Source organism: Lethenteron reissneri, chromosome 19 (genome assembly GCF_015708825.2).
Source record: "Lethenteron reissneri isolate LAM-NWPU_2019-01 chromosome 19, ASM1570882v1, whole genome shotgun sequence".
NCBI lineage: Eukaryota > Metazoa > Chordata > Hyperoartia > Petromyzontiformes > Petromyzontidae > Lethenteron > Lethenteron reissneri.
This window is the reverse complement of record NC_083797.1, coordinates 752,822-813,769: the sequence shown is the minus strand read 5'-3', so window position 1 is coordinate 813,769 and position 60,948 is coordinate 752,822. Positions and strand designations below refer to the sequence as shown.

At 56.7% G+C, this 60,948-nt stretch overlaps 2 protein-coding genes and 2 long non-coding RNA genes across 5 annotated transcripts; 1 reads left to right on the top strand and 3 right to left on the bottom strand.

Moving 5' to 3' along the window:
• Positions 1–1,373: 1,373 nt before the first annotated feature.
• LOC133344149 (uncharacterized) lies at positions 1,374–14,965 on the bottom strand. 2 transcript variants are annotated; one of them, XR_009755323.1, is made up of 3 exons: positions 14,832–14,965; positions 6,541–6,631; positions 1,374–2,027 (listed from the first exon to the last, which is right to left on the bottom strand). It is a non-coding gene; the product is annotated as an uncharacterized LOC133344149 (long non-coding RNA). The 2 variants fall into 2 exon arrangements; XR_009755322.1 differs by lacking the exon at positions 14,832–14,965 and adding an exon at positions 6,959–7,483 and having other exon boundaries at positions 1,374–2,100.
• Positions 11,180–17,569, top strand: LOC133344129 (uncharacterized). The gene is made up of 3 exons (XM_061554119.1): positions 11,180–11,709; positions 13,963–14,330; positions 14,818–17,569. The coding sequence occupies exons 2-3, from the start codon at positions 14,106–14,108 to the stop codon at positions 15,526–15,528; spliced, it is 936 nt and encodes a 311-aa protein (XP_061410103.1). The 5' UTR covers positions 11,180–11,709; positions 13,963–14,105; the 3' UTR covers positions 15,529–17,569.
• A 2,043-nt stretch (positions 17,570–19,612) lies between these two features.
• On the bottom strand, positions 19,613–26,232 carry LOC133344147 (uncharacterized). The gene is made up of 3 exons (XR_009755320.1): positions 25,997–26,232; positions 22,378–22,443; positions 19,613–21,831 (listed from the first exon to the last, which is right to left on the bottom strand). It is a non-coding gene; the product is annotated as an uncharacterized LOC133344147 (long non-coding RNA).
• Positions 26,233–27,177: 945 nt separating this feature from the next.
• Positions 27,178–51,989, bottom strand: LOC133344030 (doublecortin domain-containing protein 2-like). The gene is made up of 14 exons (XM_061553982.1): positions 51,694–51,989; positions 49,661–49,805; positions 48,869–49,011; positions 47,234–47,291; positions 44,319–44,395; positions 43,552–43,683; positions 42,505–42,645; positions 41,220–41,277; positions 40,946–40,999; positions 39,175–39,568; positions 37,329–37,468; positions 37,158–37,247; positions 31,300–31,771; positions 27,178–27,227 (listed from the first exon to the last, which is right to left on the bottom strand). Exons 1-14 carry the CDS (start codon positions 51,735–51,737, stop codon positions 27,178–27,180), a joined length of 1,998 nt encoding a protein of 665 aa, XP_061409966.1. The 5' UTR covers positions 51,738–51,989.
• Between the last annotated feature and the right edge of the window lie 8,959 nt (positions 51,990–60,948).

Below are 60,948 nucleotides of genomic sequence, written 5' to 3'. Positions count from 1 at the left end.
GGAGTGTGGGGAGGAGAGGGGGGAGTGTGGGGAGGAGAGGGGAGAGTGTGGGGAGGAGAGGGGGGAGTGTGGGGAGGAGAGGGGGGAGTGTGGGGAGGAGAGGGGGGAGTGTGGGGAGGAGAGGGGGGAGTGTGGGGAGGAGAGGGGGGGAGTGTGGGGAGGAGAGGGGGGAGTGTGGGGAGGAGAGGGGGGAGTGTGGGGAGGAGAGGGGGGAGTGTGGGGGGAGAGGGGGGAGTGTGGGGAGGAGAGGGAGAGTGTGGGGAGGAGAGGGGAGAGTGTGGAGGAGGGGGGGGAGTGTGGGGAGGAGAGGGGGGAGTGTGGGGAGGAGAGGGGAGAGTGTGGGGAGGAGAGGGAGAGTGTGGGGAGGAGGGGAGAGTGGGGGAGGAGAGGGGGGAGTGTGGGGAGGAGAGGGGGGAGTGTGTGGAGGAGAGGGGAGAGTGTGGGGAGGAGAGGGGAGAGTGTGGGGAGGAGAGGGGAGAGTGTGGGGAGGAGAGGGGAGAGTGTGGGGAGGAGAGGGGAGAGTGTGGGGAGGAGAGGGGAGAGTGTGGGGAGGAGAGGGGAGAGTGTGTGGAGGAGAGGGGGAGAGTGTGGGGAGGAGAGGGGGAGAGTGTGGGGAGGAGAGGGGGGAGTGTGGGGAGGAGAGGGAGAGTGTGGGGAGGAGAGGGAGAGTGTGGGGAGGAGAGGGGAGAGTGTGGGGAGGAGAGGGGGGAGTGTGGGGAGGAGAGGGGGAGTGTGTGGAGGAGAGGGGAGAGTGTGGGGAGGAGAGGGGGAGTGTGGGGAGGAGAGGGGAGAGTGTGGGGAGGAGAGGGAGAGTGTGTGGAGGAGAGGGGGAGTGTGGGGAGGAGAGGGGAGAGTGTGGGGAGGAGAGGGGAGAGTGTGGGGAGGAGAGGGGAGAGTGTGGGGAGGAGAGGGAGGAGTGTGGGGAGGAGAGGGGGTAGTGTGTGGAGGAGGGGGGGGAGTGTGGGGAGGAGAGGGGGGAGTGTGGGGAGGAGAGGGAGAGTGTGGGAGGAGAGGGAGAGTGTGGGGAGGAGAGGGGGGAGTGTGGGGAGGAGAGGGAGAGTGTGGGGAGGAGAGGGGGGAGTGTGGGGAGGAGAGGGGGTAGTGTGTGGAGGAGGGGGGGAGTGTGGGGAGGAGAGGGGGGAGTGTGGGGAGGAGAGGGGGGAGTGTGGGGAGGAGAGGGGGGTAGTGTGTGGAGGAGGGGGGGAGTGTGGGGAGGAGAGGGGGGAGTGTGGGGAGGAGGGGGGAGAGTGTGGGGAGGAGAGGGGGGAGTGTGGGGAGGAGAGGGGGGAGTGTGGGGAGGAGAGGGAGAGTGTGGGGAGGAGAGGGGAGAGTGTGGGGAGGAGAGGGGAGAGTGTGGGGAGGAGAGGGGAGAGTGTGGGGAGAAGAGGGGGGAGTGTGGGGAGGAGAGGGGAGAGTGTGGGGAGGAGAGGGGAGAGTGTGGGGAGGAGAGGGAGAGTGTGGGGAGGAGAGGGGAGAGCAGGTAGAAGGGAGAGTGGGGAGGCGAGGGCGATACGAGGGAGACGCGCTGCGCTTTCATCTCCATCCTGCGACCCCCCCCCCGTGCACCACCCCCCACGGCCCCTCCCCCCTCCCGGTCCCCTTCCCCCTCCCCCGCCGCCGTCTGCAGGGTAATGACGTCAGCGCTATTTCTGTGCGCTCCCCCGTGACCAAACCTCCCCCGCGCGAACTCCGCAGCCTCCTCCTCTTGCTGCTGCTGATGATGATGCTGCTGCTGATGATACTGCTGCTCATGATGCTGATGATGATGCTGCTGATGATGATGCTGATGCTGTTGCTGCTGTTGTTGCTGCTAACATTGCTATTGCTGCTGTTGCTGCTGCTGATGATGCTGCTGCTGCTGATGATACTCCTGCTGCTGCTGCTGATGCTGCTGCTGCCGTCTCGCTCTTACGGGCGCTGTCTGGCGCACTGTACCCCCCGGCACTCGCGGGTGACTCTCCGACAGCGTCTCCAGCTGCTCCCTCCCGCGAGATGGAGCGTCGCCTCCTCTTGCTGGGGGGGCGGGGCTGGGACGGACAGCGGGGGGGGCGAGGGGAGGGGCTATCGCTGCTCGTGATGATGGTGGTGCCAATGCTGCTGCTGAGAATGTAATGTGCAGCAGCAATAATATCAGCAATGTTAGCAGCAATAGCAGCTAGCAACAGCAGCAACAGCAGCAGCAACAACAGCAGCAGCAACAGCAATAGGAGCGACAACAGCAGCAACTGCAGCACCAACAGCAGCAGCAACAGCAGCAACAGCAATAGCAGCAGCAACAATGTTAGCAGCAACAGCAGCAGCAATGTTAGCAGCAGCAGCAATGTTAGCAGCAGCAACAATGTTAGCAGCAACAGCAGCAGCAATGTTAACAGCAGCAGCAATGTTAACAGCAGCAGCAATGTTAGCAGTAACAGCAGCAGCAATGTTAGCAGCAGCAACAATGTTAGCAGCAGCAGCAATGTTAGCAGCAGCAGCAGCAATGTTAGCAGCAGCAGCAATGTTAGCAGCAGCAGCAGCAATGTTAGCAGCAACAGCAGCAGCAATGTTAGCAGCAGCAGCAGCAATGTTAGCAGCAGCAGCAGCAATGTTAGCAGTAACAGCAGCAGCAATGTTAGCAGCAGCAGCAATGTTAGCAGCAGCAGCAGCAGCAATGTTAGCAGCAGCAGCAATGTTAGCAGCAGCAGCAGCAATGTTAGCAGCAGCAGCAGCAATGTTAGCAGCAGCAGCAGCAATGTTAGCAGCAGCAGCAGCAATGTTAGCAGCAGCAGCAGCAATGTTAGCAGCAACAGCAGCAGCAATGTTAGCAGCAGCAGCAGCAGCAATGTTAGCAGCAACAGCAGCAGCAATGTTAGCAGCAGCAGCAGCAGCAATGTTAGCAGCAACAGCAGCAGCAATGTTAGCAGCAGCAGCAGCAATGTTAGCAGTAACAGCAACAGCAATGTTAGCAGCAGCAGCAGCAATGTTAGCAGTAACAGCAGCAGCAATGTTAGCAGTAACAGCAGCAGCAATGTTAGCAGCAGCAGCCGCAATGTTAGCAGCAGCAGCAATGTTAGCAGCAACAGCAGCAGCAATGTTAGCAGCAGCAGCAATGTTAGCAGCAACAGCAGCAGCAATGTTAGCAGCAGCAGCAATGTTAGCAGCAACAGCAGCAGCAATGTTAGCAGCAATGTTAGCAGCAGCAACAGCAGCAATGTTAGCAGCAGCAGCAATGTTAGCAGCAGCAGCAGCAATGTTAGCAGCAGCAGCAATGTTAGCAGCAACAGCAGCAGCAATGTTAGCAGCAATGTTAGCAGCAGCAACAGCATCAATGTTAGCAGCAGCAGCAATGTTAGCAGTAACAGCAGCAGCAATGTTAGCAGCAGCAGCAATGTTAGCAGCAACAGTAGCAATGTTAGCAGCAGCAGCAATGTTAGCAGCAACAGCAGCAGCAATGTTAGCAGCAACAGTAGCAATGTTAGCAGCCGCAGCAATGTTAGCAACAGCAGCAATGTTAGCAGCAACAGTAGCAATGTTAGCAGCAGCAGCAATGTTAGCAGCAACAGCAGCAGCAATTGTAGCAGCAACAGCAATGTTAGCAGCAACAGCAGCAATGTTAGCAGCAGCAGCAATGTTAGCAGCAACAGCAGCAATGTTAGCAGCAGCAGCAATGTTAGTAGCAGCAGCAGCAGCAGCAATGTTAGCAGCAAGCAGCAATGTTAGCAGCAACAGCAGCAGCAGCAATGTTAGCAACAGCAGCAATGTTAGCAGCAGCAGCAATGTTAGCAGCAACAGCAGCAATGTTAGCAGCAACAGCAGCAATGTTAGCAGCAACAGCAGCAGCAATGTTATCAGCAGCAGCAGCAATGTTAGCAGCAGCAGCAGCAATGTTAGCAGCAGCAGCAGCAATGTTAGCAGCAGCAGCAATGTTAGCAGTAACAGCAGCAGCAATGTTAGCAGCAGCAGCAATGTTAGCAGCAACAGCAGCAGCAATGTTAGCAGCAGCAGCAATGTTAGCAGCAGCAGCAATGTTAGCAGCAACAGCAGCAGCAATGTTAGCAGCAACAGCAGCAGCAATGTTAGCAGCAGCAGCAGCAATGTTAGCAGCAACAACAATGTTAGCAGCAACAGCAGCAGCAATGTTAGCAGCAACAGCAGCAGCAACAATGTTAGCAGCAACAGCAGCAGCAATGTCAGCAGCAACAGCAGCAGCAATGTTAGCAGCAACAGCAGCAGCAATGTTAGCAGCAACAGCAATGTTAGCAGCAACAGCAGCAGCAACAATGTTAGCAGCAACAGCAGCAGCAATGTTAGCAGCAGCAGCAATGTTAGCAGCAGCAATGTTAGCAGCAGCAGCAGCAATGTTAGCAGCAACAGCAGCAATGTTAGCAGCAACAGCAGCAATGTTAGCAGCAGCAACAATGTTAGCAGCAGCAGCAGCAATGTTAGCAGCAACAGCAGCAATGTTAGCAGCAACAGCAGCAATGTTAGCAACAGCAGCAATGTTAGCAGCAGCAACAATGTTAGCAGCAGCAGCAATGTTAGCAGCAGCAGCAGCAATGTTAGCAGCAGCAGCAATGTTAGCAGCAACAGCAGCAGCAGCAATGTTAGCAGCAGCAGCAGCAATGTTAGCAGCAGCAGCAATGTTAGCAGCAGCAGCAATGTTAGCAGCAGCAGCAGCAATGTTAGCAGCAGCAACAATGTTAGCAGCAGCAGCAATGTTAGCAGCAACAGCAGCAATGTTAGCAGCAACAGCAGCAATGTTAGCAGCAGCAGCAGCAATGTTAGCAGCAACAGCAGCAATGTTAGCAGCAGCAGCAGCAATGTTAGCAGCAGCAGCAGTAGCAGCAATGTTAGCAGCAGCAACAATGTTAGCAGCAGCAGCAATGTTAGCAGCAGCAGCAGCAATGTTAGCAGCAACAGCAGCAATGTTAGCAGCAGCAACAATGTTAGCAGCAGCAGCAATGTTAGCAGCAGTAGCACCAATGTTAGCAGCAACAGCAGCAATGTTAGCAGCAGCAGCAGCGGCATTGTCGTGGTCGTTGTTGTCGAGTCTGCAGAGCGGGAAGCTTGGGGTTAAAAGCCACCGATTTTCCAGGAATATCCGACGCGCGAGTGTGTGGTGAGCGTGGTGAGGGTGGTGAGTGTGTGTAGTGAGTTTGTGGTGAGCGTGAGTGTGTGGTGAGCGTGGTGAGGGTGCGTGTGTGGTGAGCGTGAGTGTGTGGTGAGCGTGGTGAGGGTGCGTGTGTGGTGAGCGTGAGTGTGTGGTGAGCGTGGTGAGCGTGTGGTGAGTGTGTGGTGAGCGTGGTCAGTGTGTGGTGAGCGTGTGTAGTGAGTGTGTGTGAGCGTGTGTAGTGAGTGTGTGGTGAGTGTGTGGTGAGCGTGCTGAGTGTGTGGTCAGCGTGTGTAGTGAGTTTGTGGTGCGTGTGTGGTGAGTGTGTGGTGAGCGTGAGTGTGTGGGTGAGCGTGTGTGGTGAGTGTGTAGTGAGTGTGTGGTGAGTGAGTGTGTGGTGAGCGTGGTGAGCGTGTGTAGTGAGCGTGTGGTGAGTGTGTGGTGAGCGTGGTGAGTTTGTGGTGAGCGTGTGTAGTGAGTGTGTGGTGAGCGTGTGTAGTGAGTGTGTGGTGAGCGTGTGTAGTGAGTGTGTGGTGCGTGTGTGGTGAGTGTGCGTGTGTGGTGAGTGTGAGTGTGTGGTGAGCGTGGTGAGTGTGCTTGTGTGTTTAGTGAGTGTGTGGTGAGCGTGTGTAGTGTGTGTGTAGTGAGCGTGTGGTGAGCGTGTGTAGTGAGTGTGTGGTGTGTGCGTGTGTGTGTGTGGTGAGTGTGCGTGTGTGGTGAATGTGTGGTGAGTGAGTGTGTGGTGAGTGTGTGGTGATTGTGCGTGTAGCCATTCGAATAACTGGTGAATGGGGCATCTGTGTGCGTGTGGAGCATGTGTCTGATATGCGTGTGGTGTGTATGTGTGTGTCTGATATGTGTGGAGTGTATGTGTGCGTGTACGTGTGTCTGATATGTGTGTGGAGTGTATGTGTGCGTGAAGTGTGTGTGCATGTGTGTGTGTGTGTGCGTGGGGTGCGGTAGTGTAGCGGCTAACGCGCTGCGCTATGAACACGACAACCCGAGTTTAATACTCACTCACGGCCAACACCAGCGACGATTATCTGAACCGGTCCTGGGCCTCCCCTATGTCGACTCAGCCTTAAATGAGTAACTGGTGGGGTTTGTAAACATCGCCACAGGGGAGACAAAGGCGGCCGGGCGCGGTGCTGGCTACCCACCCCCTCGTGTACCGTTCCGGCCTTCATAGGTGTTCACTAACAGCACTTGCCCCTACAGTCTGTTAAGGCTATACGGGGGGTCTTTGGTGCATGTGGGTTGCGTTGACTTTGCATGCATTTCGATGATTTTGCTGCGATAAATGCCCACGTGACAAGACACTGCGTTGAGCTATCATTTGTGGCCAGGTCGCTTCTGAAAGAAGAAGCTAATAGCTCAGTTGGCTTTACCGGGTAAGATTAACGAACAGTTTAGATGTATTTGTGTATATTCTATGTAAGTGATGCGTTTACCTTTGCAAAACTTCGCGCTGCTGCCGTGTGTCTGTGACCCGCCCCTACTGGACATCTGTACACAAGAGCTTCCGAGCTCATCGGATTCCTCCTGCAGAGTGAATACGTCACCACGGAGTCAACATACACTCATTCACACTCACTCACTCTCACTCACACACACTCACTCACTCACTCTCACTCACTCACACTCTCACTCACTCACATTCACTCACACTCACTCACACTCAGTCACACTCACACTCAGTCACACTCAGACTCACTCACTCTCACTCACTCACTCACACTCACTCACTCACACTCAGTCACACTCACACTCAGTCACACTCACACTCAGTCACACTCAGACTCACTCACCCTCACTCACTCACACTCACTCACACTCACTCACACTCAGTCACTGCGAGGTCATATGCACCTTGAGGCCACGTGAAGTGTCGAACGCCCGCTGGCAGGAGGTCACGGGGCAGACCCAGGTGCCACGGGTCGACTGACTGAGATGACCAAGATGACTGGCTGATGCACCACCTGTGCCCCCTACTGTGCCAACTTGCTGTGCTTTCGCCACTCAGTCACATACACTCACTCACACTCAGTCACACTCACACACAGTCACATACACTCAGTCACACTCAGTTAATATACACTCATTCACACTCACTCACATTCAGTCACACTCACTCACTCACTCACACATTCGATACACATACGGTATAGAGATCCCCGTATAGTCTTGAAGTATGGTCAAACAAGCCTCGGCCGAGTGGAGGCATTCATCCAGCAGTGGATTTGCTGTAAACCGCTATCCGAACGGTTCTACTCACATACATACTGCGTGAACCACCCGCGTCGCGGTGGTAACTCGCACATAACCCCCTCGCCTGCCCCCCTCACCTGCCCCCCTCAACTGCCCCCCTCACCTGCCCCTCTCACCTGCACCTCTCACCTGCACCTCTCACCTGCCCCCCTCGCCTGCCCCTCTCGCCTGCCCCCCTCACCTGCCCCCCTCACCTGCCCCCCTCACCTGCCCCCTCACCTATCCCCAACTCGTCCGGTAGCGGACATCATCGCATTACTCTCCCTGGCGCCCCCCCCTCTCCCTCTCGTGCTCCCGTCTCCCAGTGGCCCCTCCCCCATCGCCCTCCCCCTCTCTCATCTCGATGCCTCTCCTTCTAAAATATTCCTCTCTCTTCATTCCTCCCCCTCTCTCCCCCTCTCTCATCTCTATGCCGCTCTTCACTCTCCACCGTTCTCTGCATCTGCATGTCCTCTCTCCCTCCCTCATCCCAATCTCGCTTCCTCCCCGTCTCTCCCCTCCTTTCCTCCCTCCCCCTCCCGCTCTCCACCTCCTCTCCCCTCCCCTCGAGAGCCGCGACTCTCCTCTGCACGAGGCGACATCAAAGGGAGCCGATTCGCTGTCTAGACACAGGAATGGGGGGGGGGGGGCTAATAGCTTGAGTGTGTGCGCCTCCACGCGTGCGAGTGTGGGGAGCGGTGGCGCAGTGGCTGCAGCGCTCAGCTACGCTCACGGCCAACACGGGTGACCCTTATCTGAACCGGTCCCCTTGCCTCCCCAGGTCGACTCGGCCTCAAATGAGTACCTTGATGGGTGCTGGCCACGCACCACCTCGTGTGCCGTGCCGGCTTTCATCGGCGCTCGCCAACAGCACTTGCCCCGAAATAATGTTGAGGCTATACGGGGGATGTCTGTCTGTGTGCGTGTGAGTTTGGCCGTGCGCGTGTGAATGAAGCGTGTTTGTGTGTTAATTCTTGTGCCGGTGTCAAATTAACGAGTGTGAGAATGCGTCTGTGTGTGTGCACGTGCTTCTGCGTTTGTCAGTGTGTCACAGGCACATACATACATACAAAGATCCCCCGTATCGCCTTTAGAAGACCGTTGGGACAAGTGCTGTTAGCGAGTGGCACCTATGAAGGCTGGCACGGCACATGAGGGGGTGGGTGGCCGGCACCACGACCGGCCGCCTTTGTCTCCCCCGTGGCGATGTTTACGCTCCGCACCAGACACTCGAGCGCATTCCGTTCGCAGTGGCATCTGCAAGTGAACTCTGCCCTCTAGTGTGTGCGCGTGAGCTGTGATTCAACATCAACATCGGTGACGTCAACTGCACCGTCGCCACCGAACGGTGTCCGCTCCTCGCTGCCTCTCTCGCTGTTCACGATCAGAGGAAACAAGAAGATGCTCGGGGTAGTCGTTCATCATTTCGTTTTTAGCTTTTTTCAATGTTTCGCTTTATGTGCCCCCCCCCCTTTTTAAATGAAAGATTTCACAAAAGATGTCACGCTTTGCTCTCCCCCTTCTTACCCCTTCCCGCTCTGCTCCCTCTCTCTTTTTTGTCTCTTTTTTCGAGTTTTCATCTGTTTGTTTGTTTAATGGTCATAGTAAGTGCACATTACAAATCAGCTTGTTGCACAGCGTGCTCCCAACAGACCAATTGCATTTTAGAGGGGCATTAACACAAAGCCCACACCACTGGTTAACCAACCATACTGGTAGCAAGGGGAGGGGGGGAAAGTAAATTGCTTTACACCAGAAAATTATTTCACGTAAAAAAAAAACTAAGACCACCACAATTCACAGGGAAGTGTCTCCCTCCCCTCTTGAGCCATGGACGGGATGCATGTTGGATACATGTTGGATACATGTTGAGGGCACGGCAACTCCTGAACACCTCACGCGTCTGGCTGACTGGGGGTGGGGGGGGGTACCGGGTGGGGGGGGGGGCACCTCTCTCGAGTCACGACTCTGCTCGGACCCCCCCACCCTCCCCACCCCCTGTTGTTACAGCTACAGCAATAGCTGTAGCTGTAACAACAGCTACTACTGTCGCTGCAGTAGCTGTAGCTACGGAGAGGAGGTGGGTCGTCTGCCCAATTCGTGTTGTTATTCTGTTGTTTTTATTCATACAATGTGTCAACTGGTATCGCTGCGTCTGCACCGCCACCGCACTCGTAGAGAGAGAGGGGAGGGGGAGACTCATAGGCGCCAGAAGGAGGAACCACAGACGAGGAGCGGGAAGGCACCTCCGATTAGCGCGGTTGGCTACGTACGGTGCTAAAGAAGTTCAACATCCATACCTACATGCGGAGTCCACGTTGAACTCTATCGCCGTCTCCTGGCGAGCCAGGGAAACGGCTCATCCTGGAAGGGAGTTTCACGCCGTCTGTGTGGTGATCCACCAACCCTCGTGCTCGATAACAGGACACGTGCCTGGCCACCACCACTACGCTGCCTGAGTTGGTGCTCGAGTCAGGCTCTGAGTCAGGCTCTGAGTCAGGCTCTGAGTCAGGCTCTGAGTCAGGCTCTGAGTCAGGCTCTGAGTCAGGCTCTGAGTCAGGCTCTGGTTGAACCGACGCTGGTGGAACTGCGCGATGTGTATGCGCAAGGGCCCCCTTCTCTCTCTAAGCGACAACATTAATAAGCAGACAATTCGCCTCCTGCACACGTGTTCACGCACAGAACACGTGCTATGTTTTGACACATCCCATCAGGTATACGCAGCGTGCGTGGGACCTTCGTAACGATCAGACAAACACGCGATTGGTCTAAGTTTGAGACAACGAACGAAGGCGTGCACACAGACGCACGGCCTCTGTGCGTCGTGCAAAAACATCATCGGCTCCCGGGGACTGCACTGTGATCGCTGCTTGTTCTCTGACCTCAACATGAATTTTATGAGATGTGGTCGACTGGCAGCAGCAGCAGGAGTGGCGCAGTGAGGGGCAACCGCTTGACCGGTTTCACCCTTACCTGGGACTCATCAGCACAGTAGCCAGCAGGGAACGAAACGCGGCATGCAACGTAACGGGAACGTGTCCCGCACCACACCGCACTCGCCTCCATCCTCGAGACCAAGGACCAGGACCGTGATAAGGGAAAACAATACTACTACAGTATATACATAATAGGCGACGTTTCAGGCGATGGGCCTTCATCGCATCAAATGGGAGATGATGGTGATGATGATAATGGATGACGATACGTGAATGTGGATGATGATGAATTGATCATTCCGAGTAGGTGACGACGATGGTGATGATTAGGAAAGATGTGAACGGATGATGACGATGATGGCGACACATTGTGAACGAGTGGGGCGATGGAGAGACGTGACGATGAGCAGCGTGGGTGACCGCGATGAATATTTGACCGCGTGAGTCACGGAGTGCAGCCGCTGCTTCTCCTGCATAGACGAGACCTCATTAGAAAGGGTCGGCCTGTGCCACACACACACGCACACACAAAGACAAAGGTCCCGCGTATAGACTGTTGGGGCAAGTGTTGTTTGCGATAAGCACTTATGAGAGGCGGCACGGCACACCAGAGGATGGGGTGGACAAAACCACGCCAGGTCACCACCTTTGTCTCCCCAGTGCTAACGTTTACGCACCACCACGTCAGGTACTCATTTGAGGCTGAGTCGACCTAGGGGTAGCCCAGGAACGGTTCAGATAATCGTCATTGGTGTTGATCGTGAAAGAAACCCGAACTGGGGTCTGGCCACCACTCCCTACACACGGACACACAAACACTTCAACGCGTGCATCAATAACACTGGCTTAATAGGAATACTAAATTACGTGAATATATATTGTATATATTTATTATTATTTTTAAGGCCACACAGTGGTGGTGTTGTTGTTATTGTCGAATGTGCCCGAGTGCTTCTTGTGTGTTGTGCTTGTGCACCACTGCCTATGCAGCAGCAGCAGCGGCGGCGGCGGCGGCGGTAGCATCGCCAGATGATGTTTAATACGCGGAGACTGACAAACACCGCACAGCGCCTTGCTCACCCCACCCCTTCTCCCGCCCCTCGCCACCCAACGGTATCCATCGCACGCATGCGCGAAGCTGCACAAGGGCAGGCAGTGTGCGACACTCCTAGCCATCACACAGCCCGCCACCAACACCGCCCCATCAGCAGCCACCATCACACATAGCTAACTAATCACCATCACCGCACCATCACCAGCCACCATCACCATCACACAGTACGAGCTAGCCACCACCACCACCACCGCACCATCATCACTCTCACATCGCTGTCACCACCACACACTATCAGCCGTCACCACCATCGCACCATTACCACAACCAGCCCTTCATTCATTCATCCGTTATCGGAGCAGCGGACACGCGCTAATCGGCAGGTGGGTGTCGACTGCACAATCGCAACCACGTTAACAATCACAGCAGCAGCAGCAATAACATCAGCCTAGCAGTAGTGGGGACAGCAACACTAGCAGCAACAGCAGTCTTGGTAACAGAAAACATCAGCGGGTGTAATAGCGGCGAGACAGCTGCAGTGGTAGCAGCAGCAGCAGCAGCATTGTCAAACGGCAGGCGCGTGTGTCGCTACAGCGCCGACTCACTGTGTAAACACCCCGGGGTTAAACACAGCGCTCGCGGCCTGCTTGTCAGTATGTCTTGGGGGCTGTGGGACGGCGATCGAATCGCCACTATAGCCAGCGACGGCGGCTCAGATTAAGTACAAACACATACACGGGATGTGTTTTTCTACGAGTGAAATCCCGGTACGAAATCCGCGATAATTCCAAAAATCCGCGAGAGTTTCAGCACCACGGAGCGCTAGACAGCGCCCCTTGCTGCGTCAAGACAAAGGTCACCCGTGTAGCCTGTAACAGACTTCATATTCTTTGGGTCTTTCGGTTAAGTCACGTAGATAGGTTCAAAGAAAATAAAAAAAACTACGACGTTTCGATCGCAACACAAGCGTTCGTCATCAGGCTCTTCCTGTTATTGTATTTGAACCTATCTACGCGACTTTACCTGCAGTCACGAAAGCTTCAAGTCAAGCTGTAACAGACTGTTGCGGCAAATGCTCTTAGCGGATCCCCCGGCACGGCACACGAGGGGGGGGGGGGGTGTGGCGAGCACCACGCCCGGCCGCCTTTGTCTCCCCCATGCTGATGTTTACTACACACCGTTCCAGGTACTCATTTTAGGCCGAGTCGACCCAAGGGGAGGCCCAGGACCGATTCAAATATTCGCTGCCGCTGTTTTTGGCCCTGAGCGGAAATCGAACTCTGATCGCCTGGTTCGTAGCACAGTGTGCTAACCGCTGCGCCACCGCTCCCCAAGGATACGAAGGCGCCACACACGAGGCAATGCCGCTCCATCACGAGGCAGGTTCAGTGCTATATCGTCTGACCTCGCCTAGGCCCGGCATCGAACCGACATGTCCCTGTTGTCCGTGTACACTTCCTTCCCATCGCCCCGTCTAGCCCACGCAGGCTGTCGGGGCAAGTGTTGTTTGCGAGCTCCTATTTTAAACAAATTATTTTGGGGATGCTGCTGCTGCTGCTGCGTTGGCTGTGGTAGAGAAAGATAAACAACTGAAAACGTTTCTCAACAACAACACCAACACTTCTTGTGCGTATAGCCTTAAAAGCAAACACAATATAATAGATGACGTTTCGGGCAATGGCCCTTTTTCATAAGAGATAGATTAGCGCATTACTGATACCTACTAAGGCCGGTGTAACCCCAGCACCAACACCGATGGCTCTACAGCGTGTGCGCGATGCCACCAGGGCACTCGACTCATGACGGCGACCTCGAGCAGGACCAGGCCCCGGTATCACTCGCCACTGATGTCAGCCGTGACAGGGACCCCGCTCTCTGAGACAAGTGAAGGAGCTAAAGCAATCGACCATCTCTCTCTCTCGGTCAGCTCAAGCCTCCCGTGAACCACGTGACTCTTGTGTGGCCACTCCCCCTCTCCCCGCCCACTGTGAAAACAGACGCCGCTCCTCCTCCTCCTCCTCCACGCAGCTCCCTGCTGCTCGCTCCTTCATTTTCTCCTGTCCCTCTCTCCCCCTTCCTCATCATCATCACCACCACCACCCTCGCTTCATCCCCGACATCTTGGCCCAGTCATTCCTCATCCCCTCCCTGCACCACCGCTCCTCCTCCCTCCATTCTCCTCCCTCCTCCTGCTCGCTCCCCGCTGCTCATCTTGAGCCGTGCCCCCCCCCCCCTCCTCCTCGCTCCCCGCCTTGGTGGCGACTTCCGCCCCCCAGGTGCTCCCCCCTCCCCCGCTCCTCCCGCGTCTCCCACGCAGCCCCCTCCCCCCCCCTCGACTCTGCTCCCCGCGCCGCGCCGCGTGCCACGGCTACAGAGGACGAGTTTCAATGATTCTAACTCGAGCGCCATTCTCCGTTACAGAACAATCGTCGCGTAATCCCAATGCCTTCAAAAGCCGTTGCCAATAACGTTTGGCTAATAGCTCAATTTAACTGGATATGAGCTACTTATAGTTGACAACTTTAAAATCAACCATTTGGTGTACCCTCGAACTTACTTGGTCAACACAGTAAATATTGAAGCGCACGTTTCATCGCGATTTTGACGATGTTTTCCACGTGACCACGCCACCACAGACGCAGACCTTGGTGGGGGGGAGAAGCCGGGGAGGGTGAAAGGGGGGGTGGGGGGGGTCTGCAACGGAGATCACGCCGAGAGGATCACGCCGAGAGGATCACGCCGAGGGGACCCGGGGAGGGAGCAGGAGCAGGAGGAGGCGATGGACTCGAGGACCCCTGGGCGAGGGGACGCCCCTGGGCACGCGCCCCCGCGCTACGGAGTGCGCTCCTACCTGCACCAGTTCTACGACGACTGCACGGGCGGAGGCGGCGCCACCGCCTGGGACGGAGCGGCCCACGGCGGCGGCGGCGGCAGGAGGAGCAGCCACGCGGGCAAGGGCTCCTCGGGGGGGCGGGCCGCCGGCTGGCACGTCACGCTGTGGAAGGTGCGAGGGCGCGGGCGGAGCGGCTCACACCCGGCCAGGTGGCGACCCTGCTGACGGCGGTGACGCCACAAGAGAGGTGGTGACCTCACGAGACCCCTCCTACTCATAACCAGACCTCTCCTCTCCTCCCGACCCCAACCACTTCCACCGCACCTCCTCACACCGCGCCACACACCACACATTACACACACACATAACACACACACACAACACACACCACATACACATACACACACATAACACACCACACACACACCACACATTACACACACACACCACACCCCACACACACACACCACACATTACACACACACACCACACACACACACCACACCACACACACCACACACACACCACACAACACACACACATCACACACACACACATCACACACACACCACTACACACCACACACATACACACCACACACATACACACCACACACACAACACACACACACACCACACACCACACACACCACACACAGCTGTGCCTGCTGACCGGCGTGCTGGTGACGATGACCGGCGCGGCGCTGCTGGTGGCCGGGCGCGTGGTGCCGGCGCGCATCGAGGAGTTCGGCAAGGACGACTTCTTCATGGTGGACAGTCGCGCCGTCGCCTTCAACCGCGTGCTTGACACGTGCCGCCTGGCGGGCGCGGCGCTCTTCTGCCTGGGCGGCGCCGTGGCGGCCGCCTGCTGCCTGGGCTGGCTGCTGGCGCGCTGCGGGGCCGCGAGGGGACGCGCCGGGGCCCGGCACGACTACCGCTACCGACACCGCGGTCACCGCGGTGACGACGACGACGACGGTGCTGATGATGATGATGATTGTGACGCTGCTGATGATGATGATGATTGTGATGACGATGGTGATGACGCGCCAGCTGCTGCTGCTGCTGCTCCTGTTGCTGCTGCCACCGCCGATGAATGTCAGCGATTTGGCAAGAAGATGAAAAAGCGTCGCGCTGATGGTGGTGATGGTGATGGTGGTGGCGGTGATGGTGGTGATGGTGATGGCGGCAGGCAGGACACGGCGGTGAAGAAGGAGCCTACACGGGGCGTCACTCTCCATCCCAGCTCAGCCACGGCTCGTTCCGCACCCCCCTGCCCCCCCTCCCCCTCCGCCTCTCTCTCCGCTCCCGGCCACGTGATGGTGCCTTGCTCCCTCGCACGCGTTCACAACGTCCAGCCAGCGTCTTAGACACCTCGTGAGGTCGACTAGCGGGGAGGGGGGGTGGGGGTGAGGTTGACTAGCTGGGGGGGGAAGGTTGACTCGCTGGGGGGGGGGGGGGGTGAGGTTGACTAGGAAGGGGGGGGGGAGGTTGACTAGGTGGGGGGGGTGAGGTTGACTAGCTGGGGGGGGGGGGGGGATGTGCGCGTGGTTCTTCTAGGCCCCAGGTCTCTCTCCCTGGGGTCTCAATTCCGTGTTCTCACCTCCCCGTGCGCTACACAGGGTCCCGAGGCCTTCAACGCCGACTCACGCTCACTCACGAGCCGTTACTCACGAGCCGTTACTCACGAGCCGTCACTCACGAGCCGTTACTAAGGAGCCGTCACTAAGGAGCCGTCACTAAGGAGCCGTCACTAAGGAGCCGTTACTAAGGAGCCGTCACTAAGGAGCCGTTGCTAAGGAGCCGTCGCTAAGGAGCCGTTACTAAGGAGCCGTCACTCACGAGCCGTTGCTAAGGAACCGTCGCTAAGGAGCCGTTACTAAGGAGCCGTCGCACCAAGCAGACACGTGACCATCCGTTGATCCACACCGGTTCCCCTCCGCTCTGGCGACGCGCGCGAGTCCACGAGTGGCGATTCGCGATCGGAGTGCGCCAGAGCGAGGCGGCGCGGAACAAGCGAGACGCAACACCACAGACGAGACGTTACTCGCTAGGATTGCCATGTACATCCTAAACATCTGCGGGGTTATTTTTCAGACGTGCCAAGCTGTTGGGACCGAGTCTGGCCCACAATAACCACGCTCTCCTCGGATGGCGTCAAGGGCGGTCTTTAGCATCCACCGAGTAAATCCAACGGCGTTCAGGAGTAGTTGTACGGTTGTAACACACACACAGCGCAGTATTAACCAGGGTGGCCTGCCGGATTCTGACCGCAAGCCCTCTGCTTCTCCCGCCAGGCTGCGATGGGGTTGATGGGCTGGTAGGAAGGGCGCAGTCTGCAGACTTGGCAGGGTGTCTGTGGGAGCTCGCCAACACCACAGCAGCCCCACGAGCCGGGCGAATAGGTTCGGTTAAAATTAGAGTTGGTCGCGGGTTTTTTTGGGTCGCTTTCGATATTCAACGTTTACACTTTTTGTGACGCCACAGCCCTCGGAGTCGTCGCTCTAAAGCGGCTTCCTGCTGCTTCACACAGACTCCTGCTGCCTCACACAGCCTCCAGCTGCTTCACACAGACACCTGCTGCCTCATACTGACCCACACACCCACCCACTCTGCCTCGGTCGCTCGCTCACTCACAGACCGACTAAAGATCCCTCCGTATAGGCAGACTGTAGGGGCAAGTGCTGTTAGCGAGCACCTACGAAGGCCGGAACGCCACACGAGGGAGTGGGTGGCCAGCACCACGCCCGGCCGCCTTGGTCTCCCTAGTGCCGACGTTTACACGCCGCACTAGGTACTCATTTGAGGCCGAGTCGACCTAGGGGTAGCCCAGGACCGGTTCAGATAATTATCCATAATCGTCACCGGTTTTGGCCGTGAGCGGGAATCGAATTCGGGGCGCCAGGTTGGTAGCGCACACACTCACCCATGTAGTCACCCGCTCACCTCAACCACTCACTCAAATCATTTACTCAACCACTCCTCGCACAACCTCTTACTCCCAGGGTCTCCACCTTTCCCACAGAACCACAGCGGCACACGTGGACGAGTGGGCCCACGTCTATGAAACCTGTGCGCAGTCTCCTGCGATAGCGTCCAGTACTGCACTGGCAGCGCGTCTCGGTACCGATCGACCCGTGACCGCTCACACGGATGACAAATCAATTCCCGCACCGTCCGGGGTCAAACGCGGGTCAACCCGTACGGCCAGGTGGTAGCAGCAGCAGCTCTGATGAAACATTCAACGGGGGGAGGGGCAGTGGTGGTAGGGAGGGAGGGGGGGGAGGAATGATTGAGAAAGGGTCGTGATTGGTCCGTTTGGGTCTCTATGTAATTGGCGAGCCGAGTCGCTCCAGAGGCCTTGTGTGATTCGTGCTTTTGCTGTGAACATGGTCGCAATAAAAACGACGTTTAAAGACCGACCTCCAGCTCCTGTGTTCAGTGTCTGCTCAGCCTCGGTCCCGAGGGGAGAGGCGGCGTCGCACCGTGAATCGCCTCTCCGTGCGGCGTTAGCCAGCGGCCAGCGATGGCGTCAACGAAACCGCACTGCTGATGAGGAGGGGGATGGGGGAAGCCATCACACGGCAGTCCTGTCCCAAGAAGTAGGACTGCCACTTTAGGCCAAACCTCACACCAATAGACTTATGTCGGCACTAAACCTACATTTCTCTATAACCGACTTTTGTATTGAGTGGTTCTTACGCAGAGCCTCTGATCATCATGGTTGGCTACGTACGGCGCGAAAGAAGTTCACCGTACATACAAAATAAACTGTCCAGTCTTCTGCAACAAAGTTGAACACACGGCACCAAATGTCGGCACAAATCAATTCCCATCACGCGAACACCAGACGCCGATTCCCAGACTGTGCCGGGGTGAAGGCGGAAGCGTGACGAGGCGGTGGTGTGTATGGCGCCCGGTGTATGTGTGCGTGCGCGTGCGTGTGTGTGTGCGTGTGTGTGCGTGCGTGTGTGTGTGTGCGGCGTGTGTGCGTGCGTGCGTGCGTGTGTGTGTGCGTGTGTGTATGTGTGATAGTGTGCGCGTGTGTGTGTCGCCCGGTGTGAGCGGCCGACACCTCGGCTTGCCTCCCCTCCCAGCTGCGCGGCGCCTGGTTTCTGAGCCTTTAAACTCTGCACCTTGTGGGCGCGTGGCCTCCAGTCACCGGGGGCGTGGCTCTGCATGCGCCAAGCGTCACCTTCAATTAAAAGCCCCACGCACACCCAAGACAATGACTCTAAACGCCACCCATTAACTTCCCATTGTCAATGTATTCAATTAGGCTTCACTGGCATGACGGACAATTTACTCCCCGCCACCAGTTTACAATCAGTGGAAATGCCCGTACGTAATGTCCAATCACTCCAGAATTCAGCGTGTCTGGGCATGGCCTATTTCATCTCCTGCAAGTTTACCGGGCGTCCACTTGTGGGCGCTGTCCGGCATACCGACATAATAAACAGAACAAGGCCGTGAGCGCTAAAAGAGGTTTCTAACTTAATTCGCCGAGTCTCACGACCTAAAGCTGCGTGCAGCACGCACGGAGTGGAACCCGGGAATTATCACTGAAGACTAAAAACGACTCAACACGTTTGTCAACACCCCCGCCACTGTGTGTGTACGTGTGAGGATTTTAAAGGGAAACTATAAAATAGGCGACGTTTCGGGCAATGGCCATTCTTCATAGCACATGCGGCTCTTCAGCTCATGAATGAGGGTTTTTTTTCTACCTAGGGCAAACCTACGCCTTGCGCGAGGGGGTAACACTCTATCTCCGTACAGATGGAAGAGATGGCGATCAGTCCACTTGCTATGCCGCCATCTGCTGGCCGCACCTCGCCGCTCACTCGGGAAGGGAGTTTGACAGCCATGCGGGCGGTGATGCACCAACCCTCGCCACAGCTGCCTCCACAGCGCTGGGTCAGAGGCCACGTGCGGCATCGCCACCACAACTCAGCTGACATTCCAAACCACATCCAGTACAAGCAAATCGCACTTGTGTTATACTTACAGTCCTTGGTCAATCCACTGCTGGATGAAGGCCACGCTACACAGTGGTAATTGATGGAGGTTGTTTTTTTTTTACCAGACTTCACCGCGCTGCTCAGTGTGCGTTGGTTCCACGCATCACTCACCACTGACGTTAGCCGTGGTCAGGAGTCTAACGCAATGCTGCTGTGTTCACAGCGCCGTGCGCACACCACGCAGCCACTGGAAATCCAGTGAATGTGCGCATCCACGTGAATCAGCGAGGAGCGGTGGCGCAGTGGTTAGCGCACTACGTGGCCAACATCGATGGTGATTATGTGAACCAGTCTTGGCCCCCCCTAAGCCAACGCAGCCTTAGATGTACTGCAAGGCAATGCGGTGGGGGTAGTCTTTGTATATGCTCAGTGTACATGACGTCAAGTCTGGTCCATTGTCTTAGTGGAAGTTTATTTAATGTTCATTGGAGCTTTCTACATCGCTGCTGTGAGTACAGACTCTCGTCAATGAATTGCCTTTTCCCGAGCCGTGTTACAGACACGATTCGCTACGTTCCTCACGGTCTAAGCTAGAGCTCCATACACAGCAAATGGTACAAACACAACCTTAACACAAATCAAAAACATCATCGTAATTTAGATCATACAAATTATTTTAATTTAAATCTGATAACAATCGATCTACTACCGTATGTCCTCGAAATACCGTGGGTGAATACACCGTGCCCCGCATCGAGGTGGGTTTATTGTGATGAACATATTAATTAGATACGCGATGTTTTTCCACATCTCATCACGTAAACAATAACATGTTGTTCTACACATCTCATCAGCTGGATGCACATCCTCCTCGTGGGAGAGCATCGTTTCAGGAGCATTGATTCAACACAAAACAACTCTGGACCAGTTTTAAACAGTCAGTGTCTCTTAAGCAGAGTCAGGCTCGCTTGAACCATCGCTGGAAAACTAGGACCCCCATGTCGTACAGAGAGGGCCTGGAACTTCTGCAGTCCACCAACAGGGATTCGAGCAAGCCTAACTCTGCTGATGAGAAGCCGAATGTCGAAACCAGCCCAGAGTTTTTGCTCGTCCTGAATCCACGCTGCTGAAATGGTGCACTCACAAACAGGAGGCCGTGCGGCTGCTGGGATGAGTAGAACGCACTTGGATTGCTTACGTAGGGACACGGAGATGTAAAGGAAACACATTGTCTGCTCATTGTGTTATTTATATTATCTTAAATATATATTTACATATCTAAATATATTCGCACAATTAGCATAATTTAAATATGTATGTGAATATATTTATACATGTTTAGATACGTAAGATATATATATATAAAGTTCAAAACCGGAACGGCCCATCGTGCAGAGTAACGCTGCCGTGGTCCTCCCATCGTCCCTGCGTCCTAACGCCGCACGGACGCCGCAACCCAAGGCTGCGTCCTGTGGACAGCCCCCCCCCACTCGCCCTGTAGGACTGTGGAATCTCCCCCACCACCTGCAGGGCTGTTGAACGAACGGGAGGTGAGTCTCGAGGACTCAAGGCTCATGCGGCTGGGGAGATCAACTTTGGTTCACCAAACACTGCGGCATTGCCAAGCGCGTTCCAGAATTGTCTTGGCGGGTTTTGTGGTGGCGTTGTTGTGAACCTGCGTCCCCCACTCTGTATTGTGACATATGAACTCGCTGACCTGGGACCGCATCTACGGCACTCAAACTCTGGCCGGCTGCTGCGCGTGTTTGATTCTGTGCTTCGATTACCTTAAATAAAGGGGGAAGTTCAAGCTCTGTAGGCCCCACTCCTTCCTGTTTAGACCCCACCTCTTCTACCAGACACGTATTTACGTGAACACATTTTTAGCGTGACTCAGCTGCAGACAGCATGTAAATGTTGTCTTCATGGAAATCAGGGGGTTTTGCTAGGGAATTGGAATACTGGGGTACACCACTGACACCCATATATTAGCCCAGTATATCGAGGACACACTGTGTAAATGTACGTATACAAAGTATATGTATGTATAAATGGTATTGTTTATAAGTATCATATATATATAATGGGGGAAAAGTATCACGAACAAAATAAGAATGCGGTGCTTTTAAAAATAAAATATGCCAGCATCACACCTGGTGGGGGTTTGAGTCGGACTCGGGGTCAGGGCAATCGGAGGGAGAGGGTAGGACAGGCCAGCCGGCAAGCCAGTGCATGGAGGGAGCCTCCTCCCTCTGGGTCGTGGTTCGTGATTCGGTGAACTTCAATAATCGGTTTGTCCACCACCCCGTGTTGGGGAATTGGCCTACCCAGACTGACTGTTTCGTCTCATCCATCACACTGTGTTCAACCACCACCATCACCACACTGCAGCTCACAACAACACACTCACTCAGTCACTCAGTCGATCAGGCAAAATTAACCCCAACAGTGAAGACATTTGGGGATTGGTTTCAGTGAGCTGAGTGGTGATCTATGCGGTGTGAGGTGTCTGTGAGGTGTGTTGGTGAGCTGTTGGTGAGTTCACGGCACTCCCTGCCCATCCTCCCCTTTACCCCGTCTCTCCTGCCCCCCCTCCCCGCTCCCCGCTCAGCTGGCGGGCTTGGTGTCGAGGCTGCCCGAGTTGACGTGGCGCTGCACTCGGCGCTGAGACGTCGGCGTCGTCTCGGGCTTCTTGAGCCGGGTGCTGGATCTCTGTGATCCACACACAAAGACAAAGGTCCCCCGTGTAGCCTCGACAAGTGCTGCTCGCGAGTGGCACCTGCGAAGGCCGGGACTGCACGCAATGGGGTGGGCCAGTATCTCTAGTGGCGATATTTACACACCGCATCAGGTACTCATTTTGAGGCTGAAGCGACCTCGGGGAGGCCCATAACTGTTTCAGATAATCGTCACCATTGTTGACCTTGAGCGGGAATCGATCTCGGGTCGCCTGGTTCGTTCCACGACACTGCCGCTCCCCCCACACACACACACGGACAAACACGGGCCCGCGTGACAACCCACACCTTACTCTGCACCTCTACCAAAGACAAAGACACCCCCGTGTAGCCTCAACAGATTGTCGGGCAAGTGCTGTTAGCAAGTAGCGAGTGCCCATGAAGGGCAGTCCATCGCTTCGTCCACCCCACACAGCGACGCTGCCCTCTGCCTGCTGCCTGCTGCCCTCTGTCCTCTGCCTGCTGCCCTCTGCCTGCTGCCTGCTGCCTGCTGCCCTCTGCCTGCTGCCTGCTGCCCTACCTTCTCTCTGGTGCCGGCGCGAGCGATCCCAGTGTCCACTTCCTCAGTGACCGTCTCTGCGGGGATCTGTGGCCACACACACAGAGAGAGACACACACACAGAGAGACACACACGGGGCGCTCCCGTTACCATCATCACCATCATCACCATCATCATCGTGCCGTCACCATCGTCACATCACGACATCACCATCATCACCATCATCACATCACGACATCATCACCATCATCACCGTGCCGTCACCATCGTCACATCACGACATCACCATCATCACCATCATCACCATCATCACATCACGACATCATCACCATCATCACCATCATCACCGTGCCGTCACCATCGTCGTCACCACCATCGCCATTGTCAACAACAGAATCACCATCGTCACCATTGAAATCATCATCATCACCACCATCGCCTTCATCGCCATCATCACCATCCTTGTCACAACATGACCATCAACACGATTATTATCATCGCCATCATCAATATCATAAAGATCACGTCACATCACCGCCATCATCATCATCACCATCGTAACAACAATATCATCATCATATCACAACATAATGATCATCATCACCAGCATGGTCAATGCCATCATCATCAATATCACCATCGTCAAGTTACTACATCGTTACCGTCATCATCATCACCATTGTCGATCACAACAGCATAACCATCATCATCATCGGCACAAATGAGTAGGCAACAACGCATCGATTACACGCTCCACCACATTCAGGAGAGATATTGTAAGTTAATTGATTAATCATTAATATCGTGCGTGTACGCGTTGCAGGTGGGAGTGAACGGAATTATACCACAACCAGACGGCCACCACCACCACCACCCGTATCAGACACTGTGATCAGCCGACTCCCGTCTCCTCGTGTCCCATCAACCCCGCCTGGCTGCTGGTGCGAGTGACAGAGAATGTATTTTGGAATGTGGCTTTTGGCAAGCGAGACGTCTCCATCTCCACTGGTTAGCCAGGCGAACGGGCTGACATTCTCATTCGTATAAACTAACAAACTAACTGACTAACGCGATAGTGTGACGAGACGATGGTGTGATGAGACGATGGTGTGATGAGAAGGTGGTGTGATGACACGGTGGTGGTAACGAGACGCGAACGAGAAAATGCAAACGATACAGATGAGTCGGTGCTAACGAGACGCCATCACCATCGCGTGCGATGTCACTTCACAACGACAAAGATGACCCGTGTAGCCTTAACAGGCCGCTGGGTCAAGTGCTGCTAGCGAGTAGCACCTATGAAGGCCGGTACGGCACACGGGGGGGGGGGGGGGGTAGCCAGCGACATCCCCGGCCGCCTTTGTCTCCCCAGCGCTGATGTTTACACACCGCACCAGATACTCACTGACGGCTGAGTCGACCTAGGGGAGACCCAGCATCGGTACTAATATTCGCCATTATTGGTCGTGAGCGAGAATTGACCTCGGGTCGCTGGGTTCGTAGCGCACTAACCACTACACTACCGCTCCCCATATCACTGCACACGCACACATACTGTCGAATAGCTCACCATCACCATCACAAGCAGTGTCACCATCACAGACACGCAAGCGACAATCCTCACCATCGTCAAAACCCACTTGCTGTACTGCCATCTCGTGGCCGCCTGGCAGGGCGAAGGGCCTTCTGAGATTCACAAATCGCTACGTGGTCCACCAACCCCTCGTCTCCGAGAGCTCTGGCTCGCTGGCGCACGACGGCAACCGCGCCTGGCTGACGCGTTTCCGTCACGTGGACCTAAGTGACCTCGCCATCACTGACACTCCATCACCATCATCACCACGACCACCACCACCATCATCATCAGCATCATCAGTCACTCAAGCATCACCATCAGCTTGAGGAATAGGTAAAAGCAAGCGAATATGAACATACGGAGTGAGAATGAGAAACGGGCAATGTTAGAGGGACATGCCAACTGCTACTCAAAACAGAAACCCGACAACTCCAGCACTCGATTACTCAGTCGCCTCCCTGTTACTCTTTTATCGCTACGACTGCCATGGTTACTGATCCAGTCTACTTCGAGGACTCGGTCTCTACCAGACACTGACTGTTTCATCTCATCCATCGCACCGAGTTCAACCACCACCAGCACCACCACCACTACCACACTACAGGTCACAACATCTCATTCACCCACTCACCACACTACAGATGACAACCTATTTTCTTTCTCATTATTTCCTTGTACTGCTTCACTGTGGAATCCCCTCCTGCCATTACCATCACCACCACCACCACCGTCGTCTCTTTCCCACCAAGCACTTACAACAAGAATAGTCTCGCTCAACGTTAATCACAGTGCTGTTTGTTGCTGGCGGCTCAACGTTAATCACAGTGCTGTTTGTTGCTGGCGGCTCAACGCTCGCCGAGCATCTTCTGAGGCTGACCACGACGCGTCCGATGGTCAACGCGCTCGTCCGCAACGCTGCGAGGCCCTCAGAGGAAACCAAGCGGCACAAACTCGCGACGCGTTGGGCAGTGGCCCTGCTCTTGAGGAGGGACCATTGCCTGCAACGTCGCCTATTGTTGGCATGTCGCTGCCTTGCCCAAGCGTGGGTGTTGAAACGTCTGCAGGACTTGATGCACTTACGCGATGTGTACTTGTAATATACTTTGTTTGTATTTGTTAGTGACTCGCTTACCTTCTCTCGAGCGTGCACTCCCATCGTCTGTTGCATTGTTTATTGTTGTTATTCGCTGACCCCCCCCCCAGCCCCTAATGGACACTTGTCCAAAAATAGCTTCATAGCTCATCGGATTCGTCTAACAAAGATTCTGATTGTTTTCCTTGTAAGGCCACCTTGCGACTGATGAAACGTTTCGAGTTTTATTCCTGAGATGGCTCAAAGGTCAACATTGGGGGATTTCCACAACGCTAGAGAATCCATAATACATGTTTTTTTTTGTTTAGATCGCGTGAATATTTAGTGAGTATAACACGTAGGCTTCTGCGACCAATGTCATCCATAATAAAGGTTTTGTTGGGGTTAGATCTTGTAAATAAATATATATATTTACGCCATATTGGTCGCGAAAGCCCATGTGTCATACTAACCCTGGAGAACGATTGGCGATGCTGCTCGTCGCCACGACCAAATCCATCAATGTGCGACGATCACTGTCCAGCACAGCCGTGGTGCTGAAGCTGTAACAATGACTACATTCACATGTGAGTTCACGTGACAACTCTTTGTTCATATGGCTCGTGTCGGTGGAGGAGGGGTGCACGACACACATTGACATACTCCTGGACATTTGTGAAAAAGAGATCTTCATAGCTCATCGGATTCCTCCAGTTTAAATAAATGTTCAGATTCCGATATGTACCAGTGTGTGGCGCTGCGATCCAACTATTCTAACAACATCGGTGGCTGGCGAACACCTCCACCTGTTCAATTCCTCTCTGCCAGCCTCGAAGGCATTGCGAGAGAGACAGAGACACACACCACCGTCTCCCAATGCCTTCCCTCCTGTCCCTGCAGCGGACCCCCTCCCCACCCTGGGACCTCCCCCTGGTACCCCCCCGCGATGGACCCCGTCAGGCGGTGTGAGCATGCGCCAGGGCACACCTACCCTTGGACCGTCCCAGGATCCTGTTGAAAGGGAAAAGCCCTGGAATGAGTCGCCTGATCGTGCCAAACAGCCCCGGGACCTGCGCGCGTGCAGTCAGCAGCACACACGGCCCCGCGCGCTCGTAAAGCGGCCTGTCCCCCACCGCTCGCCGCCTCTCTGCGGGAGCACGGAGCACACATCGTGTGTAGGTAGGCACGTCGCTGGGTGGGTGAGATACGTGAGGTGGGTAGGCAGGTAGGTACTGTAGTGGGTAGGTTATAGAATTGCACTCGTGTTCAGCCGATGCTGCTGATGGGTCACTGAATGTGGGGACTGGTCTCTGTGCTGCTGAGATGATAGGCTTTAACGTAGGCCATGTGTGTGGCTGATGAGATGCGTATACACAAAGCTTGACATGTTCATGTGGAGGAACAGATACGTGAAGGAGGTGTCTTTTCTACCTATTTATATCAGTCGTAATATGCTGCATGACGCTGGCGATTGTTCTGTATTATCTACAGTATAATGTTGTGTAAAACAAGGACCCAAAGCTAACAGTTCGCCAGCATTGATTCAATGTTGTGTAGAACCAGGACCCACAGCATTGGTTCAAGCAAAGCCCGACTCTGCTGATGAGACACCGAATGTCAAAACCAATCCAGAGTTGCTGCTTGTGTTGAACCAATTCTGCTGACAGAATGCACTGCAAGACGGACGGCCGTGTGGCTGATGTGATGTGTAAAACACAATGTTGTACGTAGAGGGACAGACGTGTCAATGTGTATTGTCTGCTCAGTGAGAGTGAAGGTACATCACAAATCGGCGACGTGTACTCATGTCAACGTGTAACGCGATGCACAGAACTTCGCTCGCTCCGCAAGAGAGGACGACTCAGAGGCGCCAAGAGGAGGAACCGCAGATGAGCCGGGCAGCAGCAGCAGCAGCCGTGACGCAATGAACCGGCACTAACAACAATTGTCCAAGCTCTGCGGTTCTCTACGCATGAAGATGATCGGCCAATTCGTAAATCTTCAATGGAACCCTACGGCGTACTCTAGCAGGCACGCCTGACGTTGGCTCATACGCTCCCAGTCGGCAATGTGGTTTGAAATCGTTGAGCCAACGTTGAGCCAATGTGCCGCGTTTGTTGGGAGAGTCGATTTTTTTACGAGGCACGTAGTAGTGGCATGGCTAATACCACGCTACGGCAGTATTAACCGGGGCGGCCTGCCGGACTCGAACCCGCGAACCTCTGCAACGAGTGCGGCGCGCATTGTCACCGCCGGGAAGGCGCCACATCCACAAATAGAAACGAGGGGGCAGCGGTGGGGGGGGGGGGGCAGCGGTGGGGGGGGGCAGCGGTGGAGGGGGCAGCGGTGGAGGGGGCAGCGGTGGGGGGGGGGGCAGCGGTGGGGGGGGGGGCAGCGGTGGAGGGGGGGGCAGCGGTGGAGGGGGCAGCGGTGGGGGGGGGGCAGCGGTGGGGGGGGGGGGCAGCGGTGGAGGGGGGGGCAGCGGTGGAGGGGGCAGCGGTGGGGGGGGGGGCAGCGGTGGGGGGGGCAGCGGTGGGGGGGGGGGCAGCGGTGGGGGCGCGCGAGGCGCGGGGTGCCCGAGACAGACCACGTGATGGACACGGCACGAAGCGCGCAGACGACGACTGCAACTCCACTGCTGGATGAGGGGCCTCCCCACGCGCACCGCGTGGGTTGTGGGTGGTGGGGCGGATATTTGACCATACTTCACCGCAAATAGTGAGTTGGTTGAGACAGGGAGCACAGACGCGGGAGCATAGAAGTACTGCACAATGAAAGAACGTATGAGGCTGCACCGCCCCTGTGCCCGCCACGCAGCCCACCAGGATGCAGCTCGCACGGAGAGAGAAGCACCACGCGTCTGGGGGGGCGCTGAGCGAGGAGACCACCCCAAGGGTTGACGCGCTTGACATCCGGTGTTTTAGAAGGACGCTGAGAATATGATGAACTACACATGTATATAGCAACAACGATAATGATGATGATGATGACGCACTACGTAACGCGGTCACGGACATAAATGACCCCGTGACCGTAAGGCGCAAGAGCCACGCTCAGTGTCGCTCCAAAGCCAGGCGAGAGAGGTGGGGCCTCTAAGGAAGAGGAGGCGCCTTTAGGATGGAAGTGGTGGCCCTCAAGTGTCTCTTAGAAGCCGGTGTGGACTGAACTCTGCTGCTGCTGCGGTGAATTCGCAGCAGCAGCAGGGGAATGACGATGATTTTCACCCGGCCGCGACGCGGGTAGCGGCGTTGCTGCGTGGAACGGCACCACGAGGATTTCGAGGGTGACGCACAGTTTGTGATAATTAACCTGGAGCGCTGACTGAGGAATATGGGTCTGGTTCTGTGGTGAAAGTGGCTAAACCATAAGCGAGAGGGGGGGGGGTCAAGAGGAAAAACAAAGACGGACGTGATGGGGCGGATGACATGAAGTCAATGTATGCGGCATACATTGATCGTCGACCTCCGCCGCAATGGATGTATTGAGAGTTCAAAATATGTCCAGAGACCGAGACATGACCGTGGAGACCCACGTGAGGCCGCTTCGAGAACAGAAATCGCCGTTGAAAGGGCGACCTTGGGTTTGAATAGAGGTTGGATTAATATTGGGGTACTGATAATTTCATTAATGACATCTTATATAATTAACACGTGAACGACTTCCATTCATACATCCAAACATACGCAGACATGTATACAAAGACAAAGATCCCCGGTTTAGTCTTTAACAGGCTGTTGGGGCAAGTGCTGTTAGCGAGCACCAATGAAGGCCGACACGGCACACGAGGGGGTGGGTGGCCAGCACCACGCCCGGCCGCCTTTGTCTCCCCAGTGGCGATGTTTACTACACACCGCACCAGGTACTCATTTGAGGTTGAGTCGACTTCGGGGAGGCCCAGGACTGGCTCAGATAATTGTCACTGATGTTGGCCGTTAGCGGGAATCAAACTATGGGTGTTGAGGCTGCTATGAGTGTTGAGGCTGCTATGGGTGTTGAGGCTGCTATGAGTGTTGAGGCTGCTATGGGTGTTGAGGCTGCTATGAGTGTTGAGGCTGCTATGAGTGTTGAGGCTGCTATGGGTGTTGAGGCTGATATGGGTGTTGAGGCTGATATGGGTGTTGAGGTTGCTATGGGTGTTGAGGCTGCTATGGGTGTTGAGGTTGCTATGGGTGTTGAGGCTGCTATGGGTGTTGAGGCTGCTATGAGTGTTGAGGTTGCTATGAGTGTTGAGGCTGCTATGGGTGTTGAGGCTGCTATGAGTGTTGAGGCTGCTATGGGTGTTGAGGCTGCTATGAGTGTTGAGGCTGCTATGAGTGTTGAGGCTGCTATGGGTGTTGAGGCTGCTATGGGTGTTGAGGCTGCTATGGGTGTTGAGGCTGCTATGGGTGTTGAGGCAGCTATGGGTGTTGAGGCTGCTATGAGTGTTGAGGTTGCTATGAGTGTTGAGGCTGCTATGGGTGTTGAGGCTGCTATGAGTGTTGAGGCTGCTATGGGTGTTGAGGCTGCTATGAGTGTTGAGGCTGCTATGAGTGTTGAGGCTGCTATGGGTGTTGAGGCTGATATGAGTGTTGAGGCTGCTATGAGTGTTGAGGCTGCTATGGATGTTGAGGTTGCTATGGGTGTTGAGGCTGCTATGGGTGTTGAGGTTGCTATGGGTGTTGAGGCTGCTATGAGTGTTGAGGCTGCTATGGGTGTTGAAGTTGCTATGGGTGTTGAGGCTGCTATGGGTGTTTAGGCTGCTATGAGTGTTGAGGTTGCTATGGGTGTTGAGGCTGCTATGAGTGTTGAGGCTGCTATGAGTGTTGAGGCTGCTATGAGTGTTGAGGCTGCTATGGGTGTTGAGGCTGCTATGAGTGTTGAGGCTGCTATGAGTGTTGAGGCTGCTATGAGTGTTGAGGTTGCTATGGGTGTTGAGGCTGCTATGGGTGTTGAGGCTGCTATGGGTGTTTAGGCTGCTATGGGTGTTGAGGCAGCTATGGGTGTTGAGGCTGCTATGGGTGTTGAGGTTGCTATGAGTGTTGAGGCTGCTATTGGTGTTGAGGCTGCTATGGGTGTTGAGGCTGGTATGGGTGTTGAGGCTGCTATGGGTGTTGAGGCAGCTATGGGTGTTGAGGCTGCTATGGGTGTTGAGGTTGCTATGAGTGTTGAGGCTGCTATGGGTGTTGAGGCTGCTATGGGTGTTGAGGCTGCTATGGGTATTGAGGCTGCTATGGGTGTTGAGGCTGCTATGGGTGTTGAGGCTGCTATGAGTGTTGAGGCTGCTATGAGTGTTGAGGCTGCTATGGGTATTGAGGCAGCTATGAGTGTTGAGGCTGCTATGGGTATTGAGGCAGCTATGGGTGTTGAGGCTGCTATGAGTGTTGAGGCTGCTATGGGTATTGAGGCTGCTATGGGTGTTGAGGCTGCTATGAGTGTTGAGGCTGCTATGGGTATTGAGGCTGCTATGAGTGTTGAGGCTGCTATGGGTATTGAGGCTGCTATGAGTGTTGAGGCTGCTATGGGTATTGAGGCAGCTATGGGTGTTGAGGCTGCTATGAGTGTTGAGGCTGCTATGGGTATTGAGGCTGCTATGGGTGTTGAGGCTGCTATGGGTGTTGAGGCTGCTATGAGTGTTGAGGCTGCTATGGGTGTTGAGGCAGCTATGGGTGTTGAGGCTGCTATGAGTGTTGAGGCTGCTATGGGTATTGAGGCTGCTATGAGTGTTGAGGCTGCTATGGGTATTGAGGCAGCTATGGGTGTTGAGGCTGCTATGAGTGTTGAGGCTGCTATGGGTATTGAGGCTGCTATGGGTGTTGAGGCTGCTATGGGTGTTGAGGCTGCTATGAGTGTTGAGGCTGCTATGAGTGTTGAGGCTGCTATGGGTGTTGAGGCTGCTATGGGTGTTGAGGCTGCTATGAGTGTTGAGGCTGCTATGAGTATTGAGGCTGCTATGGGTGTTGAGGCTGCTATGGGTGTTGAGGCTGCTATGAGTGTTGAGGCTGCTATGAGTGTTGAGGCTGCTATGAGTGTTGAGGCGGCTGCTGTCAGGATTCTCCCCCTTCCTGACCTCCTCCACCTCCTCCTGCCGCTGCTCCTCCTCCTCCTCCTCCCCGGGGCCATCTCCCCGCGCTGCGCACGCACACGCGCGCTCCTCCTCCTGCTCCTCCTGCTGCTCCTCCTGCTGCTCCTCCTGCTGCTCCTCCTGCTGCTCCTCCTGCTGCTCCTCCTGCTGCTCCTCCTGCTGCTCCTCCTGCTGCTGCCACGTGGCACGGGGCCAACCCCCGTAACCCGCCGGGGCCCCCCAGGGCCCCCCACTCTCGTCGTCAGCATCCACGGACGACGACAACGAGGAGTAGAGCGGCCGCGGCTGCCCCCACGTGGACCCCGCCGCGTGGCCGTCGCGAGCCGCCGCTGCTCCGCTGCCGCCCTCGACCAAGTAGAAGCCCCCGGCGGCGGGGGCCCCCCCCTCCCCGCGGGGGTCCCCGTCGGAGCCCCCCGCGATCGCGTCCACGTCCACGACGCGCACGCTCGGCAGCCCCCGGGCGACGTGGGCCCCGCGGGGAGGGCCGAGGGAGGGGCCCCCCGCCGCGGGCACCCCGTGGCCGTCTCCGCCGCGGGGGTCAATGAGCAGGAAGGTGCGGAACTGGGGGTCCCCGCGCGGTGCCAGGGGGCCGCCCCCCACGGCGCGCGCCGCCGTCTTCGTCTTCTTATTCGTCTCTCCGTCTTCGTCGTCGTCGTCGTCCGCCGCGGCCGCCGCCGCCCTCGCCGGCTCCGTCGGCTTCGTCACCTGACCCCGCACAGATGGAATCGTTGTCAGAGACACGGCGGTGTTGCTCTCGCGAGCACGACCCCTCTTGTTGTCTGCGACGCCGCCCCCCGGGAGAAAGCAGACGCGGCGAGAGGGGGGGGGGGGGCAAGGGGGGGGGGGTCCCGCAGGGTCGAGACGCCACTGACGAGGGCAGAGAGGCGCAGCGCAGCGCGGCAGTGGTGGCGATGGTGGCGGGGCGGCCTCAATAGGGGTCGGTGGGGTCAGACAGGAGCGGTGGACTTGGGAGATGCTTTAGTTCGTCGTCTCAGTCGTTATGTTGTTTGTCGTCTTAGCTTCTGATCGCTCTGCGTTGGGAGGCTGTGGGACTGCCATCGGGAGTCCGTGGTCCGTGCTGTTGGAGACCCGAGGCTCTTATCGCCCACCGCTCCGTGCGTCCCCACACCCGCGCAAGGCACCACGAGGTGTTGCGTCGATCTTCGTCTCCAGCGCGGCCCGTTTGGAGCTTGCAGAGTCGCGGAGACACGCGGCCCGTGGTGGTGGTGGTGGTCGTCTGAGCGTTTGTCACGGCAGCACGCGTGGAGTTTTTGTTGCAATTGCGAGACGAACGAGGCGAGGTGGCGATGCGAGCGTGCGGCCGCTGTCTAAGGATCGGCAGCAGACTGGCGAGCGGCACTAACACCACCGCCATGATCTATCCACTGCTGGATGAAGGCCTCAGTCACCATCTCAAGCCGCCACAATCTCTCTGCACAGTCCGTCGCCTCTCGCGGAACCTGAACCAAGTTCGTCGCTCCGTCTCACGCACGCTGCACATACACACTCCTCCACGCCCACCACGGGAAGGGAGTTCCACACACCATGGGTGCGGTGCTCCACCAACCCTCACTACTGCCCCCGCCGCCGTGCGGGATTACACGCCACGTTGGCTCGAGTGTGCGAGGCTGTCGCAAGTGTGGATGACCTCACGTGACGTCCAGGATATACGCCTCGTCCGAGACCCAAACATTTCCGCACCTACTCCTGGCTTTGACATTCCTCCACCTCCTCGAAGCCACCGGGTGGAGCCATCAACCGAATGTGCACATCGCCACCAGAGCGATGTGCACATCTCCGTCAATGTCAAGTTAAAGACGCGGGCCACAGTATCGCGAGAGTGGCCATGCAACCTCAACTGCGGACAGCGCAGACCACCCACTGTTGCCAGACGAGGAGGAACCAGAGCATGACACCAACTCTCTCTCTCTGCTGAAGCCCCCCTCGTCGTGGCGAGCAGCAGCAGAGACGTCACAATTCACCGTCACGATTCTATTCGAGACAAAGAGTCAAATGCCAAAATGATTTCCTGCTGAATTAAGCACTGAAGCTGCAGTCAGTTATGGAAATTCCACATTCCGATGGCAGGCAAAGCGAGTGGGTTGGCGGTAGGGCGGGGGAGCATGGGGCGAGTTTATTCAGAGGACGACAACTGGTTGACTTTGCATCCCCGCGTAGCGGTACCCGTTGTGTCGACCCCAGAAGGAGCGAGGGATGATGGAAGAACCGCAGCCGAGAGTTGGAGGTTACCGTGAAGAATTCTTTGGCGAGAAGGTTTCCGTCACCTCCCAAGGGGCGTTCAGAGAGACCCATGGAACTGCGCCCTCCCCCTGAAGGGCAGTCGACACATGACGGCTGTCTCTGGTTATGCCCCCAACTACGAATAGCCATGGAACGACAATGGAGACGTCTTATCAAGAACTTGGCCACATTTTATCCTCGTAGAACTGACAAGAAGGTCCTGTAACTAGAGGAGTACAACGCCAGGGTGAGGACTTGACTCGCCCTGGTGCCACCCGCAGGCGCGGTGTGATGCCAAGCTTAATGTGGCCAACTCCTCCTGGGAATGTGCTCAGTGCATGGCCTCTCAATCTCTCAAACTTTACATCGGCTTCCTAACCATCGCAAAGCTACCTGGACGCACCCAATGTCAACACATTGGCACTCGATAGATGATGTCATTACACGACCTAAGATCCCTGGATTTGGTCTTGCACGAAGCTCACGGCCCACCCTAAATCGCATCCACTGCACAGACCATGGCAGTAGACGCGGAGAGCTGATGATGCACACGCGGAGAATTAGAAACTCCCCAGTGTGCGACTATGGCCCTCCAGAGCAGACGGTACAACACGCGACGACGCGATTCCTCGACCCACGAGTACGAAGGAGACACCACGGCCGTGACACACGAACCCCGCTGCCCCTCACGCGGTTATCCGGCTTGGCCACCTGAATGTGACGTTGCAGTTGTGGCTCTGCATCGACATCAGCCATCGGCATCAGCCATCGGCATCAGCTACACGAGAGACGAAGCTTACACGACAAAGAGATCTCAAGACAAGTACATCGACGCGAGTGGTTAGAGGAGCAATCGGTGACACTGACCCTTGTCCTATAAGGTCAAAGATCGACTTTCACATAAACATGCCCAAGCGTAGGGCTGTGCCACGTCTACCGAAGAAACTCAACGTAAGAAATCTGAAGGTTCAAAAGGTCCGACTCTCACTCCCCAACAGAATATTGAGCAATCTTTAAGAAACCGAGATCGCGAAAGCAAAGACGTTGAGCAACGTTGGGATACTTTCAAGGACGTTGTCTGCACTGTCTCTTCAAGCGTCTCGGCGTTTCAAGTAGAAGGCACGAGGACTTGGTTTAATGAGGACGACTCGCTGATCAGCGAGCTCCTGGGCGCAATAACTTCAGTTCAGCGCACCCCAGAGCAGGGCCATCAGATCGGTAGGTGGAAATTGGCGCTTCGAACAATACGCTCCACGCTCCAGAAGAGATGAAAAAAGTCTTAAAGAAAATTTGAAAATAAACGGTGGCACAAGAAGCAGCACGAAGTACAGCATGACGCAGGTCCACAGCGATATTTAAACAATGTTATCATGCACTTGAAGAAGGCCATGGCCCAGCTACTCGTACAGAGACCCCTCGTGAAAGTGAAGATGGCGAATGCCTGACGACTTGGACTGGGGAACTCCTTGCGAGGTGGAGATAAGACAACTACCTTGCAGGTTTTACTGGATCAGCTTGGTGCCGTCTCAGATGGAGCACGAGATAACGGGGCCCAGCGTGAGAGGCCGCGTGACCTTGATCGTGAGCCCGCACTTGATGAGCTCAAGCAAGCGAGCCACACACCGCTGACCTCCCCCTCCTCCTCTCCCCCACACACCGCTCATCTTCCACCACCCTCCTTACCCCACTTCCCGACACCAACCTGTACGAGGCTAGCATGGTGAAGTATGGTCAAATGCCTCCCCCACCTCCCCGATGACCAACACGGATTGGGAGAGCCTTCAGGTCAGCAGCAGCAGTGGATCGCCAGAGAGCTGCGAGTGCTACCATCGTCACCACCCCGCCACGAGCTACCATCGTCACCACCCCGCCACGAGCTACCATCGTCACCACCCCGCCACGAGCTACCATCGTCACCACCCCGCCACGAGCTACCATCATCACCACCCCGCCACGAGCTACCATCATCACCACCTCGCTACGAGCTACCACCGTCACCACCCCGCCACGAGCTACCATCGTCACCACCCCGCCACGAGCTACCATCGTCACCACCCCGCCACGAGCTACCATCGTCACCACCCCGCCACGAGCTACCATCGTCACCACCCCGCCACGAGCTACCATCGTCACCACCCCGCCACGAGCTACCATCGTCACCACCCCACCACGAGCTACCATCGTCACCACCCCGCCACGAGCTACCATCATCACCACCCCGCCACGAGCTACCATCGTCACCACCCCGCCACGAGCTACCACCGTCACCACCCCGCCACGAGCTACCATCGTCACCACCCCGCTACGAGCTACCATCGTCACCACCCCGCCACGAGCTACCATCGTCACCACCCCGCCACGAGCTACCATCGTCACCACCCCGCCACGAGCTACCACCGTCACCACCCCGCCACGAGCTACCATCGTCACCACCCCGCCACGAGCTACCACCGTCACCATCCCGCCACGAGCTACCATCGTCACCACCCCGCCACGAGCTACCATCGTCACCACCCCGCCACGAGCTACCATCGTCACCACCCCGCCACGAGCTACCATCGTCACCACCCCGCCACGAGCTACCATCATCACCACCCCGCTACGAGCTACCACCGTCACCACCCCGCCACGAGCTACCATCGTCACCACCCCGCCACGAGCTACCATCGTCACCACCCCGCCACGAGCTATCATCGTCACCACCCCGCCACGAGCTACCATCGTCACCACCCCGCCACGAGCTACCATCGTCACCACCCCACCACGAGCTACCATCGTCACCACCCCACCACGAGCTACCATCGTCACCACCCCGCCACGAGCTACCACCGTCACCACCCCACCACGAGCTACCATCGTCACCACCCCGCCACGAGCTACCACCGTCACCACCCCACCACGAGCTACCACCGTCACCACCCCGCCACGAGCTACCACCGTCACCACCCCGCCACGAGCTACCACCGTCACCACCCCGCCACGAGCTACCACCGTCACCACCCCACCACGAGCTACCACCGTCACCACCCTGCCACGAGCTACCACCGTCACCACCCTGCCACGAGCTACCACCGTCACCACCCCCCCACGAGCTACCACCGTCACCACCCCGCCACGAGCTACCATCGTCACCACCCCACCACGAGCTACCATCGTCACCACCCCGCCACGAGCTACCGCCGTCACCACCCCGCCACGAGCTACCATCGTCACCACCCCGCCACGAGCTACCACCGTCACCACCCCGCCACGAGCTACCATCGTCACCACCCCACCACGAGCTACCACCGTCACCACCCTGCCACGAGCTACCACCGTCACCACCCCCCCACGAGCTACCACCGTCACCACCCCGCCACGAGCTATTATCGTCACCACCCCACCACGAGCTACCATCGTCACCACCCCGCCACGAGCTACCATCGTCACCACCCCACCACGAGCTAACACCGTCACCACCCCGCCACGAGCTACCATCATCACCACCCCGCCACGAGCTACCATCATCACCACCCCGCCACGAGCTACCATCATCACCACCCCGCCACGAGCTACCACCGTCACCACCCCGCCACGAGCTACCACCGTCACCACCCCGCCACGTGCTACCATCATCACCACCCCGCCACGAGCTACCATTGTCACCACCCCGCCACGAGCTACCATCGTCACCACCCCGCCACGAGCTACCATTGTCACCACCCCGCCACGAGCTACCACCGTCACCACCCCGCCACGAGCTACCACCGTCACCACCCCGCCACGTGCTACCATCATCACCACCCCACCACGAGCTACCACCGTCACCACCCCGCCACGAGCCTCCGCAGTTGTCACGTGACCCGCTCACCTGGTCGACGGCGAGAAGTCCCACGCGGGTCCCCGCCCCGTCCTCGCCCACCTCCTCGGGGAAATCTTCGCTCTCCGCTCCCAGCCCCCCCTCCAGCCCCGCCTCCAGCCCCCCGCCACCCTCCTCCTCCTCCTCGTCCCCCTCCTCCTCCTCCTGGCGCCCCCCTCCCGCGTCGTGGGCTCCGTTCCTGCGCCCCTCCCTCGCGCCCCTCCCCCGGTCTCGCTCCTTGTTCCGCTCGAGGCCTCCCCGATCCCGGCCCCGCGAGCGATCCTTCGCCCGGGTGGCGAACTCGTCCCGGAGGTCCGAGGCGTCTGCGTGGGGTGGAGGGCACGGGGGGGGGGGGGGTAATTGGGGTCGCACAAACCCCCACGACGCTCGCCTCCTCGTCAGTCCTCTATCCCTACGACTACTCCTGCTACCATGGTTACTGGTCCATGTTCACGTCACTCCTCCATCCCTACGACTACTCCCGCTACCATGGTTACTGGTCCACTTTCACGTGATTCCTCCATCCCTACGACTACTCCTGCTACCATGGTTACTGGTCCACTTTCACGTGACTCCTCCATCCCTACCACTACTCCTGTTACCATGGTTACTGGTCCATGTTCACGTCACTCCTCCATCCCTACGACTACTCCCGCTACCATGGTTACTGGTCCACTTTCACGTGATTCCTCCATCCCTACGACTACTCCTGCTACCATGGTTACTGGTCCACTTTCACGTGACTCCTCCATCCCTACGACTACTCCTGCTACCATGGTTACTGGCCCACGTTCACGTCACTCCTCCATCTCTACGACTACTCCTGCTACCATGGTTACTGGTCCATGTTCACGTCACTCCTCCATCCCTACGACTACTCCCGCTACCATGGTTACTGGTCCACGTTCACGTCACTCCTCCATCTCTACGACTACTCCTGCTACCATGGTTACTGGTCCATGTTCACGTCACTCCTCTATCCCTACCACTACTCCTGCTACCATGGTTACTGGTCCACTTTCACGTGACTCCTCCATCCCTACGACTACTCCTGCTACCATGGTTACTGGCCCACGTTCACGTCACTCCTCCATCTCTACGACTACTCCTGCTACCATGGTTACTGGTCCATGTTCACGTCACTCCTCCATCCCTACGACTACTCCCGCTACCATGGTTACTGGTCCACGTTCACGTCACTCCTCCATCTCTACGACTACTCCTGCTACCATGGTTACTGGTCCACGTTCACGTCACTCCTCCATCCCTACGACTACTCCTCAACATAGTATACACATACAATACACATACAATATACATACATACAACACTGTGTTCAACTGCAACCACCACACTACAGGTCACAACAAACTCACTCATTCACCCTCTCACTCACCCACCCACTCACCCACCCACTCACCACACTGCAGCTCACAGCAAACTCAATCATTCACCCACTCAATCACTCACCCACCCACTCACCACAATGCAGGTCACAACAAACTCACTCATTCACCCACTCACTCATTCACCCACTCACTCATTCACCCACTCACTCATTCACCCACTCACTCATTCACTCACTCATTCACCCACCCACTCATTCACCCACTCACTCATTCACCCACTCACTCATTCACCCACTCACTCATTCACCCACTCATTCATTCACTCACTCATTCACCCACTCACTCATTCACCCACTCACTCATTCACCCACCCACTCACCACAATGCAGGTCACAACAAACTCACTCATTTACCCTCTCACTCTGCCCCCCCCCCCCCCATTTTCTTACAACAACAATAACCTCACTCAATTCAAGACGCGTCTTACACTTTCTTATCTATCACCACTTTGATAATAGTGCTGTGTATTGCTTAAATAAGATATCCCCCCCTGTCCATCTGCCAAATTTCTAGGCGAGGAGAGACGACGGGGAAGTTCCGTTTGTGCAAAAATATCTTTATAGCTCATCGGATTCCTCCAGTCTAAATAGATATTCTGATTCGCTGAGATAATCACTTGCCAAGTTCCGTCGCGTCCAGCCCGTGACCTCTGGGCCCATTCTTCGGAGGGGGCCTCCGAGGGCCGGTCTTGCCAGGGGCCCGCGGCTGAGCTGGTGGAACGGGGTCCCCGTACTGATGGTGCTGCTGGTGGTGCTGCTGGTGGTGCTGCTGGAGGTGGTGGTGGTAGCCCGGCTTGCGTTGCCCGCCGCGGTGTTCGGGCTGCTGCTGCTGCAGCTGCTGCTGGTAGGGGTGGTGCTGCTGCTGCAGCTGCTGCTGCTGCTGGTAGGGGTGGTGCTGCGAGTAAAGGTCGCGCGCGGCGCGGGAGTCGCGCGGGGACAGCTGCTGGCGGCGTCGCGCCGACGGAAGCGGCGGCACCCCCCCGTTGCGCTCCGAGAGGAGGGAGCCGTCTCCCAGCTGAGACACGGCGGCCGGAGGGGTCCCGAGGGGGAGGGTGGGGAAGAGACACGGGGTGGAGGGAGACACGGGGAGGAGGGAGACACGGGGGAGGGAGACACGGGGAGGAGGGAGACACGGGGGAGGGAGACACGGGGAGGAGGGAGACACGGGGAGGAGGGAGACACGGGGAGGAGGGAGACACGGGGGAGGGAGACACGGGGAGGAGGGAGACACGGGGGAGGGAGACACGGGGAGGAGGGAGACACCGGGAGGAGGGAGACACGGGGAGGAGGGAGACACGGGGGAGGGAGACACGGGGAGGAGGGAGACACGGGGGAGGGAGACACGGGGAGGAGGGAGACACGGGGGAGGGAGACACGGGGAGGAGGGAGACACGGGGAGGAGGGAGACACGGGGGAGAGAGACACGGGGAGGAGGGAGACACGGGGGAGGGAGACACGGGGAGGAGGGAGACACGGGGGAAGGGACACGGGGGAGGGAGACACGGGGAGGAGGTAGAGACCGGGGAATGAGACACGGGGGAGGGAGACACGGGGAGGAGAAAGAGACGGGGGAGTGAGACACGGGTGGGGGACGGGGGGAGGGAGACACGGGGGAAGGGACACGCGCGGAGGGAGACACGTGGGAGTGAGACACGTGGGGGAGGGGGGGGGGGAGACACGGGGGAGTGAGATACGTGGGGGAGGGGGGGGGGAGACACGGGGGAGGGAGACACGGGGGAAGGGACACACGGGGGGAAGGAGACATGGGGAGGAGGACACGGAGTGGAGGGAAAGGTGGCGGGGGGGGGGAGCGGATGACCGTGACTTGACGATGCTACAATGAATACAAGAACTCAACACACTTGCCAATCACAAGGCGTGGCCTTATTATAATCAATACACATATAAGAGACGACGTTTCAGGCAATGGACCTTCTTCGTAGCGCCTCATAAACAACACCACATTGGCTTTATTTGTTTGAACCCTTCATTTAACCAGGAGATTATATCAACCCAAGATATCACACGCAGCGTCATCACAACTCTGTGGAGGAGGAGGCTCGTGAAGGACGCTGCCGCTGGGCAGTTGGAGGCGGTCGCCTTCCAGCAACGACGCAGGGCAGAGAAGCAACGCTCACAACAACGAGCCGAGCGCCGGGCGGATAAAACGCAGCGAGTTGGCACGGTAGGGAGTACAGGTGGTGCATCTATCAGTCATCTCAGTCAGTAAATCTACGGCACCTGAGTCTATCCCGTGATCTCCTGCCAGCAGCGAGCCTTCCACATTTCATGCGATGACCTCAATGTGCACCTAGCCTGGCACAAGCCCTTCAGCGCACCTCCGATTAGCACGGTTGGCTACGCACGGTGCGAAGGAAGATCAGCACGTTACCTGTGGAAAGGAGCTGGCGAGGGTGTTGATGCTCGGAGATTTGCTGTTGTGGCTCTGTAACAGAAGGCGCACGAGGTTGACACAGATCCCGCACGGCCGTCTTTGTTGAAGGACACTCACAGATCGTTGCTACTGACGCGGGGCGTGGCGAGTTCGTCGCTAACTGTTGCGTGTGAAAGAGGTTCTACATGCATCCTTAGGAAGTGCGGGCTGTTAGTTTGTTAAATAAAATAACAAATCGAGAGAAGTGGTGATAGAGGGGTGGTGGTCTCACCGAGTCGCGACTCCTCCTCGGCATCACCAGCGGCGGCAGGACGACGCCCTTGGAGCTGCTGATGATCACGGGGCGACACGAAGCGTCACGGGAACGGGGAGGGGGTCAGATCGTGACGTTCGCGGTTCGAATCAGCCAGCCCGCCCTGGTCAATACTGCGGATGTATAAACCATGACCGTGCTACGTACTGACTACCGCTTCTCAGCGGACGTTAAAGATCCCGTGACGTTATTCGTAACGGGAAGGCCATCGCGTGTACCGGCGTGCCTACACACTACTCGACTGGGATCACAGCGCTCCTCGCTTGCCATTCAGTCTCCCTGCGCAGCCGTTTCAACATTGAGAAAGTCTCTCAAACTCCGCCCACTGCCTCCGTGCACACAGCAGCAGCAGCCGCAGCAGCAGCAGCCGCAGCAGCAGCCGCAGCAGCAGCAACCGCAGCAGCAGCCGCAGCAGCAGCAGCCGCAGCAGCAGCAGCCGCAGCAGCAGCAGCCGCAGCAGCAGCAGCAGCAGCCGCAGCATCAGCCGCAGCAGCCGCAGCAGCAGCAGCCGCAGCAGCAGCCGCAGCAGCCGCAGCATCAGCCGCAGCAGCCGCAGTAGCCGCAGCAGCAGCCGCAGCAGCAGCAGCAGCAGCCGCAGCAGCAGCAGCCGCAGCCGCAGCAGCAGCCGCAGCAGCAGCCGCAGCCGCAGCAGCCGCAGCAGCAGCCGTATGAATGGGCTCACCACACAGCTAATGGGCTCTCCAGTCAATCCACGATCCGCAGGTGGCATGAGAGTCGTGGTGAGGTAAAGTTGTGGAGACTTCGTGGAAAAGTTGATCGACGGAAGGCCACGTGAGCTCCGTCCAGTGGAGGCCTCTTACCCCAGCAGTGACGTGAGCGAGACAGCTCAAGGCTGCGCCTTGATATTTTAACCATTTTATATAACTTGTCTATGCTATATAAACACATTTTTTTACTATTTTTATTTTACCATGTAAGGCCCCCTGAACTTTCTAGCTCTTTTGCAGAAGCGACCTGGTGATCACCGATAATAGCTCAACGAAGTGGGACTCATCACGTGGAAATTTACTGCAGCCAAATCATCTCAACGCATGTTGACTATAAACGTGGAGGGAAAGACCGGAAGACGCGGAGAACAATTCACGCGACCACTGGGAGAGAGACACGCAAACTCCAAATATACAGCAGCAGGCGTGAGAGTCGGGTTCGAATCCACGACCTCCCGCATAGCAGGCGAGGTAGTTAACATCTCGCCACGAATCCGTGGGTCTGCGGCGGGCACCTGTGGCGCGGGGAGGCCTTGGCGAGGCCCCCGGCGCCGTAGGGGAGCCGCTTCAACTTCTCGGTGCCCGTGGCCACGTACGAGTGGCCGTTCTCCAGCTCGGAGCCGTCCCACACCAGCTGGCCCGACGGGGAGTACAGCCTGCGCCACAGGCGGGCAGCGTGAGCGCTACGCCGGTGCTCGGTGTGCGTGTGTCTGTGTATCTACCTGGGGGAGCGGTAGTGTAGCGGTTAGCGTGCTGCGCTACGAACCTGGCGACACGGGTTCGATTCCCGCTCACGGCCAACACCAGTGACGATTATCTGAACCGGTCCTGGGCCTCCCCTAGGTCGACTCAGCCTCACATGAGTACCTGGTGCGATGTTTAAACATCGCCCCTAGGGAGACAAATGCGGTCGGGCGTGGTGCTGGCCACCCACCCCTTCGTGTGCCGTTCCGGCCTTCATAGGTGCTGGCTAACAGCACTCGCCCCAAAAGCCTGTTAAGTTTCGAAGGGGGTGTTTGTCTTTGTGTGTCTCTCTGTGTCTTCTTTCGCACCGTACGTAGCCGACCGTGCTAATCGGAGGTGCTGTGTGCATGTGCCACGTCTATGGTGGGGAGCGGTAGTGTAGTGGCCAGAGCGCTGTGCTACGAACCCGGCAACAGGACTTGGATTCTCAGTGACGATTATTTGCACCGGTTCTGTGCCTCTGGGCTTCCCCTAGGTCGACTCAGCCTAAAATGATAACCCTTTGATGTGTGTAAATATTGCCACTTGGGAGACAAAGGTGGCCGGGCATGGCGCTGCTCACCCACCCCCTCAGCATTCATAAGTGCTCGCTAACAGCACTTGCCCTAACAGTCTGTTAAGGGTGTGTGTTCGTGCGTGTACCTGTGTAGGGATAGTGGAGGTGATGGTGAGATATGGGGCATTGGTGAGTGATTGGTGATTGACGAGGTGTGATTTGGTGAACGATTAAAGGGGAGTGAGTGATTGATGAGAGCGCTTGGCGGCGAGCCCCGATGTGAGCGACTGGAGCGACGATGGGAGGGACGTGTGGTTGGCACCTTCGCACGGCGCCTGTCCGCAGATGCACCTTCTCCGTCACGATGGCGAGCACGTGCTGCCAGTCGGAGAGGGCGCGCGCTGGCACCAGCAGGCGCACCGCGGCGCTCAGCGCGTCCCCGTTCGCGTACACGCTGCAGACACAGGGACACGTGCTGGTCACGAGCAGCAGCGCCTGTGTCGGGCCGGCACGGAACACGAGGGGTGGGTGGCCAGCACGACGCCCGGCCGCCTTTGTCTCCCTATTGGCGAGGTTTACTACACACTGCACCAGGCCCAGGAACCAATTCAGATAATCGTCACGATTATTGGCCGTGAGTGGTAATCGAACTCAGGTTGCTGGGTTCGTAGCGCACAGCGCGCTAATCACTGTACCACCGCTCCCTACGCTGCAACACGCACATGCACACGCACGCATATGGTGGTGATAGTGGAGGTTGTGGTGGTGATGGTGGAGGTTGTGGTGGTGATGGTGGAGGTTGTGGTGGAGGTTGTGGTGGTGGTCATGGTGGTATCGATGGTGGCGGTTGTGGTGGTGGTATTGACGGTGGAGGCTGTGGTGGAGCTTGTGGTGGTGATTGTGGAGGTTGTGGTGGTATTGATGGTGATTATGGTGGTGGTGGTGAGACGGTGAGAGTTGGTTCTTCGTGGCCAGCTGTGATTCATGTGACAGCTGCGATGCGTGGGATGGAAGGTGTCGTGTGGCGAGGTCCGAGAGGGCCGCGCGCCCTGACCCCGCTGACCTACTGAGTCCGAGCTCACCACTCACAATATGGTGACGGGCTCCTGCTGAGGTTTGCTCCACTTGGCTGAGGCCACGATTCTGCTGTGAGCCACGGGCCGGATCTGACAACACGCGAGACGCACGGGATAACCAGTTGCATGCAACGCACGGCATCACGAGTTGCACGCAAGGCACGGGATCACGAATTGCACGCAACGCACGGGATCACGAGTTGCACGCAACGCACGGGATAACGAGTCAATCGGCAGAGTCGGGTTCGCTCGCACCGGTGCTGTTGAGCTGCCCCGACGTTTCGAGGCAAGGACCTCCCCTTACTCTCCGTGAGACCGGGGTCCAAGTTGGACGCGACAACTGCACAGCACAGCGACGGCGCCGAGCAAGCGCGAGTCGCGAGCCACCTCCTCGGAACAGCCCCTCGAGCGCCGCGAGCGCCCTCCGTGGCACGCCAGGCGCCCTGGCCCCGTCCGCGAGGCGAATGATCGAATTGATGACCAATCAATCAATTAATGAGCGCGCCACGCGGGGTGCCACAATGGGCAGGTCGCGCGGGTGAGCGGCTGAATGGGAAAGCGGCGGCGTCCCTCTGTGGAGGCCATTGCGAGCGGCTAATGATGCATCTCGCCTGCTCCCAGCAGATAGCCCGGCCCGCTCCACCCTCCTCCTCCTCCTCCTCAACTCCCTCCCTCTCTACATCACTCACTCTTGCCATACTCACCCCACCCCCCTCTCTCTCCTCACCTATTACCTTCAATCCCTTTCACTAACTCTCTGACCTCCCTCACTACTCGCCCTGCTCACCAACTCCCTCCCTTAGCTCCCTCCTCACATCCCTCTCCGTCCTGCCTCACCTCTCTCCCTCCTCACCTCCCGCTTTCCCTCCTCACCACCCTCTCTCCCTCCTCACCCTCTCCCCTGTTTTTCTCTCCCCGTCTTCCTCTCTTCCCGTACCCACTCACCGTAAGACGTTGCTAAATCCGCGCTGCTATTTCTCCACCACCACCACCATCATCATCAGCCGCCATGCTCTACCCACTGCTGGACAAAGGTCTGGCCACGCCGGGCGGCTCGTGGGATAATATTTCAACCATACTTCACCGCGGTGGTCTCTCTGCGGTTGATTAAGCAAACATAGAGGCGAGATCATAGAAGGTACAGCGACACAATGTATCTTGCACTGCCTCTTGCTACCCATAGCGACCCGGCATGCACGATGGCCGGATATCCGAGGGAAATCCAGGCTCAAGCCGGCTTAGCTTCCTAGATCTGCGAGGTCGGATGCATTATGGGTGCTTTCGCCATATGATCACACACACACGCACAAACACAAATCTCCCCCGCGTAGCCGTTGCATGTGTATGTATTATCTACGTTGAACCTCGTTCGATCCGTACCTGGCCAACCTTGCTAATCGATTGTGGGATTATTGGCGCAGCTGCCATTAGCGAGCATCTCGTACGAAGGCCGACACAGCACACGACTAAGGTACAACGACCAATTCCACGTGTTTCCCCTCCACCACAGCAGCGTAGTAACTACATTACTGTATTATTATAATGATCAGCTGAGGGTTGTGCGGCAATCGTTGAGGTGGGTGCCCCGGTGGTAGATGTGTCTCGCGGCTCCCCTCGCCCCCATCACCCCACGTGGTCCCCTCGCCCCCATCACCCCACGTGGTCCACTCGCCCCCATCACCCCACGTGGTCACTCGCCCCCATCACCCCACGTGGTCCCCTCGCCCCCATCATCCCACGTGGTCCCCTCGCCCCCATCATCCCACGTGGTCCCCTCGCCCCCATCATCCCACGTGGACCCCTCGCCCCCATCATCCCACTTGGTCCCCTCGCCCCCATCATCCCACGTGGTCCACTCGCCCCCATCATCCCACGTGGTCCACTCGCTCGCCGTCTCGGCCACTGCACGCTGGAGGGGCGCGCTCCTCCGTCTGCGCACACCGCAGCCACCGCAGCAGCAGCAGCTCCCTGGCGACCTCTTTGCAGGAGAATTGACGCGCGTCTCATGCAGTACATATCCCAGACACGCAGTTCTCTGTCCAATGTTCACCCCCTGCCCCCACCCTCCACTTTGATCCCCATTCCCAACCACCTTGACCCCACCCCCCCCTCAACGCGTCCACCTCCTCCCTCGGCGAGGCCCTTGAGGCCACGCGCTGAAGGACATTGGAGGGGGGGGGGCGGGGGGTTGCGCTGCAGCGTTACGAGGACCCCCAGGCGTGGAGGGGCCGCATGGGGGCTGCTGTGCTGGGGCCTCGTCACCCTCGTGACGACTCGTCAGCCTCGTGGCGCGAGAGAGCGGTGGGGCAGGAGAACCGTTCCCGGCCGCCTTTGTGGGATTGATTTTTGTTGTTGTTGACACATCGCGCACCAAGTACTCGTTTAAGGCCGAGTCGACCCACGGGAGGGCACAGGACCGGTGGAAATATTCATCACCGTTGTTGACTGTGGGAGGGGAATCGAACTCGGGTCGCCGGGGTCATAGAGCCACGAGCTAATCACTGTAGGCTGAGTCGACCTAGCAGAGGCCCAGGACCGGTTCAGATGATCGTCACTGGTGTTGGTGACCGTGAGCAGCGCAGCGCGAACCGCGACCCCGGGTCTCTGTGACCCCGGGTCTCCGTGACCCCGGGTCTCCGTGACCCCGGGTCTCCGTGACCCCGGGTCTCCGTGACCCCGGGTCTCTGTGACCCCGACCCAGGGCAGTCGCGTCCAGGTGACGCGGCGCGTGGTGGGGAGGCGTCTGGGACGTCTGTGCCGATTTGCGAGTGGAGGTGATGGTGGTGGTTGATGATGATGATGTTAAGTCATCTATGATGGGACGATAATCATTCGCTGTTGTTTACACTCCTGCTGTTTGGGAGCGGTGCCCCCCCCCCATGCCCCCGCTTAGGGGCCCCCCACCGCTACCCCCACCCCGCCCCTCACCTGCACCGCGTCTCTGTGCAGGGACCGCTCCCTTTTTGTCGGGACGATCTGGGAGTAACTGTGGGGAGAGGGACACGGGGAGAGAGACACGGGGAGAGAGACACGGGGAGAGAGACACGGGGAGAGAGACACGGGGAGAGAGACACGGGGAGAGGGACACGGGGAGAGAGACACGGGGAGAGGGACACGGGGAGAGAGACACGGGGAGAGAGACACGGGGAGAGAGACACGGGGAGAGAGACACGGGGAGAGAGACACGGGGAGAGAGGCACGGTGAAAGAGACACGGGGAGAGAGACACGGGGAGAGAGGCACGGGGAGAGAGGCACGGTGAGAGAGACACGGTGAGAGAGACACGGGGAGAGAGACACGGGGAGAGAGACACGGGGAGAGAGGCACGGTGAGAGAGGCACGGTGAGAGAGACACGGTCAGAGAGAAACGGGGAGAGAGACACGGGGAGAGAGACACGGGGAGAGAGACACGGGGAGAGAGACACGGTGAGGGAGGCACGGGGAGAGAGACACGGTGAGGGAGGCACGGTGAGAGAGGCACGGTGAGAGAGGCACGGTGAGAGAGACACGGGGAGAGAGACACGGGGAGAGAGACACGGGGAGAGAAACACGGTGAGAGAGACACGGTGAGAGAGGCACGGGGAGAGAGAGACACGGGGAGAGAGAGACACGAGGAGAGAGACACGGGGAGAGAGACACGGGGAAAGAGACACGGGGAGAGAGACACGGGGAGAGAGGCACGGTGAGAGACACGGGGAGAGAGACACGGGGAGAGAGACACGGGGAGAGAGACACGGTGAGAGAGACACGGGGTGAGAGACACGGGGTGAGAGACACGGGGAGAGAGACACGGGGAGAGAGACACGGGGAGAGAGACACGGGGAGAGAGACACGGGGAGAGACACGGGGAGAGAGACACGGGGAGAGAGGCACGGTGAGAGAGACACGGGGAGAGACACGGGGAGAGATACACGGGGAGAGAAACACGGGGAGAGAGACACCGGGAGAGAGACACGGGGAAAGGGACACGGGGAGAAAGGTACGGTGAGAGGGACACGGGGAGAGAGGCACGGTGAGAGGGATAACGCAAAAGATGTATCTTCTGTTAAACTGGAGTTGACGGACAAGCGCAGAGCGACACAAACACACCGGGTGCTCGGGCTTGTTGCCTTGATGGTCACAGCGCGGTCACCAGTGACAGAATACAAAGGTCCCCCATATAGCCTTAGAAGACTGTTAGGACAAGTGATATTAGCGAGATCATATGAAGGCCGGCATGGCACACGCCGGGGTGGGTGGCCAGTACCACGCCCGGCCGCCTTTGTCTCCCCAGTGGCGATGCTTACACCCCACACCAGGTACTCATTTGAGGCTGAGTCGACACAAACACAAAAGTCAGGCACAGACACACAAACTGACACACACACTGATACACTCACACACTGACACACACTGACACACACACACACACACTAATAAACTCACACACATCGACACACACTGATACACTCACACACTGACACACACACACACTGACACACACAATACACACATACTGACACACTGACACACACACACTGATACACTCACACACAATACACACAATACAAACTGACACACTCACTCGATCTTCTTGAACGTCTCGCTGCCCGCAGCCACGTACGCAGCCCCCGGGCGCAGCGCGTCCAGGGACCGGACCCGGTGCCCCTCGGCCGGGGTGTAGAGGCGTCGCACGGCGCCGTAGGGCGCCTGCAGACCCCGCGTCACCTGCAGGGGGCAGGGGGGGGGGCAGGGGGGCGGGGGGGGCAGGGGGGGGGGGTGGGGGCGGGGGCAGCTCGCATCAACGACACGACAAAGATCCCCTATACAGCCTCCACAGACTGTTGGGGCAAGTGCTGAGGTGGGGTGAGTGGTGGTGGGGGGGGGCATGCTGGACTACTGCTGGATGAAGTCTGGGGGGGAGTGGGGGATGGGGTGAGTGGTGGGGGGGGAGTGGGGGATGGGGTGAGTGGTGGTGGGGGGGGCGTGCTGGATCCACTGCTGGATGAGTCTGGGGGGGAGTGGGGGATGGGGTGAGTGGTGGGGGGGGGGGGAGTGGGGGATGGGGTGAGTGGTGGGGGGGGGGAGTGGGGGATGGGGTGAGTGGTGGGGGGGGAGTGGGGGATGGGGTGAGTGGTGGGGGGGGGAGTGGGGGATGGGGTGAGTGGTGGGGGGGGGAGTGGGGGATGGGGTGAGTGGTGGGGGGGGGGATGGGGTGAGTGGTGGGGGGGGGGGCGTGCTGGATCCACTGCTGGATGAGTCTGGGGGGGAGTGGGGGATGGGGTGAGTGGTGGGGGGGGGGGAGTGGGGGATGGGGTGAGTGGTGGGGGGGGGGGGGAGTGGGGGATGGGGTGAGTGGTGGGGGGGGGTTCTGAACCTGCGCGAGGAAGGCCTCGAAGGTGGCCGCCTGCCGCTCGTTGAGCACGAAGCGGCGCCCCGGGAAGTGCGGGTCCCCGTTGCGGAACACGAGGACGCTGCGTGCCGGGGGCTGCGGCATGCGGCCCCGCGCGGGGGCGATCATCCTGCACCACCATCATCAACACCATCATCATCATCAACACCATCATCATCATCATCAACACCATCATCAATCATCATCAACATCATTAACATCATCAACACCATCATCATCAACACCATCATCATCATCATCAACATCAACACCATCATCATCAACACCATCACCACCATCATCAACACCATCATCATCATCATCAACACCATCATCAATCATCATCAACATCATTAACATCATCAACACCATCATCATCAACACCATCATCATCATCATCATCATTAACATCATCAACACCATCATCATCAACACCATCACCACCATCATCAACACCATCATCATCATCAACACCATCATCATCATCAACACCACCATCATCATCAACACCACCATCATCATCATCAACACCAGCACCATCATCAACACCACCATCATCAACACCACCATCATCAACACCATCATCATCATCAACACCAACACCATCATCAACACCACCATCATCAACACCATCATCATCAACACCATCATCATCAACACCACCATCATCATCATCAACACCACCATCATCAACACCACCACCATCATCAACACCACCATCATCAACACCATCATCATCAACACCAACACCACCATCATCATCAACACCACCATCATCGACACCATCATCATCACCGTCATCAACACCACCATCATCATCAACACCACCATCATCATCAACACCATCATCATCAACACCATCATCATCATCATCAACACAACCATAATCCTGCACCACCATCATCATCACCACCACCACCATCATCAACACCATCATCATCATCATCAACACCACCACCATCATCAACACCACCATCATCAACACCATCATCATCAACACCAACACCACCACCATAATCAACACCATCATCATCAACACCATCATTATCATCAAAAACACTACCATCATCATTATCAACACCACAATCATCATCAACAACACCATCATCATCAACACCACCATCATCAACATCCTCAACACCGGAGCCATCCTCAACACCAGCACCATCAACACCCCCATCATGAACATCAACAACATCAACACCACCATCATCAACACCAGCACCATCATCATTGCCACCATCATCAACATCATCGAAACCACCAACACTATCAACATCACCAACACCAGCCCCTTCGTCAACACCACCAACACTAGCAGCACCATCATTGTCACCATCGTCATCATCATCATCAAAATTAGCAACATCATCACCATCATTATCAACATCAACGCGATAATCGTTACCATGATCAGCTCATTAACTATCGTCCCATTCACAATCAACGTCAATACCATCACCACCGTCGTCATAGCAACGGTTAAAGTCATCACCACAACTATCAACACGAACACAACCAACCCGATCATCACCACCACCACCGCCACCATCATAATCACCAAACACAATTAGCACCATGACCACCATCATCCACATCACCATCGTCACCATCATCACTACAGATATAACCATCACCACCACCACGGGCACATCATCAATGCATTACCATTCACATAATCTCAATCTGCAACATTATCAGCACAACCATCCCAAAATCATCGTCATCACCATTACAACCAAAATCATCGTCATCACCATTACAACCAAAATCATCATCATCATCACGCCTGCATTACCCTCACCCTCCGATAAACTCACCCCTACCTAACACTGACCCCACCTAACACTGACCCCACCTAACATTCACCCTACCTAACACTCACCCCTATCTAACACCCCTACCTAGCACTCACCTGCACCTAACACTCACCATACCTATCACTCACCCCTATTTAGCACTCACCTGCACCTAACACTCACCCGGGCGCCCGCTCACTCAGCCACTCACTCACTCACCTGCCTTTGAACACCCAGTTGAGCTTCTGTTTAAACTCCTTCATGGGGTCGCGATGAGCGTGAGGGGGAGGCTGGGTGGATGGGATGAGAGAGCGAGGCGAGAGCGAGGAGGGAGCGCAGTGGCGGAGTGGGCGACTCGTGCGGATGAAGCGACGCGTTATACCAACCCTCTCCACGCGAAGCCCTCCTCACCCCCCCCCTCGTCCCCCTCCTCTGCACACGCGTGATTTGTTCCGATAGCTGCCCGACAAGCGATCACTTGACACCCAAACGCGTCGATGGCTCTTCTCAGCCGCCGCCGCGTGCACTCTCAGAGCCGCACTCCGCTCTGAGTCGCTGGCTGCCGTGGGCGGCTCTCGGGGGCCTGTGAGGGGTGGGGGCAACCCCCCCCACCACAGACCCCCCCCCCCCACCACAGACCCCCCCCCCCACCACAGACCCCCCCCCCACCACCACAGACCCCCCCCTGAATCCGCCACTAGGGGAGGGAGGGGGCATTGTATATCGCCTCACCCCACCACCCCTCTCCCCAGTGGAGTATGCTGTTCCTGTACAAGCACGTGCTGTTTGTTACTGACCACTCGGCGTTTGGAGCCTTTGCTCGGGAACTGTGTTGGGGGGTTGGGGGTGATGGACATTTCAGGACAAGTGACAACGATCTGTTGCCCCCACTGGAAGAGACGCTAAATGTAAAAACCGGTGCTTGGCAAAAAAAAAACATCCGTCACTTCACCAAACATCTGTCACTTCGCACCTCCCATTAGCACGGTTGGGTACTGGTGCGAAAGAAGTTCAACACACATACATTGCTTCAAGCAAGGCTGACTTCTGCTAATGAGACACTGCGTGTCGGAAAAATACAAATGAAGCGGTAAACAAGCACACGATGCACACGATGATTCAATTAGCCAACGATCATCCATTCCACTTGACAGCGTCCAATTAGTATAATTAGCTCAAGTGATAATTTACATATTTGGCCGATGATTGACAAAAGCGAGGCTTCTAATTTCCATTCACGGGTGTAACGAGGCCACACATCCACCACTGGGGGTGTGACGATGCCACACAAAGATCCTCCGTCGAGGATGAACAGACTGTAGGGACAAGTGCTGTTAGCGAGCACCTATTAAGGCCGGTATGACACACGAGGGGGTGGGTGGCCAGCGCTATTTGTCTCTCTGGTAGCGAGGTTTACACACCGCATCAGGTACTCATTTTAGGATGAGTCGACCTAGGGGAGGCCCATAACCAATTTAGATCATTGTCACTGGTGTTGGCTATGAGTGTGAAGCGAACTCGGTTCGCTGGGTTCGTAGCGCAGCGTGCTAACCGCTGCACCACCGCTCCCCAGGGTCACCAGTGGCTCCACGCACGCAAAAAACAAACCCACCGTGCGCACACGTTCACCTTGTCCACCCAAGTCGGACGCATCACTTCCTACTCCGACAATCGTGTGGCGAGCACTCCTGTATGGTAAATCAACTCACCTCGTTCGTCACTAACGCTGTGCGTGTGTATGTAAATGGGAACACATATATAATAAGCGACGTTTCGGGTAATGGGCCTTCTTCAGAACGCATAAAAAACAAGGTGAGTTGAAACATACAGCGCCTCCTCCCCCCCCCGAGTGTGCGGATACAAAAAAACATCCGTCAATTGGAGCGGTGTTGGCAGTAGTTCTGTGACATCAGCTTCCGCGGGCCATTCCCCGATGCGCTGCTTACTGTGAGAGCTCGGAATGGCAAGTGCGCAGAGAGATGGGGGGCGCACATACTGAAATAGAAACAGAGACACCGAGACAGACAGAGAGACTTAGAGACAGACCATGACAAAAGACTGGCAGCAGACAGAGAAAGGCAGACAGAGAGACAGGCGGGTAGAGAGACAGGCGGACAAGCAGGCAGAGAGAGACAGAGATACAGACGGACACGCAGACAGAGAGACAGAGAGACCGGCAGAGAGATAGGCAGACAGGGAGACAGGCGGACAGGCAGAGGGACAGGCAGAGGGACAGGCGGACAGGCAGGCAGGCAGAGAGACAGGCAGAGAGATAGGCAGGCAGGGAGACAGGCGGACAGGCAGGCAGACAGGGAGACAGGCGGACAGGCAGAGGGACAGGCAGAGGGACAGGCGGACAGGCAGGCAGGTCTGGGCGGGCCACGGCGCGGCCGCTTGAGGAGGCGGCGGAGCGGGGCGGCCCCGCCCGGGCGTGGTCGCGATGCGGCCCAGCGGCCGCTCCAGAGGCCCTCGTGGCGGTCGGGTTCGACTCCCCCCCCCCTTCTGTCACCCAGCCCCCTCCTCGCCTCGTGCTTCAACATTCTCTCCCCCCCCCCCCTCTCTCTCGTTGTTTTGGTTTTGTGTGCGAATTGCCATTGCTACCAAAGGCCACACTCGGCTGCGCGCCGGCGACTCGAGGTGCGCGTTGTTGATGTTGTTGATGTTGTCGATGTTGTTGTTGTTGATGTTGGAGTGGAGGTGAGAGCTCGTGGACGCGGCCCGTCACGACAGTCGTCGACTCGCAGCGCCGCGCCACCGCCACCCTCCCCCCTCCGCGTCGTCCTCGTAGAGGGGGGGGGGGGCGACTCAGAGGCGCCACGGGGAGGAGGAACCACGGACGGCAGCAGCAGCAGCGGCAGCCACGCGGTGACGAGGAGCCGGCGCCAAATCCCACCAAAGCTCTGCCATCCTCTATATATAGTCACGCGTTAGCGGCCAATTAGTGAGTGTCTATGGGCCCCTGGTTTGCCTCAACAGTTTGTAGGGGCAAGTGCTGTTTGCCGGTACCTATGAAGGCCGGCACGGCACACGAGGGGGTGGGTGGCCAGGACCACGCCCGAACGCCTTTGTCTCCCCAGTGCTAGCGATGTTTACTACACACCGCACCAGCTACTCAATGGAGGCTGAGTCGAGGCCCAGGAGCGGATAAGATATTCGCCACTGGTGTTGGCCGTGAGCGGGAATCGAACTCGGGTCATCTGGTTCTAAACCACTGCGGTGACATCACCACGGCGCTCGTGCCAGGCTAGGTGCACCTTGAGGACATCACGTGAAGTGTGGAAGTCTCACTGGCAGGAGGTCACGGGACAGACCCAGATGCCATGGGTTGACTGACTGAGATGACTGGCTGATGCTCCATCTATGCCCCCTACTGTGCCAACTTGCTGTGCTTTAGCCACCCGGCGCTCCGCTCGTTGTTGTGAGCGTCGCCCCTCTGTCCCCGTTGTTATTAGAGGGCGACTGCCTCCAACCGACTAGCAGCGTCCTTCACGAGCCTCCTCCTCCATCGAGGCCCGTCTTGACACCCCTGGTACCGGTCATCGGCAAGTCCACTCAGCTTCACATCCTCCTGTGCCCCATCAGCTCCATCTCTTCTCGAGGCCGTGCGGCGCACGTTTAGCCGCCTCGATTCAGCCGAACGCCGCTCTCCACACACAGTGCACCTGCAGGGTGGACCATGTCACTCACCAACACACACACACAGTGCACTGCACGAGTGGACCATGTCACTCACCAACACACACACACACAGTGCACTGCACGAGTGGACCATGTCACTCACCAACACACACACACACAGAGCACCTGCAGGGTGGACCATGTCACTCACCAACACATACACACACAGTGCACCTGCAGGGTGGACCATGTCACTCACCAACACACACACACAGAGCACCTGCAGGGTGGACCATGTCACTCACCAACACACGCACACACAGAGCACCTGCAGGGTGGACCATGACACTCACCAACACACACACACAGAGCACCTGCAGGGTGGACCATGTCACTCACCAACACACACACACACAGAGCACCTGCAGGGTGGACCATGTCACTCACCAACACACACACACAGTGCACTGCACCCACTCCACCACCACCCCACTCGCCACACTCTCTCTCCACGGCGTCGGCTGTGTTTTGTCATTTTATTGCACAAGACACACCCCCTTCGAGAACAGCATCAACCACATGGGAAACAGTGACGCTCAGAGAAAATACAACTAGAGTGGGGGTCCCTACAATGATGATTACACACAGACCTAGAACACCCGGTGCCGCTGCCTACACGGGCACCGGGGGGGGGGGGGTACCGGGGGGGGGGGGGACACCACGCGCCCCCACCCCCACCACCCCCCCACCCTCACCTATACGCGACGTCTAAGCGACCTACACGAAGCGGATGTCACGACGAACATTGACTCCCAAAAATCCATGGCACGATCTACTCAAGTGTACAAAAATAATAGCGATCAATTATAAGAAGAAGAAGAATAAACAACAGTTGTTGTCTTCCTACTGGCGAGGTTGTCTTTTTTTACCACGAGTGATAAATTATGATAATTACCGCAGTGACGACTGTGTGTTGTCATTAATATTTATCAGCTGTAATAAATAAAAAATGTAGAAAAAACACAACGACGCACACGCACGTACATTATAGACGATTTAAACAATAAAAAATAATCTTTTCTCTATCACAAACTGCAATAAACTTTTTTTTCAAAAGAGAGATATCCTGAGACGGTAAAGAGATTGATTTCAAAAATCTGTAACTAAGTTCATATTCGATTTTTGTTTCCCTCTTGATTCGTAAAAAACCAAAAGAATAAAAAAATCAGAGTATTAAATACATAAATACATGTAAAGTTCAGACTGTTAAATAAATAACTAAACACGAGTAATTTACATGAAGGGCTCCGTCCACCTCGCCTGAGAGCGATAAAACATAAAAATTGCAATCGCAAATATTTAAAAGATATTACACGTGGATTTTATATCATCGTCATCATCATCTTCATACACACTGCTTATATATTAACATCATTAAATATATATATATATATCACGTCTGTGCCCCTAGCCTTCATCCACCGTGCCCCCCTTCCAATTGGAAGAGAGAGCCGACTGCTACGGCGTGTGTGTTGTTTAAAGAGTAAAAAATATCAAAAAAAATAAATCATATTCCATTGAGTGTGTTGTTGTTGGTGTCGTGATACCACTACAGGTCCCGCCTCACGCACAGCGACACGGTCTGGAAACCTCGCTAACGTGATCACGGTCAACCCGGCTCCATCACCACAGTTGTACAAAGTCATCTCTGGCAATGGGGGAACTGTTGAGAAAATATCCAACTCTCACTCACCAGTCGAGCAGGAATCACCATCACCACCACCACAGCGATACACTCCCTCCCGTACCCTCCTGTCATTAAGAAAATAGTACCTGCTCGTGAATGCTTTTTTAATCTCTCTAAACGTTTAAGGACCGTGGGACCCCCACGGAAAACTGGAAATCAGTTTGGAGGTAAAACGTGAGAATTAGGTTGTTGTGTTTCATGTTGCCATGTCCCGTATCGTGTTCAAGAAGACACAAACCCCGAACCAAATGAATCACATTCACGTGACATTGACCAGCTGCGAAGATCGCGACTGGGTGACTGGCCTGCGTCCTGGCCCGGGCTATAGCCTAGTGAACAATACAAACGTTGTTGGCCCAGAGTTGGCATGATGTTGGGCAACGTTTTCCCAACGTTAGCCCAACGTCAAATCAACGTTGGCCCAACGTTCGCAATGTGTTCTGGGTAGGCCACCACGACCCGCGCCACGTTTGTAACCTGGCGGCTTGGGAGAGCAAGCAACCCCTAAAACAGCTTTCTGAGAAACATTCTAGAATAGCATTTGTCTCCTCCACTCCGAGTGGTGTGTCGAAAGGTGTCTCTGTGTGTGTAAGGCTCCTTCCATCCATTCCCGTGCTGGGCACGACAGGCCGCTCACCCCGCCGGTGAAGCGACCTCCACACGCCGGGTTCCACTTCGGGAGCTCTCAAAATCAGATTTGTTTTCGTTTTACCCGACCTGTAACCGCATGAACATAAACACAAACAAACTGGCGCGAAACCGGTTTTGAGCACAAGTAGAAATGTTGAGCAATAGAGTTAACATTCTACCCATTTAACCGGACCTGTCGATCGGTAGGCAGCATGTGGTGGGGTAAAGTGTGGGTACTACCCATCTCTTCCAATACGTCTGGTCGACGTGGAAGAGTAGACCAAGTACCACTCTAGAGCTCCTCTATTGGAGGCCCCTTCCGCCAGCAGTGGCGAGAGCGAGCACTCGCAGGGGCCGCGCCTTTAACTTTTTAACTGAGAAACGAGGGCGAATGAACCACGCGCTGGCTTGGGCCCTGCCGCCGTGCGGTTTGTACGTTTGCGCCCAGTGCCGATGGGCGCGCGAGTCGTCACTGAAACGCCACTGGAAACGGTGACCAGGTTCGGCCTTTCAGACACCGGCAGAGCGGTTCGTAAAAGCGGTTACCGATTTATTTTTACTTACCGGTTACCGTTGAACAACCAGAGTTCGAACCCACAAGTGTCACTGACTGTCACGTCCCCTCCAGCTCCCCGCTGTGTCTCTCTCTCTCTCCCGCACGCATCTCCCTGAAAAATTATCGCGACATCATGAGCCTCCTCCTACCCGTGCCCCCCTCCCCTACCCCTCCTCCCCCCTCCTCCAGCTGCCTCCACGAGAGATCGGAATTGCCTCTGGCTCTGTGGAGGTGCGCATGAGGCTCTTTCGGGCTTTGGTAGCGCCCGTCCTGGTTAATACTGCGGCGTGTGTGTGGGGAGCGGTGACCATTTTCTGAACCGGTCCTGGGCTTCCCCCTAGGTCGACTCAGCCTCAAATGAGCACCTGCTGCGGTGTGTAGTAAATATCGCCACTGGGGAGACAAAGGCGGTCGAGCGTGGTGCTCGCCACCCACCCCCTCGTGTGCTGTGCCGGCCTCAATAGGTGCTCGCTAACAGCACTTGCCCTAAAAGTCGGTTAAGGCCATACGAGGGGATCTTTGTCTTTGTGCCGACCGTGACACGCACAGCACGCGCCGCCTGCTGCTACTGCACGATGGACGTTAAAGAGCCCATGACGTCGTGCGCCCAGGCCATTGTGTTGTCGGTGTCACGGTACAAATGTTACAAACTCGAAACGTGGAGGCCGCTCAGCTGTGGGTCGCACGCGGCAGGCATCGCCGCGGCAACCCTCTCCTACCTCCCTGACTGGCAAATCCAAATGCCGCGTGTAGGCCAGGTACTGAGTCCCCTTGTGCCGCACAGGAGCAGCTGCCACGACGGGTTGCTGCCCCTTTCAAAGAGTTTGACATGAGCTGTGATGTAAGGCGCTTTGAGTTTGCCGAGCCCATTTAAGCAAGGGCGATACACACGGACATACTGCATTATAATAATAATGTGTGTTATTGTTATGGTAACGTTGAGTCTATCGACGCGAGGAGGGGAGCCGACTGATCACACCCCGCGCGTTCGCAGGCACCGACGAGGATGGAGACTTTACCCCCCCCCGATTCGAGATCCTCCAAACCGGGCACGAGCCCCCCCACCATCCTGACGCGGGTTCCACGAGGAGGGGCCCGCTCGCCACGAGACCCAGCGCCCCGGCCGCAGCACTCCTCACCACCACTCACCACCGCTCACCACCGCTCACCACCACTCACCACCACTCACCACCGCTCACACGCAGCGCGGCTGGGCCGGGACATTCGGTGGGGGTGGGGTATGGGGTGGGGGTGCACCTCAGGTCTTACGAGGAGGAGGATAGATCAGGGTCATAAGGAGGGGGGGGGGTTACAATCGGGGACCCACGGACGGACGAGAGTGAGAAACTACAGCCGCGAAAGCACCTGGGGATGTGGGATCCGATCCCGTAGGGAAACGATCCCACGGGGAGCCGATCCCATCGGCACCTGATTCCACGTAGAACCGATCCCACGTGGAAAACCGATTCCATAGGGAGCTGATCCCATGGAGAACCCATCACATCGTCGTCACGAGATTCAAGATTCAATATCGAGCGGTCACTGCGACCGGAGCCGCTGACGCCACCACAAACAGGGCATGGCTTCCTTCCTTCCTTCTGCCAAATCCCGCAAACTGCCGCGGTCCGCGCGACGCTGCGACCTCCACGCGGTCAGTCAAGTCTCAACATCGCCGCCGCCACCATCACCACCACCGCCACCACCACCATCGTCATCTGGCTTGAGGTCTTCTCGCCGCTACAGATGCGAGACACGTCCTTCAATGATCACTCGTGCAGTCTCACCATCATCACCATCATCCTCCACGTTTTATCGTCCCCCTGGTCGCCGACTTCTGGGTGCCACTCCAATGGCGGTCTCGGTCACGTGCCCCCCCCTCTCCTCCTCCTTCTCCTCCACCCAGCACACCAACCACGTGTCCCACCCATCACGACCTCCTTTGTCTCTCTCTGATCACAAGATGCACGTGGCCTGTTTTGTTTGTCTGGCGCGGGATGGGAAGGCGGAGGAGGGGCGGGTTTGTCCATTTCAGACGAGCAGACGGTGACCGGTGGAAACTCCACATTACTGTGGCAAGCCTTGTCACCACATCGCCCGCGCCTCCAGGCTGCTTCCTGCTCAACGTCCGCCCGCGACCTCCTCGAGCCGAGACCGTGCGCGCAACAGAAGCGACGGCGGCTATGAACGTCTTCCTTGAGATTACAAAAACACACCTTCAATATTCATCCTTAAATATAGAGAGATATATATATAGAGACCTCTATGTATAATATACTGTGTATATATAGCATAATAATAAATAAATACCCGATGATACAAAGTGTAGGAAATAACGTCTGGTTTTGCTGTCAAATTTTTGCCCCCTTCCCCCCCCCTCCCCACCGCCCCCCCCCACCCACCGCTCGAGAGCACGCGGCACGTTAAAGACCCGGCGGCTTGGCGAGTGGGCGACACTCGCTGGCACGGAGCTGGGCAGGGGCGCTGTGCTCGCTGCTGCTGCTGCCCATGCTGCTGCCCATGCCGCTGCTCTTGCCGCTGCGTTACGATGGACTCGGATCGGAGGAGGAAAATAAACTTCTAGAAACGTAAGCGCATCTCACTCTCTACCTGAATAGTCCATACATTTACCGTACTGCGTACAATCATGAAAAAATAGACATTCAGAGCACGACTGTCATCTTAACATGATGGGCATTGGCTGGGGGGGGGGGGGCAACCAGCACGGGGGGAACAGGAATGGGGGGGGGGGGGACTTCACAAACCCTACACTGGTGCGAGGACGCGGGAGGGTAGCGGCGATGTCAGAAATAAATAAATAAATATAGTATTATCATCATATACACTCTTTTTTTTGTAACATTTTCGTTAAACATGTTTTTTTCCGTACAAAATACCGAATATCACTATCATAGGAACAGTAGTA

Bases quoted from the DNA above. Each gene is read 5' to 3' on its own strand.
- LOC133344129 (XM_061554119.1), top strand. From the start codon at position 14,106: ATGGACTCGAGGACCCCTGGGCGAGGGGACGCCCCTGGGCACGCGCCC. The intron at 14,331-14,817 runs GTGCGAGGGCGC...CACCACACACAG, and splicing joins GGCACGTCACGCTGTGGAAG to CTGTGCCTGCTGACCGGCGT.
- LOC133344030 (XM_061553982.1), bottom strand. From the start codon at position 51,737: ATGAAGGAGTTTAAACAGAAGCTCAACTGGGTGTTCAAAGGCAG. The intron at 43,684-44,318 runs GTGAGTGGTGAG...CTGTGTCTGCAG, and splicing joins CAGGAGCCCGTCACCATATT to CGTGTACGCGAACGGGGACG. The intron at 37,469-39,174 runs GCAAGTGATTAT...CACCCCACGCAG, and splicing joins GCTGGACGCGACGGAACTTG to ACGCCTCGGACCTCCGGGAC.